The 72,089-nt window shown below is 38.6% G+C and overlaps 1 pseudogene; it reads left to right on the top strand.

Annotated features, from left to right (window-relative positions):
- The first annotated feature begins 25,912 nt into the window (after positions 1-25,912).
- Positions 25,913-69,384, top strand: LOC139725227 (uncharacterized; annotated as a pseudogene).
- Positions 69,385-72,089: the final 2,705 nt, after the last annotated feature.

Raw genomic sequence — 72,089 nt, 5'->3', positions numbered from 1 at the left:
TGTTTCATTTTCGAATCAGCGAACCTTATTTTATTTTCGGATTAATGAACCTTCGGAATAACGAACCCTATTTCATTTTCGCATTAACGAACCTTCGGAATAACGAACCTTTTTTTCATTTTCGGACTAACGAACCTTTGGAATAACGCCACAAATGTTCGGATTAAGCTGATTAACGAACCCTTTTTCATTTTCGGATTAACGAACCTCTAGGTATAGGGAATTTGTGTGTTTCGGATTAACGAACCTTCGGATTAACGAACTTTCGGATTAACGAACAGCACCAAGATTTACACTTTAACCCTTTTAGAACGGTTTGCTTTGGCGAGCGAGCACCCCACAAATTTCTGGAATGAGTTAGATTCTGTTCGGCTGCAATAAAATTCTCTAAGTTCCTTTAAGCAAAATCTAAAAGCCATTTTTTTAAAAATCCTATGTTTAGTTACTTGCCGTGACCATTTGATTCTGTTCTTATTCGCAATGATGCCTCGCTCGGGTGACTTCATTTGACCACATTTCTTTGACCAATATTGCAATTTTATGGAGCATTGAATCCCTGAGTTTTACCTTGAACATCATAAACTATCTATTGTACATTCCGTAGATTATATTATAATCTCGACATACCGATTTTCGCTTGTGTTTCGTCATCTTTCGTAATTAGCATGTTGTACTAAATGCTTATATTATTTCTTTGGAACCTACATCCTACAAGCATTGCTGTCTAGTAGGTTCCTCATATTAATATATCATCGTATTACATGTCCTTATATACATGTATTTGTTAAATCATGTCTAAAATTGAATGTTGTGTTATACATATTTTACTCCGAGATCAAATGTAATATGAAACCTGAATATGAAATGTGGAATATGGAACTTGAATTTTAAACAAAAAATTGCCAAAATCGAGCATGAACCAAGGGTTACTGGCAGGGGGCGGCTTACGAGAGATAGAAGCAACTGCTGACAATGGAATAATTGCAGGGAAACGTACTGTGTCACTACATGGTACAGAGCTTAACTGATGCGTTCCGTCTCTTTGTTTGCTCCGTCTGATCAGTATCAGATTTTTTTACCATGTATGTCATGGATATGTGTCATGAACTGATTATGAGCCTGTATGCTTGAATCCCGCTGTATTGATATCAAAAGCAACTACAATATACAACTATGGGTGCACCGTGAAATGGTGTCACTATAATTATGCGAACACACTGTGGTAGATGTACAGAGAGGATAACAATGTATAAACTAATGGCATTAATCTATACGTGTCATCTGTGTCCTCGGTGCACTTGCATGGCCAATTATATGCAGTTTGCGTGATAGCTTATCATCATCACTGTCCCACAGCTCATTTCTTGTTACAGGAAAAGAGAAGTATTTGTAGCTCACGTGATATTTGTATCTGCTGCGATCTCGATGGTTAATGCATTGAAGCCCATTGGTTCTCCATTCAGAGATTCTCCAACGGGAGAGAGCCATGACACACGAGGAATAGGAACACCCCATCCAGTGCACACAACAGTGACATGCTCGCCCACTTCACCCAACTGATCGTCGGATATGTCGACTATTATCGGCGGACCTAGACCAAAGAGAGAAAGAAAACAAAATAAAGCAAGATGAAACGTAAATGAGAATCCATTTTGAAACATATTCATATGGTAACAGTCTTTAAAGAAATGATGATAGTAATAATAATAATGATAATGATAATAATAATAATAATAATAATAATAATAATAATAATGATAATGATAATAATAATAATAATAATAATAATAATAATAATAATGACAATAATGATAATAATAATAATGATAAGAAGAAGAAGAAAAAGAAGAAGAAGAAATGCAGCTCGGTAACAATTATCGGGGGGGGGGGAGGTGGGGTTCAACAAAATTAGGCTAGTACTTGGACTATAAAGGGCTTAAACTTTTTTCAGTTTCTCTGTCCACTTATGCTGTGTCATTTTTGTTTGATCTCAATTTCTTCTAATTCTTATATTACCTAACTATCCTTTCAGTACAGCTGTGGTATCAACTTTTACGTCCTGTCTGAACGAGGAATAACGTGCCCCGTAAAAGTGACGAATGACGTGAATGAGAATGACGAAGGTAAAGAGAGAGAAAAGAATATATATATGCAGGAAACTGTAAGGTAATTAAACAGCACGGCACTTGTGATGCCCGTATATACTCTTACCCGCTCGCTCTTCTGAGAAATCATTACAAAATACAATCTGAACTGGGTTCATTAAAAGGTTGGCATAGTTTTGGTTATGAGGTTGTGATTCAGCTTTTAACATTTTTGGAGGTAAATAAAAACATACATTTCAAAAGGATTTCAAAGATTATTTAATGAAAGTAGGTTTTGAAATGGCTGAAATATCTAAACATAGTTAATAGTTAAGCAGCCCTGATAAAAGGTGGGACCAACATTTTTTTTTATTAGGACCACATTGTATTGCCTTGCTTTTGGATATCGCAGGCCTTTCTGAACCGATTTTCATAAAATAAATATTTCATTTCTCTTATACTAAGTGTATGCTCTTTAATATTTTCTCTGCGTGTTTCTTATTATCTCGCAAAATGTCAAAATCCAAATTACCCATTTTAACCAAAATTATACCATCCCAACTTTTTGAGGCATGTTGTGCGGGACTGTCTCTTCAATGGCCTGCTCAAAAGAATCGTTTGCTCCACGTCTGTCATGTCTGTGCATGGTACTCCCTACCAATTCAACTCCAGAATTGAAACGACCTTGATAACTTCAGATCTCAACTATAAAGACCTCTTTTCCAGCAACTTTGTTAGTAATATATAGGGTCTACGTGGCATAATTTATATTGATGTTACGTTAAATGGCGCCACATAAAAGCTGTTCATTGGTGAGGTCATCACCATTCTCTTGAAACAGAGAGTTTATGGACTGAAGATGCAAATCAACCCAGCCAAGAGAAACAGTGAATAATGAATGCACTTAAAGTGGAACGCCATGATCAGTTTCAAAGCAGAGACGTGGTGTTCATAAATTATTATAGTCGACTTTCGCAAGTGGAGTAAAATCAGACGCCCAGAATGGTGGAGCTATTTTTTTTCAGTTGGACGAGCATATGATATGTCTCAGTTCCATGTGCGAATCAGATGAAATGGTGATTTCATTGCCTCAATGATTCCCATTTGCATGCGCACAATTGTTTATCATTATACATTTGTAATCTTTATTCTTTTTTTTTTGTTTTAAGACAGTGATATGAAAAAAGAGTGAATTGTTATAGTCGACGTGGTGTGAATAGAGTCAGAACAAGGTAATATTATAACAAAATTGTATTTATTTTTTTCAGCGGCAATGGCTGTGTTGACTGTGTCAACACACGGAAGCTCAGTATCCTCAATGGTAAAAATCATTGTAAGACACTTCTAGCCTCTATTCATTGAAAGGGTACGGAATCAATTCACAGCGTCCTTGCTACGTGAATCAACAGACTGAAATATAACACCAGCAAGGTTTTTAACCGTGTACTCATAAATAGCTTGGCCTGCATACATCGGCAGAGAACTCTATGTGTGTCCTCAAACTGGTCTAATCCTGTCTATGCCACGGACAGTGTGCACTACGCTATGGGGATTTCTGTACCATCAGTCGGCACTCAGACCACATGAATGGTTAATATCGACAGCGATGCTAATCAATAATCTGTATGACTCTTGGATCCTCCCGTATGGTTCTTCGATAAGTCAAACAAAAAGCAAAGAACATTTTAATCATTGTGTGAATTGCTTTCACGTTGAATATAATTACCTCAGCTCAGGATATAATGGCTCAGACTTCCGGAGATTTCTAACGTGCATTAACTTTCCTAGATTGCTCCAGCGCGCTCTTCCGACAAAATACACATCTCTTTTCAAGCATTCCTCGCACTCGTTCAACCAAATACAAATGCATGCGCACGAACACATGTTCACAATCATACTGTTATAGGATACAAGGATCGACACTAACATTTATTGTTGGTAGCCCAACAATGAAATTTGGTGATCCTAAAAATGAAGAAAGGGCCACCGAAACATCTTTTCCTTAAAAAAAAGAAAAAAAGATGGCGGGCCCGATATCTCTTTCTGATAACCATCCCCTAATGTCAAATCTGGATTACATACCGGGGTATGTCTATCTGTATATCGTGACATGAAAACATATGACTCGATTTGAGAAGGATTGAGGATCTGGTATGAAGCAAAATTATATGTTTAAACTTTGTGCCATTTAACTGTTTTTGTTTTGTTTTGGTGTTTGTGAAGGATCTTGATAAGATTCTATTCCTCATATTTTGTAGTAGTTCATGGAGGTACAACATTCTGCCAACATTGACACTCTCATTGGGTGTCGTCTATTCTTTCTTTGCTTGCAGAAACTTATCTTTAAACTCTAACTGATGTTTATGGCGCGCCATTTGCCCAATAATTCCCATAAACTCAGTTTATCGCCGATAAACTTAGTTTTTCGACCGATAAACTAAGTTTATCGCCGAAAAACTTTGTTTATAAGTCGATAAACTCAGTTTTTCGAGAGAAACTCTGCTTATCGACTGAGAAACTAAGTTTATCGCGATAAACCTAGTTTTTCACTCGATAAACAGAGTTTATCGATAAACTGAGTTTTTCGCTCGATAAACAGAGTTTCTCGATAAACCTAGTTTATCGCTTGATAAACTAAGTTTATCGCTTGATAAACTAAGTTTATCACTTGATAAACAGAGTTTATCGATAAACTAAGTTTTTCGCTCGATAAACAGAGTTTTTCGATAAACTAAGTTTATCGAAAAACTAAGTTTAACGATGAACTCCGTTTATCGATAATCATTGTTATTTCAACTTTTGCGAAAGGGGGCGCTAGTACGGTCGAAATTAGCTGCAGGATTATGACGTGGAGTTTGGCACGCAGTGCCACGCACTAGCCGCAGACTTGCGACTACAGTACCCAGTAGTCACGACGGCATCCCACGTGAAACGTTAACGCAAACCAAAACAAAGTGCACTTTGTCTGTCAAGCCTCAATGGGATGCGGTAAATCCTCAATGAACTGGTCCTATACACGTCCACGAGCAGTGGCAACGCTCAGAGTCGTACGGCTCTACTCTGGCAACACTATTCAAAGCTCAAAGCGCCCACTACTGACAAATCTTGAATGACTCTGATTATCGATAAACTAAGTTTTTCGGCGATAAACTGAAACTATGTTTATCGGTCGATAAACTAAGTTTGTCGACTGAAAAACGTAGTTTATCGCGATAAACTGAGTTTATCGCCGAAAAACTTAGTTTATCAGTCGATAAACAAAGTTTTTCGAGAGAAACTATGTTTATCGAGTGAAAAACTAAGTTTATCACGATAAACTTAGTTTTTCGCTTAGTTTATCAGTCGATAAACAGAGTTTCTCTCGAAAAACTTAGTTTATCGACTGATAAACTAAGTTTTTCGGAATTATTGGGCAAGTTTGCATTTTTAACGTTAATGTCCAAGAGATTCCCCTGCGTCATAAAGAAGAATGAGAAATGTATACCGATTATCTAACCTCCTATTCACTTGCTGGAACTTGTTAAAAACTATATTATCGCATCACAATGTAAAATCTTTGAATAAATACAAAAATTTTTAAACTGCCAAAAAACTTAAATTGTATCGTAAAATGCTGCTTTTGCCATATTTTTTGTTTTTTAGGGGGAGTGGAAAAAATGAAAGAAATTATTTTGTCTTAAAGAAACGTTCCTATGTACATGATTCATGAGTATGATTAGAAGGCGAATTATCTTAATACACACACACACACACACACACACACACACGTAGTATGTATCTATTCTCATCAAGGAACTGATCACTGCAACGTATTGCAAATATTTGCATATCATATATATATATATATATGGGTGAAAACGTTGAACGATGTACAATTGGGCAAATCAGGGGTCAAAATTAAAACATATGACTCATTGATATAGATACATCTCAGTGAAATGTCATTATTGTCAGCTTTCTTGCAAACCCAATTATACTGGGATTGCTCCAAGGGTGTTGTTTTTATTCAAGGTTAAATAGAACTGTGACATAATGGCGAACGTCTCTGACTAAAATAAACATCGTTTTAGTGAAAATTCAAATGAAGGGTAAAAAAACATTCAAATGAAGTTAGTTTAATCTTGTTCATACTTTCGAAGACTGTGTTAATTTGTTCCTAAAATATTGTTTACCTCCTGTGAAGTTTACAAAAGCTAATACACATGGAAGTTAAAGAAAAAGTGGAGTTTTGTCATTTAAGCAGAGATTTTCATATTCTTATCATCACTTTCATCTCATTTGAACAAAATATGTAGAAGGGGTCTCATTTGTTTAAATGTTAATGTTCAGTAGATACTATTAATGAATTTAGTGCATTTCGTTTGATCAAATCACCATAAAAGCCCTATACAGACGCTGGAAGTAAGCCATGTTTTGATCAGAGATGTTCTGGTATCACTCATAGACGTTCCTCAGGCATAGGCAATACAAATGATGTCCTTTTATCCATACTTAAGAGTCTTGTGAGCAAACAACATTTCCTTTATTAAACACATGTTAATCTTTTGTCAACAATTCAGAATGGTAATTTCAACTTGAATTATTTTTCATACTAACTGATTGTAACTACGAATCTCCAAATTGTAAGAGGAATTTCGATTTCTGCACCAAAAATCAACAACAAGCCTGTTCTTGATATATCATTCAGATCTTACACCTTTTAATGACAGACAACAAAATTACATGAAAAATTTGCAATTTCAACTACTTTACCTAATTACTCATTTATATCAGAGACATTTGCTTTTCCATCAGGGACGTTTCGGCTGTAAGTTATCACTAAAATTAAACATCAAACTCCCTATTTTAAAAGATGCTCGCAACTGGATATTCCACATTCATTGAGAAATCATTTACCTACGCCTAAATGTCGAGAATTGTTTTTGTTTATGATGACCACTACTTTGCATTTTACCTTCAGGTGTAAATGCAGGTGTGCCCACACGCTATCAATTTTGTATATGTTTGCTTTCAATTGTAGTCCAAGTCTATAACAAAGGTAAACACAAATTTATTGATACTATTTTAATATGACCCCATAGTCTAGAATATGATTGTATGAGTATAAGCCAGTTTGGATTTTCATTAGGGACCGTACCTGGGCCATTGTTATGATGTCGTCTCAGAAAGCTGTAATTAACCTTTGCTTATCCAAGAAGCATCAAATTTCGCTGCGCATTTTTTTTCATACTATGGCAGATATAAATTGTAAACAATGTAATGCACTTGCCACAACACCAAACTCAAAAGAATATCGACAGTATGGTATAGCAACTGTTTGTTGACCAAAAGTGAACTCAAAACCTCTTTCAAGAGGTTGACAATGATAACATAACAATATCACATTTTATCTGTCACATCGTTAGGGGATTATTAATCCTTCCTTCAACTCCAAGGCGATGCATTATAGTGTTCATAGTGGAAACTAGGTAAGGGACATTCTTAATAGACGTTTTCTTGTTTCATCACAGACGTTAGTATTTTTCCTTTTCTCATGTATTTGGCTTACAAACCTCAAAAATATCACTAGAATATTTCACCTTACTTCCAAAGGAAAAAGCTTTATTAAAGGGGAAATTCAGCCCAATAAAGTTATTCGCTGATAAGAAAGAATATCATACGGGCTCCACAAAAATGAGAAGGTTGTGACATTTTGAAGTTTCGCTAGTTCTTCCAGAAATTTCCAGTTTTTCATTCAAACATAATTATGCCCCAGGCTTAAATCCGGGTATATTATGTAACTGATCACTTTTCCGAAGGTAATCAACCAGGAATACAAGTAGCATTATGTTTCAGATTTCAATGCCGGAAACATTAAATTTTCGTTATTTTTTGTACACGATCAATGGAAAATGGAGAGGTTATGACATGGTTAGCTCACTCATTTGCATATTCTTATCCACTGTACAAAAACCTTATTTGCAGAAAGTGGCAAAAATTCAAAAAGGCAGTTAAGTAAGGGTGCAATTAAACATAATTAAGGGTTCAAGTGTGTCCTGCCATTGTTTCAAATTGGGTGCAAATTATTTGAACCTTTACTTCTTAGCGTATAAGCCTCAAATTTCACAGGCTCAAAAGCAAACGTAGTGACGTGCATTAAAAACGGAGTCGGCATTATAACATTGAACTGAATTTCTCCTTCATTTGGTATTCAATGTCCTCAATCAGTGCATAGTATCGACTGTGTCGCTTGCGACACCTGAAACCGGGGTTGGGAAAGTCATTATTGTGTAAACAGATGGCACCTCCAAGATATCCGTCCGGTCTTGCCAGTATTACGGCCGTGGTCTGGAACTTGTAGGCTCCATGAACATGACTGAGACCAAAGATCCTAAACAGGATATTCGGAGTGTTTGCAATCCATCCGGTCTTCCCATCCTGCTGTAAGAAAAAAAAAATAGAATAAAAATTATATTAAAGTTAACTTGACATGCACTGGAGCAATGTACGCACAAAATGAACGTCTCTGATCAAAATTATAAAATCAACATTGTTTTTAGATTGCGCAAATTACCTAGAACAATGTATGTATACGAGGGCATCTGTGGAATAATGAAAGATCTACTCCCAATTGTAGTAGTTGAAAATATGTAAAACGTCCCGTATAACGTCTCTGACGTAAACATCTTTGCTTATCAGCACTTAATGGGTTTGATTTTTACAAGATATTAGCATTATATTTGGATTGAGGAACCTATGTGCTTCAAACGTAGGCAGCAATTCGCCATGATGGGTCATTAATATTGGTTTGAGAACAGATCTTATTTGTTCAGAGAACGTCCCTGACCTAAACCTGTTTTTCTTACATTTCTGCTTCTCTCACGAAAAAATACGTAATTCAAAGTGACTACTACATTATAATTATAGACTACTGACCTATTACTAGTCATAAAACACAGTTTCTGTCCAGGCAATGTGTTTACACTTGCTCAATCAACAGAAAACCTTAAATTTGAAACTCTTCTACATATTTTCAACATCTTTCAGGAAGCTTCATTTTTCTTAATATTATAACACGCCCGTGTAAACTTTGTTCTTCTTGTTCCTATAATACTAACCGCACCCATCCAGACCTAATTTTATTTTAATGTTCTCATAATTTGTAGAATGGATGTCTTTATTTCATGAAACAGTAATTATCAGAGACGTTTTTCATTTTGCTCAGAGACGTGCGGTCTTTGATCTTCATGTAGAATCTTACATATTTACTGTCTATCCTTCTTTAATTTATTTCTAATCCAAAGGTTAAAATACATAATTTCACAGATGATACTAATTGGCAAATCTACGGAATGATAACTGTTATAAATCGGCACAAACACCAGGAAAGTTTTTGTTATTACTCACATTTTCAGGATTTGTGGGCATTTCCGTTGTTGAATTATGCCGACTCGATTCCAGGATGGCGCGTCAGTGCGTAATATAAGCGCGCAAATAAAGTATCATGCAGTATGTAAGTGTCAGATGAGGGAATATCCCTTTAGAGGTTTTCAATCAGAGACATTCGCTTTGATCAGAGGCGTTTGCCAATTTGGATTTTCAACCAGAACTCATTTTTATGGACAGTATGTTGCTTTTGTTGCCAATCATCATAATCGCCTGGCTCACACTGACGTACTGATCACCAGTTTTTATCTCAAGCATAATCAACTTTCATTAATGACACCATTAACCAATCGAACATCTCTGATGGTTATTCAGTATAATTTTCTTTAATGAGCCACCACGCGATTATTTTATACAGCTGACTCACAAATTTTGATGGAATGGTAGTATGGATAAGACGCTAAATAAATATGGCCTTACATGTTTTCATATTCATCCTGGAGTTTTTGCGTCAAGGAAAAGATAATTCATTCAGAGACGTTCTTTTTCAGACATGAGTGAATCCAAAAGTTCCTGATAAGATAAATAATAAACACGTTCATGGCAGAAGTACTTGATTAAATAGTTGGAGTATGTGGGCTTACTCACAAGGAAAAACAAAGCTGTAGAATTGGATAAGAACAAAAATTGCGACGTCTGATTCTGGTTTTTTTTTTTCATAAAATATGTATTTTTGTCAATTTTTTCAGCTTTAAGGCATTATTTTTTAAGGAAATGCGGTAACAACAATACAAAGTGTATATTTTCTGAAAGGCACAACCCTCCCCTACCAGATGATACATAAAACTATGAAAAACACCCACAGGTGACAATTTTACAAGGGTTTGAATATCGCAAAGCCCGAAAATGGCCAATTGTACATCGTTCAACGTTTTCACCCATATATATATATATATATACTGTATATATACATGTATTGGTGTGTGCGTGTTAAGAAAGAGAATGAGAGCGAGAGAACTAGATATCATGATATCATGAAAATAAATTTGAATCTTGAATCTTGAATGATATAGTTCATCCCTATTCAAGAACGTTTGTGTCTTAAATGAAAATGTTCAAAATAGTGCATCTCTGTTTCATCTGGACTGTTGATATTAATGTATGCGTTTCTCGCAACATTTAATGAAAGTATCATGCTGGGTTGCAGCCTTGCCCGTCCTATATAGGCCGTTATGAATATCTTGTCATTGATTTTGGTCAATGTAGAACACAATAAGGTACAAATTTATTTACGAAATTGTACATTGTAGTATTCATACTATGCTAATTTGTTAAATACCAATTACACGCTTCTATACCCACTACGGAGACAGATTGCTTTCTGTCTGTAACCCCGCCTACACTCACTTGTACAAACACGATGATCCCTTGTGTTCTTGTAGTATTTCTATTGTACAATAGAGTATTGTCATTGCTCATTTCTATGAAATATCGTAAGCAATTATCATCATCATGGAGGCTTTATCAGTTTCACACGGCAAATCACGGAGGACATTCATTTTTCCATTCTCTCCTGTTTATATGGAAGCACTTATCCACACTCAAACCCACAGGAAACGATGACCTTCGCTAAACCATTCACTTGACCAAACATCCGTGTGTGTTCAAGTTTGTGGCCAGCCACTCATCGACCTCATCGACCTTCCGTGGAGGCCAACGGCGTAAATCCGTACTGAGGAGCGGGGTGGGGGGATGCTAGTCACCATCACCACCATTACAAGCCCATAACCGGACCAGCGCAGCCCTTGGGGGGGGGGGGGGGGGGAGGGGAGGGGGGGAGAGAGAAGCTTGGTCCTCCCCCCCCCCCCCCCCCCCCCCCTCCCACGGATCGAATGTCCCACTCTTTTGCATGCAAAGTGGGAGGGAAGTGGCAGCAAAAATATGAAGACTTTTTTGTTCTTGTTTTTGTTTTGTTTTGTTTTTTTGTTTGCTTGCTTGCTTGTCAGCCGACTTTTGCATTTTCAGACCTGAAATTCAGCGATCTGGTGCACACTTTGGGTGAAATTTAGGATTTTTTTCTTATCAAAAAAACAAGTAAGAAAAAAGAAATATTCATAGACAATTGAATGACAACATCAGGGTATTTCAGCTCTTGCTCCGCCTGTGCGGCATCACTGTGAAGGCCTACTAAATAGTGGGGCCTATCACTGGCGTAGCTAGGATTTGATCTTAGGGGGAGCGGTTAGATGCGAGGGAGCGAAGTGAGCGAGGGGGGGGTGGGAGGGGGGTTTCCCCCTCCTACAGTGAGAACTTTTTGCATATTGATGTTGTAAATGGTGCAATTTGATGCATTTTTTGCGTGTTTTATCGACTTGAAAACAGTCCCACCTGTTTAAGGTAGCAGTACATTTTATGTGGATTACTATTGAACAATTTTGCCTATAAAATGGTATCATTTAAATAAACTTTTTGTATTTAATTCTTACACTGAAGATCATGAACGCGACCGGGGGTGGGGGGGGGGGGGGTGGAGCGAGCGAGGGGGTGGGACGAGGGTGTCTCCCTCCCCCTCCCACGGTGAGAACTTTTTGCATTTTGATGTTGTACATGGTGCAATTTGATGCATGTTTTTTGCGCGTTTTGTCGACTTGAAACAGTTTCACTTGTTTAAGGTAGCAATATATTTTTATGTCGATGATTATCATACAATTTCGGTATAATAAACTTCTTGCATCAATTCTAACACTGAATATCATGAACGCGACCGAGCCCGAGCAAACGGAGCGAGCGAGGGGAGGGGTGGGAGGGGGTGTTCCCCCTCCCACGGTGAGATTTTTTTCCAGTTTGATGTTGTAAATGGTGCGATTTGATGTATGATTTTGATCGTTTTGTCGACTTGAAACAGTCCCACTTGTTTAAGGTAGCAATACAATTTGGCTATAAAATGGTATTATCTATATAAACTGCTTGTGTTAATTCTTACTCTGAATATCATGAAAGCGACCGAACCCGAGCGAGAGGAGGGGGCGAGGGAGGGGGATGGTGTGGGAGGGGGTGTTCCCCCTTCCATGTGAGAACTTTTTGCATTATGATGTTGTAAATGGTGCAATTTGATGCACGTTTTTACGTATTTTATCGACTTGAAACAGTCCCACTTGCTTGTGGTAGCAGAATATTTTGATGTTTTGATACCTTACATGGTATTATTTAAATAAGATTCTTGTATTATTTCTTTCACTGAATGTCATGAACGCGACCGAGCCCGAGCGAGCGGAGCGAGCTGCGGGGGGGGGGGGGGGGTGGGGGAGGGTGTGGGAGGGGGTGTCCCCCCTCCCACGGCGAGAACTTTTTGCATTTTGATATTGTAAATGGTGCAATTTTATGCATAATTCATATCAAATTTCAATCCCAGAAGTGTATACTATTTTTTTCTCTTTTTTTTTTTTTTGGGGGGGGGAGGACCCTCCTATATTTGAAAGTATCTAGATATCTCCTCCCACCCACGGAACATTTGCATATTTTTGAACTGAAGTAACAGACCTGGTGCACACTTTAAAAGAAACATTTTAAAATCTGTCAATCTAATGTGTATTAAGTAGAAAGGACTGGCGGGGAGGGTATTGAAGGGGTTAGCCCTATCCCCCTCTTACGCGAGAGAGATTTTGTATTTTCAGAATTGAAATTCAGCCATCCTTGGATGAAATATTCAAACAGTTTTCTATCAAAAAAGTAAAAACATTTCCACATCTCGGGAGTTACGAGGAGGAGCAAAATGATATGTTTGTCCCCAATACTTTTATGGGGGAACCATCCCCCTCCCCCTCCATCGACGCGTCTGCATATGAGGGAGCTTTAAGTGAAAGATCTGCTGCACACTCTTTGATAAAATTTGAGGAAATACGTCAATCTAAAAAGTGTACAAAGTCTATCGAAAGGAACCCAGAAGCGGAGCTTTTGCAAATTTATGATTGCGATTCAACGATCCAGTGCATAGGTCTGGTTGTAGTTGGACAATTTTCCATGAAGAAAGTCCGAGATTTGTCCTCATCTCGGGAATTGCTTGGGGGACAAATGATTTGTCTGCCACCAACATTTCCGTAGGCGCAGGGCACTCTGATGTCCCTTTGCCCCCCCCCCCCCCCCCCTCCCCCAGATAGATTCGGCGCCCCTGATCATCCCTGAGTATGCCCATAGGTGTATCAGAGTCATCATCGTTTCAGGAATGATTCAGGAAATGGAGGGGGGAGGGTTCAATTATGGCGGTAAAGTTTTGTTATTGTTTCGCGTCATAGCATGTTTACACGTAAGCCTATGCTATTTGACGTTGCCAACGTCTGGACCATACCTTATGTGGATATTACTTTCTTCGTGAGTGAGCGCTTGAGAAAATTATGTATACATTATCCTACAAGATATAGAATACTGTTAAGCTCTGGTACCTGTCTGAAGGCGGGCGTACGAACGTCATGCAATATGCCAAAATTCCAAAATCGATACAATCACATTTCTTCTTCCTCCATTTTTTTCTCAAATTTCGGGGGGGGGGGTGATTGTATAGGCCATCCCCCCTCCTCCATTCCGGGGGGGGGGGGGGGGATATATCCCCCATTCCCCCCCCCCCCCCGGATTTACGCCCATGGTGGAGGCAGCGTCGTTGCAGACCCTTCCTGGTTGTACTTTTAATCCCGAAGACCGGCACATTAAAAGAACCAGCAAAACAAATGCATTGCCTCTTCGACGCTCTGGAAGATCATTAACTGTACACCGCAACGTTTAACGAGAACCACTAAATGATAATAAAGGCGTAAAGGGTGTGTAGATCGCATGCTGTTGCAGCACAAGTTTTATTATAAGTAATATATGTATATATAAACTGGCTGTGTTTCTTTGAAATGTTGAATAGATAACGAGCATGCATTATAGATGCATTACAGATTTTGATAAATTCAAATCTGTGTTAAAAACTCACTTTTTTGACAATTGTTAATTACATATTTGAATAGAGAAATATGTGATAGATTTTGCTTTTATCAATTTTGTACACGCATAGAGACTATCTTATGGTATTATGCGTTTCTAAGAACAGGCTATTATTATTATTATTATTATTATTATTATTATTATTATTATTATTATTATAATCCAGTTATGGACGTCTAGAATTATTTCAGTCTCAGACACAGTCCGCTCGGCTCTTTGTTCACAGAAAATGGAACAACAACCTCAATCAATCAATCTTTCTAAATCTTTCAAAAGAAGGCCAAGTTTGCACAATGAAATGGAGGGAAAGAGTAATGGGAAGGGGGAGGGGTCAGGGAGCCAAAAGTGTTATTTAATTTCTTTCATTTTGCTGAGATCAGATTCAGATTAAGATTCGTCTTTAGTGGTTTATCATAAGAAAAAGAAATTTTGCTTCCACTGACATTTATGCAAAAATAGTTCAAAACAAATCACATCTAGCTCATTCATGTCATTAGTAATTTGTATCTGTGATCGTTTTACATCGATACATAACACACAACATATGAAACATCTAAAAAAAAAAAACTTATTTGCATTATTCTTCCACTAGACCTCAAACATTTTGACAATGCGAGATAGCAGTTCACTCGGCGAGAACAAACAAAAAAAAGTTCCGAAGGACAATTTTTGTTTACATTGAACGACCGCCTTTCACAAATTCATTAATGGTTCTTCCAAAGGATTTGTGTTATTCGTCTATACTTTGTAACCGGATTTTAATCAAAGAAATTGTGATAGTGTTGGGGAAAAAAAAAACGGGTCTGGTGTGGGACTGTTCGCTGTGCCCGACTAATTTCTAACGTTCAAGCATACATACATCAATACTGAATATAATACGTCGATTAATATCACAGCCGTTCCAAGTCATATCAGCTAGAAGGTAGAGCTTACTCAATTGTTACAGACCCTATTTGAGGAGATATAATTATGTGTTATTGTTATTTGTGAGATTCTATTAAAGTTTAATGACAGTCAATGGCAAAGGTGTGTACATTAGGATGCAATGGTCCATGGTAATAGAGACGTTTCATTGCACAGTGATGCTCTAGCTATAATAGAACGATTATTGGCCAGTTCAAAATATAATTAAAAATGTTAGATATAATTAAAAATGTTAGATATAAATTTACGGTGTGCAGGAGTGCTCTTGATCTGGATCTGGATCTGCTACTCTGAAAGCTCAGGTTGAGCATCACTCATAACGTGACTGTGAATGTAGTGCGCTCAGTCCAGATGCAAATGCTTTTGTAGAGCTGTTTTAAAAGCTCTCTCCTGAGAAGCGACAATGTGTCAAGATGATCAGAGAAAAAAAGGTAAATTATTCATCCACTTACTTATCGGTGGAGATGTAGTGATGTTGTCTGCGTCCACCAAATCTGTGATAAGTTGGGGAGTCTGTATGGTTGTCAACTGACATACTACAGACAAGGGAGCCGCCGTGATCCAGAGCACCACCACCGCTTTGAGAAGCCGACACCACACATCACATATCGATAGAGGTTTCACCTCCATGATGATGGTGATCCAAACTTTCTGTCCTCACAGTATTTCAAAACTAACGTGAAACGAATCTTTCGTAAAAACCTTTGCTCGAGGATCTGCATAGGGAACCAACGTTAAACAATCTGAAGGTGTACGGTGGTCCTCTAAGTACCTTTCCGCCCAAAGAATGAACAGAGAGGTACATGTATGAACTCGTAATGACAGAGTGTTGCAGTTGGTACGCTTCGGATACAGTACTAGTAGTAGCAGGGCCACCTCCCTGGTAGTAGGCAGGGCCACAGTCACAAACGGAGCCGATCACCGGAACTCGTGGGAACTATACAAATTACATTTCGATTATAAAGTGAATGCGTGTTTGCTGGTTGATATACCACTGTATTCACTACCCGTATCACTCCATGGTCGGGTCAGGAAGGCGTAAATTCACACTGGTGGAGGTTTGACCCGGATTGCTCATGCGTGTCGTGTTTGTTTGTTTTTTTCCTGCCATTGCTTAACAATACACCCAAGTACATGTGCACTGTGTGAATGCAGAAACATTCTAATAGGAGTCGATTAAGAGCATTACTGAAATTTGAAGAAATTCGGGCAAACCGTTCAATAGTAGTTAGACTACAATAATTCGTCTTAATGATATACAATTTCCATTAACAGTAACATAATTTACCTTATATGGCATATATAAAGAATAATATCAAAAGGAAAAAGAAATCAGTATGTATAACTCATTTTCATTTTTCTTCCATGACGAAAGAGCGCTGTGACCTCCATTTGTTTTAGCTGCCCAAATTAATCTTTCGATTTTGTGATAGCGCTTGAATTGCCGCAACCGTTCGATATTATTTCTGGGGCCCGTTTCATAAAACTTTTCATCAGTGACAAATTGTCATAGATGTGACAAGCTACTTAAATCCTTGCATCTGATTGGCTGAGAGTAAATTTGTCATAGAAATGTGGCAGTTGTCACTGATGACAAGTTTTATGAAACGGGCCCCTGGGAATTGGAAGCGTAGTTTTCGTATATGTTCATGAATTAATTACTTTCATTAGCCGTTGTTCGTTGTTCGAAGCGTTGGAGTGACGTTGGTCTAGATATTATGTACAGTGCCCGATTCTTGTTCTTAGCTGCCCAGATTTATTGTTGCAAAGTTCAAATACGGATATGATAATTCGATTTGTGATTGCGCGTGAATCGCCGCAACCGGTCGATATTATTTCCAGGAATAGGAAGCGTGTTTTTCTTATGTTCATGAATTAATTACATTGTACTTTTTTAATAGCCGCCGTCACTCTGGCAAAAGATTGAGAAGTTTAAGATCGCGATCTTTGAGATCTCAGTCTTTTTCCAGTGTCGTGACTAATGTCAGCTAAGTGAGATCAGAGCGAGGACCACATTCCTTTCGCTACCAATGTAAACAAGTGACTAGACAATAACCACAGGTGTGTATAGCGGTCTCGTCATACTCCACTTTAATCTAGTATACTCTTGAAATGACGGTTCCGTGAGCAAAGCACGTCACGAGAGACACCGTTAAAGAATGGAAAAAAAATGACAAAAAATGACCACAAAAATGTGGACTTGTGCTAAACTTGTGCTTTTCGGGGATATCGAGGATGCTGTTGCCCCTATCGAGGAACTTCTGTAAACTTTATGTATAGACCAGGAGCTGGCTGCTGGTCAATTTACCCCATCAAGCCCAAAAGGTTTGACCCCTCAAAGTTACTGGGGCCACCCCCCTCATTTCAAAACTGGGCGTCAGCCTGATACCTGAGGGCGGGGTCGTCCCCCAGGGACCCCCCCCCCCCCCCCCAAAAAAAAAAAAAAAAAAAAAAATGGCCCCCGGCGGGTGTAATTTACCCCATGGAGCCCATGGACCAAACCTGGTCTAAAAGAATGGCCTAGGGGTGTACATAATAAAAATATAAAAACTGACAAAATATCTGGTCGGGAAAGGGGTTGCCAGACCGTCCCCCCCCCCCCCCCCCCCCTGGGCCCCCCCTGGCGGGTGTAATTTACCCCACGCAGCCCATGCACCAAACTTGGTCCAATGAAAGTACTATGGGTGTACATAATGAAAATATAAAAACTGACACGATATCTGGTTGGGAAAGGGGTTGCCAGATCCCCTCAACCCCCCCCCCCCCCCATCCCCACCACCGCCCATTACGCCCCTTCGTGGGTTTAATTTAGCCAACAGCACCCATGGATCAAATTTGGCTGGGGGGAAGTAGGCCCCACTATGGGTGTGCAAAAAATAAAGATAAAAGCTGACAAAATATCTCACTTACAAAGAGTAATCAAACATATCCCCTACCTTTGCTACCCCCCCCCCATTTTTTAGTGTGAAGGGCCTATACGGTTTGGAGAGGTATGAATGAGCGTGTCATAAAAAGTAATAAATAGAACTTCTTGAATTAAGATGAAGTTATGACAACAGAATCATTGTGTGTGTACATATATCCACATGCCCCATCCCACTCCCTCCCCCAAAAGAATGGAGTTATCGATATCTACACTAGAAACATACTGGTACTCAGACAGTGCAGACCTTTGCCAAGCAGCTCATTTCCACCCATCCACACATGCTAAAAACTGCCAAATTTCCCATATAAAAGCCTTTTGCTTTTAAATGCCATCAACTTCGAGCTGTGTGGTAGTGCATTATACCTTGAGCACATGCCTTTACCTTTAGTGTGCATGTATGCAAACCTCAAACTCATGCAGCTTGAACTCCCAATTCCATTGATCTCATCTGCCATAAGATAAAAATCATCAAAATTTCATAAAGATTCTCGGATCACTACCAAAATTTATATTTATCATCTGTTTTTAAAATGTAATTGTGTTATTATCATCTTTTCATACAAGTTTCATCCAAATGTGTTCTCAACCTTTCAAGTTGTTTTGCATACAAACAATAATGCAGACAATACTATATATAAGTAACATAAAACCTCAAGTGGCAGAAATAATCACAACTGTATCCAACATCCTACAGTTCAACTGTGTTACCATGCATGTGGAGCAAGCTCATGTACAACAGTACAAGAAACTGTATACCTGTGATACAAAATTGTACATGCAGTGGGTGCATAGGCCATAGTGTAGTTAATTGCATGCATATATTTGTATGTTGTATACATTTTACTTGTTGCATGCAATTATACATTTCGAAGATCGGCAACACGTGTATCATCAGTCTGCAAACAATAAAAAGGCGGTGTTTTCCTGACCTTGGTAAGTGAACTGGGCTTTCCTATTGTAGGTACTATACTGGTAGGCCCCTATGACAGTAGTACATGTATTTCATCACTGGATGACAATTGGTGTCAGTAACAGAGCAAACAAAGAAAGGTCAAGAGTCTAGATCTTGGACTAGATGTAAGTCTCAAATATGCTATGATATGGCTAGATATCTAACGTTAGACCTATATTTCCTATACATGCTATAGCTTGTAGAGTATCTAGTACTATTTGGCGAAACCAAATGAACTGGAACAGGGGATGGATTATCAGCGAGATGTAGTGTATTATGAGTCATAACTGAAAAACCAATAAATAGAACATCAATGTTCTCAGCCTATATAGGTTAAGTGTCAATGGTGTGCATTGCTTTAAATTTGCATAGAACACTTAAACCCTGAATTTGTTAAAGTCACTGCACTTCCTATCATTCATAACTAGAGTCAAAAAGGCAGAATTATACTACATTTCAATTTCTCTATCTAATAGACACCTTTGACTTTAGGATTAGAAATAGCCTTATTAATAGCTATATGTATCATAAGTGTTGAAGATGCAGATGTTCCAGTGAATGAATACTTGCAGAATTGGGTATGAAGATTAGGCAAATAATCTGAAACTCTCTTTAAATATAGCAAAAGAAATAACAAACTGTCCCTGTGTTGTAGCCTCTCCCAGGAGAGGCTGCAGTGCCAGTGTGGTGCATGTAGTAGTCTTTGTGCAGACTCATTGACAACCAACAGAGGTTTGTACCTGTAAACTATGAGAGCTGCACAAGGTATAGAAAACAAACAACGGAAGTGAAAACAAGTTTATGTGTACTTTCGCCTCATACATCAGTGTAAACAAACTCAGAGTTGAGCATAAATACTGTAGCAATGCACAATTATAGCTTTGGCTCTAACAGAGGTATAAGTGAATGACCTTTGGTACAGATTCCTATATTTTTGCAGGTATTCAAAATATCATCTTACTACCAATGGTTTTGATTTGCAATTTAAGCAATTTGAGGCTTCATTTGGTCACAGCTCTTCAATCTTAAGGCTCTCTGTCCATGTTTCTGGCATGGTAGACATGCTGCATGTACTGTAGCTTGTCAAGACATCGGTATCACAATATTTGCAACTTTAATCAGGCTGTTTGTTATTTCTTTTGCTATATTTAAAGAGAGTTTCAGATTATTTGCCTAATCTTCATACCCAATTCTGCAAGTATTCATTCACTGGAACATCTGCATCTTCAACACTTATGATACATATAGCTATTAATAAGGCTATTTCTAATCCTAAAGTCAAAGTTGTCTATTAGATAGAGAAATTGAAATGTAGTATAATTCTGCCTTTTTGACTCTAGTTATGAATGATAGGAAGTGCAGTGACTTTAACAAATTCAGGGTTTAAGTGTTCTATGCAAATTTAAAGCAATGCACACCATTGACACTTAAACCTATATAGGCTGAGAACATTGATGTTCTATTTATTGGTTTTTCAGTTATGACTCATAATACACTACATCTCGCTGATAATCCATCCCCTGTTCCAGTTCATTTGGTTTCACCAAATAGTACTAGGTACTCTACAAGCTATAGCATGTATAGGAAATATAGGTCTAACGTTAGATATCTAGCCATATCATAGCATATTTGAGACTTACATCTAGTCCAAGATCTAGACTCTTGACCTTTCTTTGTTTGCTCTGTTACTGACACCAATTGTCATCCAGTGATGAAATACATGTACTACTGTCATAGGGGCCTACCAGTATAGTACCTACAATAGGAAAGCCCAGTTCACTTACCAAGGTCAGGAAAACACCGCCTTTTTATTGTTTGCAGACTGATGATACACGTGTTGCCGATCTTCGAAATGTATAATTGCATGCAACAAGTAAAATGTATACAACATACAAATATATGCATGCAATTAACCACACTATGGCCTATGCACCCACTGCATGTACAATTTTGTATCACAGGTATACAGTTTCTTGTACTGTTGTACATGAGCTTGCTCCACATGCATGGTAACACAGTTGAACTGTAGGATGTTGGATACAGTTGTGATTATTTCTGCCACTTGAGGTTTTATGTTACTTATATATAGTATTGTCTGCATTATTGTTTGTATGCAAAACAACTTGAAAGGTTGAGAACACATTTGGATGAAACTTGTATGAAAAGATGATAATAACACAATTACATTTTAAAAACAGATGATAAATATAAATTTTGGTAGTGATCCGGGAATCTTTATGAAATTTTGATGATTTTTATCTTATGGCAGATGAGATCAATGGAATTGGGAGTTCAAGCTGCATGAATTTGAGGTTTGCATACATGCACACTAAAGGTAAAGGCATGTGCTCAAGGTATAATGCACTACCACACAGCTCGAAGTTGATGGCATTTAAAAGCAAAAGGCTTTTATATGGGAAATTTGGCAGTTTTTAGCATGTGTGGATGGGTGGAAATGAGCTGCTTGGCAAAGGTCTGCACTGTCTGAGTATGTTTCTAGTGTAGATATCGATAACTCCATTCTTTTGGGGGAAGGAGTGGGATGGGGCATGTGGATATATGTACACACACAATGCTTCTGTTGTCATAACTTCATCTTAATTCAAGAAGTTCTATTTATTACTTTTTATGACACGCTCATTCATACCTCTCCAAACCGTATAGGCCCTTCACACTAAAAAATGGGGGGGGGGGTAGCAAAGTTAGGGGATATGTTTGATTACTCTTTGTAAGTGAGATATTTTGTCAGCTTTTATCTTTATTTTTTGCACACCCATAGTGGGGCCTACTTTCCCCCAGCCAAATTTGATCCATGGGTGCTGTTGGCTAAATTAAACCCACGAAGGGGCGTAATGGGTGGTGGTGTGGGGGGGGGGAGGGGGTGAGGGGATCTGGCAATCCCTTTCCCAACCAGATATCGTGTCAGTTTTTATATTTTCATTATGTACACCCATAGTACTTTCATTGGACCAAGTTTGGTGCATGGGCTGCGTGGGGTAAATTACACCCGCCAGGGGGGGGGGGGGGGGGGGGGGGGCCCAGGGGGGGACGGTCAGGCAACCCCTTTCCCGACCAGATATTTTGTCAGTTTTTATATTTTTATTATGTACACCCCTAGGCCATTCTTTTAGACCAGGTTTGGTCCATGGGCTCCATGGGGTAAATTACACCCGCCGGGGGCCATTTTGGGGGGGTCACTGGAGGACGACCCCGCCCTCAGGTATCAGGCTGACGCCCAGTTTTGTAATGAGGGGGGTGGCCCCAGTAACTTTGAGGGGTCAAACCTTTTGGGCTTGACGGGGTAAATTGACCAGCAGCCAGCTCCTGGTCTAGTAGCTATGACCCGGTGAACTTCCTCAGAGGGTCATTCCATGGAGTTGACATCCTCAGGGGTTATTTTAGTAACAATATCCCTAATGTCTACAAGCATTTATCCATTTTCATCATCTATTTTAAATATCAAATGACATTAAAGGAAATTTTCCTTATCAATGGCGATCACAATAGCCAATCCTCACACTATTGCATTGTGAATGAACTGTCGTCTTTCTTGGCTTTCATTTAAAGACCTTCTCATTGCGATCGCATCTGACATTCGTACATGTTGTTCGGACTTACTATTCGAAAGCAAAAGAGGGCGGTTTAGTATTGGCCCAGGCAGGGTCCAGGGTGTGTCCACTCTTGGCGGTTTTACTAAGGTGACATTGGAGTAATATGAGTGCTATGTAGCAGTAAAGAGCTACTTTTGTTTTTTAGATAATTGAAGACAATTGTAAACATCTGCTCAAATAAATCTTTAAAAAAGCAAAAATGAGGAATCATAGAAGAAGGAACATAACATAACAGCAACTATAATCATACGCTAACTACGTAGTCTGAGGATGAGTGGGTGGTATAAATCCACTGTCAAATTGTATCACAACGTGTGATTTTGTAGATCTACTTATTCCCGTTGGCAGAATGCAACATGAAATGGCTGTCAGGGCACTTCTTTGATTGTTTATTGTGGCAGTTTGTTTTGTAAACCATATCGCTTCAAAGAGGTTAATTCCTGTGGATGTGTATCAATGGGGAATTCATGCAATAATAATGAAATCATGGCATCTGATTCTATACAACAATAATTTTGTTTTCTCTTTGTGTTCTTACTTTCATTTTTCGCATGATTTATAAAATATCTTTCACATTGGCAGCAAAAATACCAATCAGTGAAATGTAGGCCTATTTCAAGTTATCAAACGTATATCATAGAATGTGTATACCAGTGAGGTATACTCAATAGTAATCCATGGGAAACATCGGACAAGTAAGGCTAGCTGATAAAACCAACGCTCATCCAGCTGATTTTCCAATCAGATGAATCTTTTCAGAGAAGTAAGGCTAGCTGCATTTACAGTAATCATTGCACTTGATTAACAGTTTGTTCCAGTAATACTAAGCAGACAACTACAGGCGTAAGAATTTACTCACTGTATGACTTTATTCAAGCACGGGGTGGGACTGCATTCATAATGATACGAAGACAAGGATAATAACAATGGGAAAAAGTCGGGATTGGTCAAATGCAATTCTTTTATTCAACCATTCAAAATGAGGTCAAAATCATTAACAAAATACTTTGATATCGTCATCTTCAATGGACTACAGAAAAAAAACACGCAGAAATAATTGTAGGTAGGTCCTACACACCGGTCATTATCAGACGAACTACCGGTGGATATGGGAAAGTAAAAGTTTGTCCCTATAGTGGATGTGATAGATAGCGTCTGATCATAATGATCTACATCTTTATCATGGCTTTATAATGCGTGATTTTTGCAAGACGATGAGCTGAGGGGCATATATATACTGTGAATATTTACTGTGTTACGAGTACACAAGACATAGTGATGCCAGACAGATATCTTCGGAACAACGTCTCGCATCAGTCTCGAGTCAAGTAGCCTACCTATGTGGCTACAGTATAGGGTTCACACCTGTAAATAAAATGGAATGTACCAGACCACTTCGCATATTCATACCAAAGATACCAAAATAAATGAAGAAGAAAAATAGTTACAAATCAAGCAGTTAAAAAAAATGAATAGCTGCGATATTGAGTATGAATTCATCTACAAGATGCATTTTGGTTGGAAAATGAAAGCTTTTCTCATGGGATTTGAAGGGATTGTGTTTTATTGAGTGCATGTGCAGAAAATAGGTGATATTTTGAGTGAAAAGAACTCGTAGTCTGGCTTCGCGGACCCTTGGACAGAATTTTAGCTGGAGAACCCGCCTTAGGAATTTGATGAATGAAAAGATATATCTCACTTATTCAGGTTAGTGAAGATGAAGTACCTAATTTCTCCAAGCTATTTTTGAGAGATTATTTTTTTTATTTCGAATTTTAACACACGTGTACGTCTCTATGGAAAATTATTTACCCGTGTGAGCCCTATAAAACTTACCGAAAAGTGGTCATAAGTTGGTAGCTATATAGCTTGCTTATATAAGTAAGCACAACTGCATTCACAAACTCTTGTACTTTTCATATCATCCGCATCAAGGGACATTTGATGTTATTGATTACCCCATGGGCGTGGTTGGATGATGATGCGCTCATGGTGCTCACCCACATTAGAGGGATATTCCCCTCCTGTCCACCCAGGATTGCTTCCTTAGGACCAGGGAGGCATTGGGAGGTGGGCAACGGAGTCGAGCTCGATCTGCCTGCAAGAAATTGATGTAGTTCTACGTGGTGGAGTTATGAAAAGTGATACCCCCTAAAGTCCCAACAGACACACAAACATTCCAAAGTATATGTTGCAGACGTAGACCATCTGCTCCATTCGTATCTCTGAGTGGACATTCCCTACTGTTAAAATAGATCCATCCTTCATAGCACAGCTTTCAGGAAGTTCACCGGAGCGAGTGGGTGCTTCTTTATACGTGACGCGATCTGCTACCATTCAGGGCAAAATCGAATTACGTAAGATGGGTCTCAGATGACCACCTTTACAGTGTGCGAATAGCTTGTATAGAAAATACGCACATTCCCCGGTGTTTTATAGGGGTATCAAGCTGACCACACCAACCAGTAAAAAGACCCATGCATTACATGTCGCGCAGTGTTCTGAAGCCTGTCACCCTCCACCAAGTGAATGCCTTCAGGTTCTCTCCACCTCCCCGATCAAGTCAAGGAGATGACATATGACTGCAGATTAATAACAAAGATTGTACAGACAGTTAGGAATCCCTTGCTTGGAGTTAATGTCCACATTAACCCAATAACCGGAACTAAGGAGTGGAAGACGTCCCGGCCCCACGTAATTCGTAAAGAGAGGTGTTCGACCTGTGCCAGTACCGTGTCTTCAAGTTTGAGGTGCATCGTTCTACTCTCATCCGTTTCACCTGTAGCTGGATATCACGTTCTTGTGAAAATCGGGTTCCGATAAACCGAATATCAGAGACAATCATTGAGAGACATTTTCTATTTAGGTTGTCCAGAATACCCTTCCTCCTCATTTTAGAAAGCAGCCGTTCAGGACGACTTTCTTCAGCTTCATGAGCGATACGAGACAGGCTGTTTTGGTTTCATAGTTGTACCCTTCGCTTGATATTGAGTCAAATCCCATGCAGCAAAAGACAACTGCGTGATTATATTTTGGCTGCCGTGGGAGTCCTTCTTTTACCATGTGGATGATGACTCCATTCTTATTCCTGCTGGTGTGGTGGTGCCATGATCTCAACCTTGCTCATGGCCAGACGGGGGTGATCGCACGTGAGTATACCGATTATGCTGAGGAAGATAGTGTGTCTTTTTCCTGCCCGCTTCTGCAGAGCCGTGATAAATGAGCACTGTTCTCGTTGTATCATTCTAATACTGATTTTTCCCTTTTTTCAGGATTTTTTTCCAGTTTCTTGTTTATTTCACACTTTAAGTTAAAAAAAGAAAAGATAACAGAAAATAAACAATACCATACCATGCAACATGCAGACAGTAGAATGATCACAATTATAGCGCAACAATAAGCGTCAATATAAGCTTGACTAATGAAAATAATAGAATTACACGTTACATTTGAATATGAAAGAGTTTGAAGACAAGCCAAGGATGTCTGTGTCTTGATCATCGATGAATGCAATCATATTATAGTGGTCCAGAGTTGGACTTGTACAAATCTCATGCAAAACTAATATTGTCATTCTGATGAGAGACGGAGATAGAGAGAGAGAGAGAGAGACGGGGGGGGGGGGTCTGATAAGTGTAAGGTTCCCATTTCCTCCTTGAACTGGGTTTTGGTTTCCTATAACCGTTGCTTTCTTAAAGCAATTACTTAATGGTTTTATCTCCAAAAGGAATTAATTTTGTTTCTTAACACTCCAGGATTTTATTTATGCGAAAAGTTTTTGTTTGTTTGTTTGTTTGTTTGCTTGTTAAAGGTTCTTTGGCTGAGCCTAGGCCCTGAATAACATAATTATATATATGACAATCATCATAACATTTTGTTTTTCAAATACTCAAAACTCTGCTGCCAAATGTAAATAACAATTTCTTTTGCTATCAATATACAGGAAAAGAGTTCCAATTGTATCCCTATGACATAGCGGCATTTTTATTGCTCTGTTTCAACATATTACAGAAGGCGACACTTTTGCTGGGAGTTGAATGAAATAGGGCTTAGCAGTTTTGCATGGACAATTAAAGAAATATCAACCCTTTACCATACGTTTTTGTAGAAAAACACGCAAGTGTAGACGAATGAGATGATAATGAAAGGTCACACCACAACAAATTTTCTATTGCCATACAAACCCTGTATAGGCAAAACCAAAAACAAAAGAAAACAAAAACAAAACGAAGTGGAGATTTCAAGATTTTGTGTACCAATTCAAAGTTACATGATGTCAAATTGTGTGTAGATAGCATCATTAAGCTACTCATTTGCATATTTACATGACTATTCAAGAAGTGTTTGGTGAAAATAGGAAAAATTAAGTCATTTCAGAACTTCCTGAAAGACATCCTGTATTAGGTCTGAAGACTTGGTTTCTATTGGATTTCTGATGGTGTTTACATCAGATATGTAATGAACTGCTGGACTTCTGGATGGAGTTTTGGTTCCAATAAGAAACCAATAATAACCAACAAAAGCAACAGAAATCAATAAGAGCTTCTTACTGGATATCCATGGGAGTTTGTGGGAGAGACTCAAACTTTACAAAAGGCCTTGTTGTTAAGAACGCTTACAGTCATGTGCACGATTGTGTGTGTGCGTGTGTGTGTGTCTGTGTGTGTGTGTGTGTGTGTGTATGTGTGTGGTTTAATTCAATTCAAATTTATTTCACATCTTTAATCTTTGCCTAATGTGATCGTTGGGTATATATATATGGTCATAGCGTAAGTAAAGAGCCATTGGCCAGGAGCCAGGAAATACTTAAGTATTTTTTTCATATATATATACATATATAATACATGTACTATATTTTTGCAGAGTGTTTAGTCATAAGAAGAGTGACACAAACGATTAATCAGTATATCTTGCTTCATAATAGCCTGTGGTTTTGTAACTCGGGAGAGTTCGATATAGTGTGTCACTCTGCTTTTAGTGGAGAAACACTCCTCGGATCGCTTTTATGTACGATGCTTACATGCCTCAGTGGTGACGTCATCACTTCCGGAAACTAATTTCTTAGATGTTTATGAATTGACAAAGATCGAGACAAACCTTGAGATGAGTTAGAAATCCAGAAGGGGCGAGGCTTAAATAGATTAACGCTTGCGTTATTGCACCTAATACTGCCTGAATGGTGGCATGCGGAGGATTAGACCAAAACAGTCTGCATAGTTACAATCTCAACTCGCTTCCGAACGACGTGGAAAGTATATACTTTTCTATAGATATACTTATCAGTCCGGAAGGGCAATGCACGTGGTTTGACTCCAACTGACGTCCATGCATGTCACAACACAGAATTATGGTATAGAGAGCACACTTGTCTTGCTATAGATACACTAATACGATTTGAGTGGCTTTGATGATAGAGCAAAACTAAACTGTCAGGCAGTGTCAGTTTTACCGAAACTGACAAATTAAAAGTTATGAAACACAAGAAGTGTTAAATTAGGTCATATTTTTTTTTATATTACCAGAACACTAACATTGACCACTTTATGTATCTTGTGTGAAAATGAGATAAAGGTGATGATACTTTGACCTATTATAGTCTCCTTTTAATATCCTTAGTTGCATGTCCTGAAGAATAAGCGATTCAGACTTGACTGTTTATTCTGACATGAATTCGACAAGAGAAAAAAAAATACGCCTTCGCGATAATTTGTTTTGAAGTACATGTAGAACTGATGGCTTTGTTATGATGGTTATAGTAAATTGATAAACTGGATAAATTGACAAAAGACTGCATATAAATGACTAGTTTGTGTGTACATGAACCAGTGGAAGAATCGTTAGATGGTGTTGATATTATGATCTTAGCTATTGTCCGTAACTATATTTGATTGTGTAAAACAGGTTTCATGACAACGTGAACTTTCGAAAACATTCACAGCACCATTTTAAATTCTAGTGGAACATCCATCCTTCTTATTGCTTAGCTTTATACTCGTCTTTATATCCATTATAATATATACATATATGGGTGAAAACGTTGAACGATATACAATTGGGCAAATCAGGGGTCAAAATTAAAACATATGACTCATTGATATAGATACATCTCAGTGAAATGTCATTATTGTCAGCTTTCTTGCAAACCCAATTATACTGGGATTGCTCCAAGGGTGTTGTTTTTATTCAAGGTTAAATAGAACTGTGACATAATGGCGAACGTCTCTGACTAAAATAAACATCGTTTTAGTGAAAATTCAAATGAAGGGTAAAAAAACATTCAAATGAAGTTAGTTTAATCTTGTTCATACTTTCGAAGACTGTGTTAATTTGTTCCTAAAATATTGTTTACCTCCTGTGAAGTTTACAAAAGCTAATACACATGGAGTTAAAGAAAAAGTGGAGTTTTTGTCATTTAAGCAGAGATTTTCATATTCTTATCATCACTTTCATCTCATTTGAACAAAATATGTAGCAGGGGTCTCATTTGTTTAAATGTAAATGTTCAGTAGATACTATTAATGAATTTAGTGCATTTCGTTTGATCAAATCACCATAAAAGCCCTATACAGACGCTGGAAGTAAGCCATGTTTTGATCAGAGACGTTCTGGTATCACTCATAGACGTTCCTCAGGCATAGGCAATACAAATGATGTCCTTTTATCCATACTTAAGAGTCTTGTGAGCAAACAACATTTTCCTTTATTAAACACATGTTAATCTTTTGTCAACAATTCAGAATGGTAATTTCAACTTGAATTATTTTTCATACTAACTGATTGTAACTACGAATCTCCAAATTGTAAGAGGAATTTCGATTTCTGCACCAAAAATCAACAACAAGCCTGTTCTTGATATATCATTCAGATCTTACAACACCTTTTAATGACAGACAACAAAATTACATGAAAAATTTGCAATTTCAACTACTTTACCTAATTACTCATTTATATCAGAGACATTTGCTTTTCCATCAGGGACGTTTCGGCTGTAAGTTATCACTAAAATTAAACATCAAACTCCCTATTTTAAAAGATGCTCGCAACTGGATATTCCACATTCATTGAGAAATCATTTACCTAGGCCTAAATGTCGAGAATTGTTTTTGTTTATGATGACCACTACTTTGCATTTTACCTTCAGGTGTAAATGCAGGTGTGCCCACACGCTATCAATTTTGTATATGTTTGCTTTCAATTGTAGTCCAAGTCTATAACAAAGGTAAACACAAATTTATTGATACTAATTTAATATGACCCCTTAGTCTAGAATATGATTGTATGAGTATAAGCCAGTTTGGATTTTCATTAGGGACCGTACCTGGGCCATTGTTATGATGTCGTCTCAGAAAGCTGTAATTAACCTTTGCTTATCCAAGAAGCATCAAATTTCGCTGCGCATTTTTTTTATACTATGGCAGATATAAATTGTAAACAATGTAATGCACTTGCCACAACACCAAACTCAAAAGAATATCGACAGTATGGTATAGCAACTGTTTGTTGACCAAAAGTGAACTCAAAACCTCTTTCAAGAGGTTGACAATGATAACATAACAATATCACATTTTATCTGTCACATCGTTAGGGGATTATTAATCCTTCCTTCAACTCCAAGGCGATGCATTATAGTGTTCATAGTGGAAACTAGGTAAGGGACATTCTTAATAGACGTTTTCTTGTTTCATCACAGACGTTAGTATTTTTCCTTTTCTCATGTATTTGGCTTACAAACCTCAAAAATATCACTAGAATATTTCACCTTACTTCCAAAGGAAAAAGCTTCATTAAAGGGGAAATTCAGCCCAATAAAGTTATTCGCTGATAAGAAAGAAAATCATACGGGCTCCACAAAAATGAGAAGGTTGTGACATTTTGAAGTTTCGCTAGTTCTTCCAGAAATTTCCAGTTTTTCATTCAAACATAATTATGCCCCAGGCTTAAATCCGGGTATATTATGTAACTGATCACTTTTCCGAAGGTAATCAACCAGGAATACAAGTAGCATTATGTTTCAGATTTCAATGCCAGAAACATTAAATTTTCGTTATTTTTTGTACACGATCAATGGAAAATGGAGAGGTTATGACATGGTTAGCTCACTCATTTGCATATTCTTATCCACTGTACAAAAACCTTATTTGCAGAAAGTGGCAAAAATTCAAAAAGGCAGTTAAGTAAGGGTGCAATTAAACATAATTAAGGGTTCAAGTGTGTCCTGCCATTGTTTCAAATTGGGTGCAAATTATTTGAACCTTTACTTCTTAGCGTATAAGCCTCAAATTTCACAGGCTCAAAAGCAAACGTAGTGACGTGCATTAAAAACGGAGTCGGCATTATAACATTGAACTGAATTTCTCCTTCATTTCGTATTCAATGTCCTCAATCAGTGCATAGTATCGACTGTGTCGCTTGCGACACCTGAAACCGGGGTTGGGAAAGTCATTATTGTGTAAACAGATGGCACCTCCAAGATATCCGTCCGGTCTTGCCAGTATTACGGCCGTGGTCTGGAACTTGTAGGCTCCATGAACATGACTGAGACTAAAGATCCTAAACAGGATATTCGGAGTGTTTACAATCCATCCGGTCTTCCCATCCTGCTGTAAGAAAAAAAAATAGAATAAAAATGATATTAAAGTTAACTTGACATGCACTGGAGCAATGTACGCACAAAATGAACGTCTCTGATCAAAATTATAAAATCAACATTGTTTTTAGATTGCGCAAATTACCTAGAACAATGTATGTATACGAGGGCATCTGTGGAATAATGAAAGATCTACTCCCAATTGTAGTAGTTGAAAATATGTAAAACGTCCCGTATAACGTCTCTGACGTAAACATCTTTGCTTATCAGCACTTAATGGGTTTGATTTTTACAAGATATTAGCATTATATTTGGATTGAGGAACCTATGTGCTTCAAACGTAGGCAGCAATTCGCCATGATGGGTCATTAATATTGGTTTGAGAACAGATCTTATTTGTTCAGAGAACGTCCCTGACCTAAGCCTGTTTTTCTTACATTTCTGCTTCTCTCACGAAAAAATACGTAATTCAAAGTGACTACTACATTATAATTATAGACTACTGACCTATTACTAGTCATAAAACACAGTTTCTGTCCAGGCAATGTGTTTACACTTGCTCAATCAACAGAAAACCTTAAATTTGAAACTCTTCTACATATTTTCAACATCTTTCAGGAAGCTTCATTTTTCTTAATATTATAACACGCCCGTGTAAACTTTGTTCTTCTTGTTCCTATAATACTAACCGCACCCATCCAGACCTAATTTTATTTTAATGTTCTCATAATTTGTAGAATGGATGTCTTTATTTCATGAAACAGTAATTATCAGAGACGTTTTTCATTTTGCTCAGAGACGTGCGGTCTTTGATCTTCATGTAGAATCTTACATATTTACTGTCTATCCTTCTTTAATTTATTTCTAATCCAAAGGTTAAAATACATAATTTCACAGATGATACTAATTGGCAAATCTACGGAATGATAGCTGTTATAAATCGGCACAAACACCAGGAAAGTTTTTGTTATTACTCACATTTTCAGGATTTGTGGGCATTTCCGTTGTTGAATTATGCCGACTCGATTCCAGGATGGCGCGTCAGTGCGTAATATAAGCGCGCAAATAAAGTATCATGCAGTATGTAAGTGTCAGATGAGGGAATATCCCTTTAGAGGTTTTCAATCAGAGACATTCGCTTTGATCAGAGGCGTTTGCCAATTTGGATTTTCAACCAGAACTCATTTTTATGGACAGTATGTTGCTTTTGTTGCCAATCATCATAATCGCCTGGCTCACACTGACGTACTGATCACCAGTTTTTATCTCAAGCATAATCAACTTTCATTAATGACACCATTAACCAATCGAACATCTCTGATGGTTATTCAGTATAATTTTCTTTAATGAGCCACCACGCGATTATTTTATACAGCTGACTCACAAATTTTGATGGAATGGTAGTATGGATTAGACGCTAAATAAATATGGCCTTACATGTTTTCATATTCATCCTTGAGTTTTTGCGTCAAGGAAAAGATAATTCATTCAGAGACGTTCTTTTTCAGACATGAGTGAATTCAAAAGTTCCTGATAAGATAAATAATAAACACGTTCATGGCAGAAGTACTTGATTAAATAGTTGGAGTATGTGGGCTTACTCACAAGGAAAAACAAAGCTGTAGAATTGGATAAGAACAAAAATTGCGACGTCTGATTCTGGTTTTTTTTTATAAAATATGCATTTTTGTCAATTTTTTCAGCTTTAAGGCATTATTTTTTAAGGAAATGCGGTAACAACAATACAAAGTGTATATTTTCTGAAAGGCACAACCCTCCCCTACCAAATGATACATAAAACTATGAAAAACACCCACAGGTGACAATTTTACAAGGGTTTGAATATCGCAAAGCCCGAAAATGGCCAATTGTACATCGTTCAACGTTTTCACCCATATATATATATATATATATATATATATATATATATATATATAAACGTATACATACAGTAGTATATATATAATATATAGTATATAGTGTGAAAAGAAGAGCCAGGTGGACGTAGCTAGGTCAACGTGTCTGTTTATTGCCGCCGAGCTTTCGGTCCCAAACGGACCTTCATCAGGGCTGTAACGATACAAAAATGACTCACTCGTATGGCTACACTAATAAATATATATTCATATATGTATACTAATATAAATCTAACTGGCGTGAGTCTGTAATGACTGTGTAATCAATCAATCCGTAATTACAGCTGTATATAACATATTCCAATAATCATATACATAATCAATTGCATATTATTGAATACATTTCATATCACACTCGTGATAAACAGACACGTTGACCTAGCTACGTCCACCTGGCTCTTCTTTTCACACTGAATGCAAATAATGAAGGCCACACACTGGTACTGTAAATGGTCGATACCCCTTCTCACACTCTAATATATAGTATATATATATATATATATATATATATATATATATATATAGATATATATATATATTGTGCGTGTGTGTGTGTGTGTGTGTTTGTGTGTGTGTGTGTGTGTATGTGTGTGTGTGTGTGTGTGTGTGTGTGTGTGTGTGTGTGTGTGTGTAGACCCATAGGCCCTACAGATATCTAGTTCAGTCAACGTATATAATTACATGTGCGGATTTAGTAAATTCAGAGCTATAGTATCACATCAGTGAAGTTTGAGGGAAACGGGACTATCCGCTCAAAAGTCGCTGGGTGAAAAGGCTACAACACTTGTCACTGCAGGTCAGCATGATAAAGAAAATGATAAAGAGATTAAAACATATTTTCTCTTTTCTAGCATAATAAGGGAATACTTTCATCTTTCAGAGAGAGAGAAAACAATAATGCCCTTAACTTGTGTCAGGAACAATGCTAGGAAGTATTATGTGCTTTTCAAACAAACAAACAAACAAACAGCACCAAAACATTATCAAACATGCAGCAGCGTGGTAATTATAATGATAAATATGAACAAAAGGATATAGCTCATATTTCAATATATTTCAAAAGATTAGCATATATTGCAATTGAATATTACAATGATATACAATTCAATGAATTACGTAATCATCTTTTTTGCATGTTTTTTTCAGTTCAGTTCAGTTCGGTTTATTTCATTCATCATAAAAATACATAAAAATACAAGGACATATACAACTATACAAACTTCGAAAATTTCATTTCATGTGAATGGGGAACAACAAAAAGAACTTTAAAGTCTTATGACACGTTAACCCCAGAAATATAGAATATTACATCAAGAAGGACACAAAACACAAACACAAACGGACAATCATAAAAAAGTAGATAACGATACAAAAGTAGCTTACAAACAAATCAGTAACAGGAAGAATACAAACTCATAAGATAATCTTTATAAGCACGTTTAAAACCATTAAGGAATGGAATATTTTTAAGAAGAAGAGGTAAACTATTCCAAAGCATTGGACCTTTAAAAAATAGTGTTTCTATAAACACTGTTTTCAAACCGTAACGGAGATAGAGAACTGAATGTGGATAATAAGGTTGTTCTACAGAATGGGGGAGGGGCACAAACGTTTCTTTGTCTTTTGTCTAAAACCATGTTAAGCTTAATAAATTGAAAATTAATTAAAAATTCGATACAGATACCTGCACGGCACTGAAGTCGTACTGTTGTCGCCACCTTTTCTATAGCGATAGCAACACTTGCATGAAACTGAAACTTTACAAATTCACAACTCTCGTACGAATTCTGAGATTAAATTTTCCCTCAATATCTTCAGTGATCTATCTCCCTCTCCTCTCCTTCTCTCTCTCTCCATCTCAAACTCTACAGCTACGTGTGATGCCGGTAGCCAGCTTTGCCCGGTGAGCCGAGCATGCTATGAGGACAGCTGGGCATGCGACAATTTCGATGACTGCGGCACAAATTATGACGAAATCGGTTGCAAAGAGACACAAGGTATACATACCAGTACTTCCATTGCAAAGGAGAATCCCTTCCTTACACCATTGTGTATGTATGTGTGTGTGTGTGTGTGTGTGTGTGTATGTTGTGTGTGTATGTGTGTGCGCGTGTCTGTCTGTTTTTGAGGGGATATATTTCTAATCAAATTGTTCTTTGAATTTTCCAGTGCATATTTGTATAACATCCTAAGGGATACTTAGATTGTAAGATATAATCATAATGTATGCCTATACACATGTTGTCTCAGATAGCGAGATATAATACTTTTTTTTACCCTCTCTTTCTGTCTCTTTCTCTCCCTTTCTTAGTCTGCCTGTCTGTCTGTCTTTCTGTCTGCGTTTGCGTGAAACAGAACTGTGTCCTGAGGTATCTCCCCTGTGCATAATAGCGAAGCAAGAATGGATAGAATAGATTTCATGTTAAGAATTACCAGTACAGTAGAATCAAAGAGTATAGTACCTCTTCGATATAGGGGCCTACCTATTGTTTGGCACGTGTAGGCTAATCTACTCATGCGCCGTAATTCGATTCTTAGAAGAGACGACATAGTACAGAGAAAGGTCATGTTTGCTTTGGTAGGACCAGGAAACAAATGAAGTATCTTTACCTATCTGCTGACCAGTAGCATTGTAATAACAATAATGTGCAATGAAAGATCATCCATTCTATAACCACCGAGCGCCAAACAGGTACAGGGGAGATGCTCTCAAGTCACCATCAACACTTTGCAGCTTTCCGTTAAAGCTTTTGTCGGGAGTTTTGAGGCAAGACTGGCGTTAATCTTCTACCTTCCTTTCTTTATGCCTCAATTACAGTGAAAATGTAAATGACCTCATCCCTTCGGTGCCGCGTTTACCTTATGTGACAGTATCTCCCGATTGTGTGTCATGCTGTTGGCATCACCCTAAACAATAATGTGTATGGTGGAGGGGGTGTGAAGAGTGTAGAGGCTTGTGTGGTATGCATTATACTTTGTTCAATCTGAAGGTTAATGATATTGCCAGTCTGTCCTCGGGATGGTTAAGATTATTCACCAATTCATTCTGAGTATTGAAAAAAAATATTTTAAGTTCATTTCAGGGTGTGAGTATTCATTGTAATTGTGTTCACCACGTTTGGATATGATAATGAAAACATGGACTTGTTACAAGGTGGTTTATTTGTAATGCAAAATACTTTACATTTTCGGTAAAGAAAATAAATCATTACATATTATAAACCAATTTTGTCAAATTTTCAAGCAAACGGAGAAAGTAGACGAATATATGTCTCAAAAAAGCTTAAAGTTTTGAATCTAACATTAAGTGGAATCGTATTCATATCATTGAGACGTTTTGTAGCTGCCTGTCAAATAAGTATTAAATTGTCTTTATGTATTTTTCTATGTGGCATTTATTTTGTATCTGCATCAATGTTTAAGTGAATAAAGTTTCTATGTATAAAAAAAGAAGAAAACATGGACTTTGATCAAAAAGCTCCTATCGCGTTTGAAACGTGTCTCACCTTGAAACGCAATAAGTGGTCTTTTTGTTTTGTTTGTCGTTTCCAACTCACCCATTAGGGGATATTACAGCATGCCCAGACGTCAATGAGTATGCGTCAACATTCAAGATTCATTGCCAGCAGGATTCGTCCATTGTGGGAGCTTTCGGTGCCGAGGGGGTGCCGGATGGCGCTGGTGTGGCGCCCACCGGTGTGCTGTACTTCAGCGGCTCAACCACCCCAGGATTAGCCATAGAGTCGGTGGGTGCATGTCTATTATCAAACCGTGCCTCTTGGTCTACTATCAGATGATCTACAATGCACTTCCCAGTTCGTCTAACACCACTAAGGCTATATAAACTCGCTGGGTCTACTATCAATTTCGTCTAGTGCCCGTTTGGTCTATTTCTCGCTTGGTCAAGTGCCCAGTTTGGCATTTTGTCTATAAACTATGGGTATTAGACGAAGTGGACATAGCTGATATGGGAGTAGACCAACTGGTAATGAGACTAAGTGGCACTTGGACTAAATGGTCATTAGATGAACTGGTTGTAGACGAAACAGGATTAGATCATGTGGGTTGAGACTAAATGGCTATAAGACGAAATGGGAGTAGACCAAGTGATGATAGATCACAAATCAAACTTCCGAAAAGAAAAAGGAAAATAAACTAATGGATTCTAGTGTAATATCAAGAGCCAGTCATGAAAAATATTGAAAGCATTGGAATTTGAATATGAAATTAATTTTGTTATGGAGTGAACATTCTGGTGCATTAGAAGGTAATTTCGCTGTTCGTCTGTTTGTTTGTGTGTGTGTTTTTTTTTTGTTTTTTTTTGTAAAATGCTACACTCGTGGTATGATCAGTTAGTTGTAAACTTTAAAGGTCCAGTTTACCTTTGGGAGCAGCCATTTGCAAAATCTTCAAGATATTGCCTTTCATGCATACACTGTAAAAACATCGGTGTTAGATTTAACACCATGGGTGTTAGATTTAACACCGATCAAGTGTTAATAGAGGACCACACCCACAGGTGTAGAAAATGCACTGTGATGGTGTTGAAAAGTGTTCACCTGACACTTCGTGGTGTTAATTTGACACTGTACCTGGTGATATTTTGACACTGTACTGGTATTAATTCAAAAATGACACCATATGGTGTTGATTTGATATTTGTTGGTGTTAATATCAATGGTTTAACACCCGTCCAGCTTCAATAAGTGACCACACCAGCTGGTGTTACTGTGGTGTAAATTTATTTTCATATTTTTTCAAAAATCTAGTATTTTAATGTAAAATTCTTGATCGTCTTGTTTGAATTAAAAATCAACAAGAAGTGCAGTTACTAAGAAACTCTTCAAAAAACAGTTTTATATTTGGAAATGACACCCGGAGGTGTTAATTTAGCACCATAAATGAGCACCGAAAATTTAACACCAGCTCGGTGTTCACTTTTTAACACCGGACTTTTTGCAGTGTATGTGTAGGTCTGTTGTACCACAAAACACCCTTCCATGTAAAAGTTTTGCAATAAAGCCTAAGTTATAAGGAGATGTCAGCATTTTTCTCAATAAACCGTAGCAGTATACGATTTAGTTGGAAAAATTTTTATTATAACTATTGTTCACATTTTGTATATTTAACAATACTTCGATTTTACTGATTCAAATTTTCACAGTGGTTGTTTCTATCCCTAACTCACACTTTAGAACTATTTTAAAGCACCAATGCTAGGTTTTTGTTTCTTCTGCAAAATGGTAAATTATACCTTTAAAAATGTTCGTGATAAGTTGCCTTTGATATCATTTCAGAAAATATGAGAGCTTATTTTGAAATAGGCCTACAACGAATACTTTGAGTGAAACATAACAAGATAGAGTTTTTTGATGAATTAAACGCTATATAATTACACTGAATATCAATTTAGTCGAACCTCTTATATCGTTATTGCATGTTCACTCATTATTGTCTATACTTTCGTCACCCTTGAATTGTATTGTATGATGTTATTCTGTGTGCTCACTTTGAGAAATGCAAATGAAGTTTTCGTTTCGGCGAAATCATGTTCCTATTTCTGACTGTGTAGATACTTTTCCAACCACTCTGGCTCCCATTCTCTGGAACCAGCTACGTGATGTTTAACTTCACGTTTGGACCGCAGAGCTCGCCACAGCTGGAGCCAGTGGTCCTCACACGGACTGTTAACCCAGCGGTGAGTTCCAGGTGTTCGGTATTACCAATTCCAATATTAGTTATATACGTTCAGACGACAAACTCTAACGTCGAGGTTAATCTCCTGCCCCTTTGAGATCGTTGATTTTTGTGTCCACACGGTGCTTAGTGGGGAACCACGTGGCTTGTGGTTTAAAAAGAGCGCTTACCCTGAGATATCTCGCGGCTCTTAACCCGTTCACTTCGGGAACCTGGTGAGCTGTGTATTAAGTCTATTAGGATTTCAGAATTCAGTATGGAAGGGGTTAACATCGAGCTAACCTCGAGGTTAGCTAACTATGGGTGCGTCTACACGGTCCCTAACTGCGAGCTTAACCTCGAGATTAAGGCTTGTCAACCCTGTTTTCTGCTTTCTGATAACTATAGAGGGTTCAGAGATGATTTGAGGTTCGCATTCTTCTCGGCGTGTGTATCTTTGGTTACGATAGTTTGCCTTCTTTGCCCCACTTGCAAGCTGCTTCCCTAGGCTGATAGGACAATATTTTCATTATTATCATTTTCTCATTTCTTCGAAAGCAAGCAAAGAAAATGGATAAATATATGCCAGTAAAATGTAAAAGTTTTTTAAATCAGATATAAGATGGAATTTTATTTGGAATTAATGCAGTAACCTGTTGTAGATGTCTGTTATATCCATATGTATCATGTAGAGTAACATTTATTTATACCTAACATAACTTGTGAGTCATATTTCCTTTTTGGTAAAAAAAAATGAAGACTGGGCTGACCTGGTATCATTATAATCATTATTATCATCAGTGTTGTTGCCGCCTTTCTACAGACCGAGGAAGGGCCTATAGAGTGGCAGCTCCGAACGCCATTGTTGCTCGAGGGCAGCCAGGTCGACCGCGTGGAAGTCGCCGTTTCCTACGTGGGTAACGCCGAACCCACCGTGGAGACACCGTACCGGCCCGCCACCAATCTCAGTCTTGTGAACGTCGTCTTGCGTTACGGCAGGTACAGACCGAGTTGCGGCGAGGGTCTGTTCGATCCTTGTCTCATCAACGCCAGGGAATACGCCACGGCAGTTCGCAACGCCACGCTGCAGGGCGCCTCCTGTGAGCCGCGAGAACGCGTGAACATAGCGTACGACTTGTACAGTCGTTGTTTTGGTGAGCTGAATCGACGTTGTTCTCGGGAAGACGAGTGAAAAAAAGAAGGATAGAGGAAGATAAAGAGAAAATCAAAACCTGTGGAGAAATGACATATCACGACTGGATTTGGTGTATAACAAAGACTGGAAATGATATCAAAAATACTGTTTTCAAAGTTGTTGTCTTTCGTGTTTGTTTGTTTTTCAACTTCAAATTGCGCCATTTGATACATACAGTGTATTTATTTTGTTTTTCTTCCAATCTCAATAGTCTGGATAGAAAAGAAAGAGATCATCGCTTCTTACTCCGTTGTCACAAACAATAGTATCTGCATGAAGTGGAATACAATGGTACTGATGGAACCACGCATTTAACTTTTTCCTTTTATACAAACAGATGATAAGTTAAATGGAATAAGCAAAGACCTATAAGAAAATAGTGAATATCTGATTAATATGTTATGTACAATGTCTTCTGATAATTGCATAATGGTCATTGTGATTTGTGTCCATCTCTACGTTTTTCACTACCAGATCCACCTTTGCCAGTTCAGCCGAAAGACACAGCTGACGTGACTCCTTCTCCCAGTCCCACGCAAGGTGTTTTAACCACAATGGCCACTACGCCCTCACCGACAAGCGCACGTTCGTATCAGTCTTCCCACTAAACACCACCGAACTCTACACACAGAGTTCTGTGCTAAATACCCATGTTCATCAAAACTGGCTCATTTCCCTCCCTCCCCCCCCCCCCCCCCAAAAAAAAATGGGCTCCTTTAAGTGGATTGTATGTTTTCTATTACATGTTTCTCATGGTAATATGACACTTGTTCCTGCGACAGTTGATCCGGTCTTATTTTCTCCAGGGAACGTTATACGGTTAGGGTTATGATAGGTTTTAGGTTAAGTTTGATTTGAGGGATTATGGATTAAGGTTTGGCTATAGCCTGTGGTTAGGTTCTCTGTTTGGCTTAGAGTGCTGATATTTCATGAGTGAAAAATTGTCGCAGGAACAAATGTTATGGAACCTTTTCTCATAACGTTTCTAATAAATTATGTGTTTTCATTAATGGCGAAGAGACAGGCAGAGATAGGGGGAGACTTTTATATAAAACGCTGAAGATTTAGTGATTCTACCCACTATAATAGAATTTTGAACATTTCTGTCCTTCCTGCAGGGGTTGAATGTTATGTGATTATTTTCTAATTGCAGCGCCCTGTGGAGGTAGCCTTGTCTGTCCTGTCAGCAAGGCGTGCTATTCCCCAGAAGAAGTATGTGACTACTATAATGACTGTGGTACGTCCTTCGACGAGAACTCATGTCCCCGTACAGGTAAAATAAGTGTTTGTTATTAATAATAATTATGGTGTTTCTGTGTGTCTGTTGATGATGAAATGTTTTGTTACTGTTGAGAATACTTACATTTTGTACAGTTGTTGCTGTTGTTTTTTCTCTGAACCATCCTATTCCAAGACATATACATATAACAACGTATGTCCGGTTACATAAGCAAGAGTGAAGAATATGTTCCTATAATAGCCACTAATAAAAGCGCTGGTGTGCCCACGTCTCTGCGAACTTTTATTTTTCGCATCATATTTTATGTGTGTATTTTTGCGGTCATTTTCCTCATGCAGCATCTGCTTATTATTGTCTGCTGACATTTCTATTACACATACATTTTCTTATTTGTCTCTTCAAATGCATTTTGCGTGAAATCTTATTTTGAATATGCAATTTGCAATGTATTATAACAGTATACAACTTTAAATTCATCACTGACGTGTTTCCAAATAGTATCCCTGTTAGATTCAAGCATTACCCGATAACTTTGTTCAGTTGACTTTGTATTAATAAATAGATATGATAACAGTCCATACAAACTTGTAAAACCAGGCACGCAGCATTTTCTCTGCGTTTCCAGGAAGGATGGTAAAGCTTATTTGGCACCTTGTATGGAGGAAATCTAAAGCTATAAACTTGTACCGCTTGAGGTCGCCCTTCAAGCGTTGTGAGTCTAGTTTTTAGTTGAAAAATAATCCTGTATAATGAGGGTATAAATGATGTCTTGTGACGCATTTGACCTGCCTCTTCTTCAGCATCTGTTGTTCGTTGGTATTTTAGAAAAATGAAGGTGAGACCCTGTATGTATTTTTTTTCCGGTGGTGGAGGTGGTGGAAAAATGAGCAAAGAAATGGGATGATTACACACAAAAGTAACATTGGGCCACTAGTTTCCTCTCTTAATAGATAAATTATTCTAAGCACTTCTGATAATTAATGCTTCATTTCATCATTTCATTTATTATTTCATATCCAAAGGAATTGCGAAAAAGACTTTGAATACACGTAGAACCCAAAATCACTACATGACATGCAAATAATCAGGGAAATGCTGCAACACGAAATGCAGCAAGTGTTATTTTCTTTCATGACAAATGCAAAATCAAAATCGATTAAAAACTGAGGGGACTGCTAAAAAGTAGAGTTTGTCATTTGCAGTCTCCTTATAAACAATACAGCTACAGTGTAACTGCTGAACGAACGAAACTAAAGGCAAAATACCATAAGAAACGAAAGGAATGGCCATCTATAGAGAAATCCACAAACAAAAAAAAACTAAACATGGCAGTTCTCTTGTGAGAAAGAAGAAAAACAGGAAAAAAGGGGTTATAGAGTGGAAGGAATATCAGAAAGAGACTGAAGAGGTCAAAGAAAAGGAGCGAATTAAGGAAGAGGAATTAAAGAGGCATAAAACCGACGCAGGCAAGGAGACCTTTAACCCTCCCCATCAGCTCCTCCTGTGCGGCTGAATATGATTTTAGCATGCTACACATTGACATATTAAGAAATATTAAATGGGTTAGTCAAATACCGGTTAGTGATTGGTTATACACAGTCACGTGATGGAGGCACATTCGTTATATTCGCCCATGGGCGAACATTCTTTGTAATGTTCTCCCATGGCAAAAACATTTTCACGTAACAAATGACCGAAGGCGCGCATATTCAGTGAATTTGGCAACGATCGAGTGCGTTGTGCTGGTGGTTGACGCTGACGTGTTTTACGTATTTGACTAACCCATTTAATTTAACAGATGATGACTTTTGTTGTCGGGAACATGTACCAAACGTTCCACCCTTAGGGTTTGAAATGCTATTTCGGGAGGTTATAAGTACCTCTCGGGACTTATCAACCTCCCTCAATAGCATTTCAAACCCTTCGGGTGGAACATTCGGTATGTTCCCTCCCCCGCCAGTCATCATCTATATAATGTTTAACTTGTCTTGCAAATACTCATATCATGGCATCATGCCACCTTTGTTCTTGCACGGTCAAAAGCAGACGAGGAAACGAGAATATGTGAGAATCTCCAGGCCAGAGCAACGGAAGTGAACGATGCCTGTATCGTGGGCACGAGGACTCAGCAAGCCACAGATTACGGGGAGTATTCTGGAGCGGATTTCATCATTGATGGCAAGACGGCAGTTCTACCACCCGATTCTGTCTCAAATTGGCTGATTCAATCGGTATACATACATCATACATACATACATACATACATACATACATACATACATACAATATGTGTAGGCCTACATTGTTTCGTACTCTATTCACCAGTAAAGGACAACATCTATTATCACTTTTGTATACATTATGCAGGGCTCTATATTTACTTTTTTTCCCCTCAGATGGCCCGTTCGGATCTCCAGAAGATACCCTTTGTGAAACTTGGTTCCCCGACATCAGGGGTTATTTGAAATGGCCCCTAGCCAGGGGCTACCACTCATGTCAAGCCCTATATTGATTATCATAATTATCATTGTTATTGTCATTATTTTAAGGGGATTATTTTCCCATAACAGGCGTGAGGTTTGTCATAATTTTGTAAATATAGGAGACAATCTGACTGGAGTTAAATGTTCAGGTGCGTCATCAAAGCAATGATCATCATATGACATGGATTGGTAATCTATTAGAAATCGGGGCCTGCACTACTGCAGAACACAGTGACCCACAGTGAGAAACATGATGTAAACACAATGTGAACACACTGTGAACGCAGTGTGCAATCTCTTCACACTGCTCAAATGGAGCGTTTTTAACATTGTGAACACATTGGGAATCATTAAATCACAGAGCATGCTAGTCAGTAATTCACCCCTTTTGGAAAGAATACACTGTCCCAACAGTGTGAAAACACAATTTGAACACAGTGTGAAATCTCTTCACACTATGACATTCGAGCGATTTAACAGTGTGAACACAATGTCGGTCATCAATTCACAGTGTGAAACAATGCATAACTATGTGAACACTATGTGAAAACCACACCACAGTGTGAAACGACCTTTACACTGATTCGAGCGTTTTCACATATTCGATTATGTGAACACACTGTGGACACACTGTCAAACACAGTGTTCTTTCCAGTAGGGACAGTGTGAAACGAAACATTGATAAGCGAACTTTCTGTGAAAAAACGATACTCATAATAAGAGTGAGTGAGAAATCATATTACGCTGTCATTCGACCGTTTTCACGATAGTTTGCACAAAACATTGTGAACGCATTACGAGACACTTTGATCTCTCCAGCAGGGTAACCTCTGTAAGTGCTTCAAGCAGCTAGAAAAATAAAGGAATGATATTACAAACGTTATGTTGTTCATGTCGATATTGCTGAAGTGTTTTTTTTTTAAGTGTACACATAGATGTGCCATTATAAGCCATATCATATTGCTTGTTCTATTATACCACTGCAGAAACGAGTGTTGATCCGGAAGTATACGCGTCAATAATGACCCACCAGTATTTGTGATTATCTGTTCATATCATTGCCTCTTTATAATCAAAATAACGTGTAAGACTAACTCGATCACAAGCGGCATCTTCATTCCAGATAGATGATAGACCTGAGATTGTTACTAGTAGCCTATGACAAGCGACAATGGAGTAGCCCGCGGCATATACATGCAATATACAATTGTACATGTACAGCTTCCGGGTTATGAAAAAAGAGTTACGCGTTTTGTAATTCTATGTAATGACAATTACATAGACAATTACATAGCTAAATTCATTTGTCCTTTTTGCGTTCATGTTGTCAGGTTACGGTGGACCCCAGATATTTCCCCTATGACATCAACTTCTTTGCCTTGGTCAGCATCAACGCAAGTTCTGAGGCCTGGGTTGGGACTCAATATAACGTCAACGTGTCAATGGCAGATACGGAAAACGTGAGAAAACATATTGCCAAGGGATTATAGTCCACCAGACATCCGTCTGTTGGACATTACAGTTGCAGGCAAATGAAAAAAATCCCTGTCCATCTCTACAGTATGTCTCCCCCCCCCCCCAAAAAAAAACAAAACAAAACAAAACAAAACAAAACAAAAACAAAAACATATATATATATATATATATACATATATATATATATATATATATATATATATATATATGAAGAGTTTGTTTGCAAAAACCGATAAGTCCATATTTGCCAAATGGAGATATTAGCTATTAAAGGTCAAGAAAAATAAAGAGAATAATAAGAAAATTTTTGCTTCTTTTGACCATAACTTCAAAAATATACCTTATATGTTATGACCAATATATCATTTAAAAGGTATTATTTTGTACTTTATGACAGAGATCGTACTTCAAAATCTTCAAAAATTGACTTATCGGTTTTTGCAAACAAACCCTTCATATCATTATATACATGCATAATGCCTTTCAAGAAGAGAATTGTTATTCAAAAACAAAATAGTGTGGTACGAAAACTTATTTGACTTTTTATGCGATTGAGATTGGAAATAGAAGACATTAGGTCTTTACATAATTTGCGATGAAGGCCATTTTTAGAAGTGCATCCCAACATGGGAAACCTTTTTGTTGTTGCTGTTTTCTTCTTTATGCTTTTATTATGTCCATCTCACACGGTACGCTGTGTGTATTTATTTATCTATTTCAGAGGACAAGTGAAGAGTCAATCGTGTCTGCAATAGTTCGTGAACTACGGACACCTCTCAAGCTGAATCTTACCAACCAGGATGCCGTGCGTTTGTCTATTCTCCACGCCGGTCGTCCTCCGAGCTCCCGCTACCCGTACACCGCTCCCGAGACGATCTCCTATCGAGGGATACAGCTCACGTTCGTTCGCTACTCCGATGCTTGCGGCTACAGGACATCGGAGGAGCTGAGCGGATCGCCGAGTTACGACAACGCGTGCCTACGCGCCTTCTGGACGTTCATGGAAAGCAGTGAGGAGGCTGCAAGTCAGCGACTGACCTGCATGCCCCCAGAACGGTTGTCCTTCTTGTCAAATCTTTATCCCAGCTGCTTCGGTAGGTTTTTACTCATTCCCATTCTCTCCCTTTCTTGAAGGTTCCCTGCAATACCAAAGTATATTGATCTCTATTGATTGATACCCTTTTGGTCGGTCTATCATTCAAATCATGAATAGTGAACGTAAAAATAGGGAAAAAACAAGACTCCAACTTTTTGACCAGCTATACATCAACTGTTTGTCATTTTAAATAAAGTGAACAAAACCTAATACTTTTGTCATTCATTCTTACACTAAAGCAAGATTTCACTCATTGAATAATTATGAATAATTATGTTAATGAAAACATTTTTATGTGTACTATGGAGTCGGGCTGGTCATAATCAGCTGCTTTCTTAGGTCCCTGGCAAACCACTTTTGGTTGGGTGCAGCCATTTGTCTGCATTTGTCTGCGTTATTATGTACCCTTCCACGCATGATAGAAATAAAGATACTATAAATAGTTTTCGGTATGATATCCACCGGATAATAACATAGCATTGTATATCTATTGTGCATTGATGGTAGAAAACGTTACAACTATATCATATTCATTCATCGTATTTTTGCTAGTAAGGAGATACTTGAATATTTGACAAAAAAAAGTGAAATTGTTTAAATTCTCAGCACCAAAGAAATGGCTTGATATTGTGTTAAAGTAATAATTATGTATTTCATCCATCCTCTGTATAATTATGTTTATTCGAGAAATCTTCAATAGATTCTATCATTTGATTAAAAAAAAGTTATACATCAACACTTGATGAACTACGCTTGTAGATGAGGTTTCTTTGTGAATAACAATGGATAAAGCCTTTTTTTATTCTTGACGTAATTTTGCATCGATATATCCATACTTATCACTTTGTCTAATAGGCCTACTCCGTGAATAAAATTCATTTGACAGAAACAAATAGAAACCCGATTCCCTTTTTTTCTGTTATATAGCACATCCGAGCACCGTGTTAATTTCTTCGAACCAAACGGCGGTTCCGGGTACAGTGGTCAACCTGGTATGTGCCGCGGAAGGCAGACCCATACCATCGGTGGTCTGGTACCGGTACTTGGACGGTTTGCTGTATGATGCGCGCAATGTGACGATAAGTAGGTCCGGTACGACGGAAGTGGCCGTTTTATCGTATAGAGTGGTTAGCGGCGCGAGTGTTGTGTAAGTATGCATCACCACAACACAAGAATATGACTTGCTATATAGAAATATAATAGTTTTATGCATACAGTATATATTGTAATATACGTACGAACATACAAAGTTTGATACTACTTTTTTTTTCCTTTCTTGATGACCTGGTTTATGTCAAGCCGTGATATTTACATAACAATAACCGTAAGCTCTTAATCAAAGAAAGTATAATGATAATGATAATAACAATAATAATAATAATAATAATAATGATAATAATAAAAGTAATGATAATAATAATTATTATTATAATAATGATAATGATAATAATGATGATATTGATAAGGATTATTATTACTATTACTATTATTATTATTATTATTTATTTATTTATTTATTTATTTATTCTGTCTTCTTTATACAGGGTAGTCTCTTCAGTACATAAAACTGCTTTACAAGAGAGCCCTGTATTACATAAAAATATTGAAATACAATTTACAATTCGAAACAAATTTGAAACAGTATAATGTTACAATCTATAACAATATATTACATAAAGTACAATACAAAATACGACAAGTTAAAACGGCAATCAAAGTATAAAACTGAGTATGATATAAGTTGAATAAAATGTATAACAATGTAAAATTAAAATACGTCTTACATCTTACATTCAGGATAATAATATACATTTATTATAGCCAGTAAAACATCACCCATGATTAAAAAAACAAAAAAACAAACAAATATAATCTATCCATTATCCCCTATCCCCTATCCCCACCCCGCACCCCACCCCCCCCCCCCCCTTTCCGGATAATACAGTGTAGTAGCTGCGGCAAGATGTTTTTGGGTAGAAAAAAAAAAAAAGGTGAATACGGTCGGCAAGAATTTGTTCAGCTAAAATGAAAACAGAAATCAAACTCTCATATTTACATAATTTCTTCAAATATTCAAACTACACATAGATTCGTACATAAATGAATAATCACTGTTTGGTTTGGGTAAAACCTCAGATGGGTAAAATATATAGAAATTAAAAATCAAAAATCAAAACTTAAACGTTTGCACTGTTTCTTAAAATTTTCAAACGACACAGAAGTTTGGACTTGAATAGGTAACATATTAAAATACAATGTGCCTTGATACGAAAATGTTGACCTCATATATTCTGTACGTGGTTTCGGAACAAAAAGAGGATTGTTTGCAGCATATCTTGTATAATAATATATCGGTCTGTTGGAAATTAGTTTCTTTAATTAGTTTCATCATCATCATTAGTATTAGTACTATTGTTCAAGTCGAATAGTAACAATAGTTACAGTAGTAGTAGTAGTAGTAGTGTTCCTTTCACTCATTTCATTTCATATTTCAATCATTTATTGTCCATATCATGGACATTTGTATTGTTCACATGTTTTTGAAAAAAATATACAATACAATTACATAACGAACATTCAAAAAAAGAGGGTACAATATAGAACAGAGAGGCAAGATATGGGCTAGGGTTCACATAAGCAATCATTTCACTGTTGCCCTCAGGCATGTGAGCCGTCACGCGATGCGTTCCCTTGTATACACAACATAATGAAAATAACAGAGTAATCAAAACGGACCGATAGTAAAAATAATATGTTGAAATACATGAAATGAATCAAATATTACCCCAAGACATCTAATATTTACTGCAATACTTTACTCAAGTCATCCCTTCAGTCCATTAAAAGAAAGAAAAAAAAATAATTGAAAAGCATTCGTCCACTCTAATGAGATAAGGTGACAGCAAGAACCGAACAAGTGATATCATTTCATCCTGTTATCAAATTATGAGTTCGATTGCGACATGAGGTAAACGTCATTTCAAACATTAGGTCAGTCAATCATCAGAACGAAATCATCAGAACCCCCCCCCCCCCCCAAAAAAAAAGAATGATAAAAATTCTTCTTATTTTCATTTTATTCGATGTTCAGCAGTTTAATCACGACTATCTCAAATTGACAAGAACGGAGAACAAAACGTACCTCTGCACGTTTTGTTCGACCTCCGCAGAAACAACTGCACATTATTTTGTTTTGGGAATGCTATGTTACCCAAACGTTTATTACTCAAATACAGGAAATTATGTTACAGGATCAAACTCAAATTACTAGAGGTGCTTTTATACTTGGTTCTACAGAAAACCCAAAGTGTTACAAGTGGTTTATTCGTATGCAAAATAATTTATGTTTCCTGTAAAAAATAAAAATAAATCGTCGCATTTTCGCCAATTTTGTCAGTTTTTAAAGCAAGCAAAGAAAGTAGACGAATATTTTATGTCTGAAAAAAACAACTAAAGGTTTTGTATCTAATATCAACTGGAATCGTACTAATCGTGTTGTAGCTGTTTGTCAATTTTGTATTACTGTACTTGTCTTTGTGTATTGTATGTGACATTTATTTTGTAACTGAATGTTTGGGTGAATAAAATTCCTTTGTGTAAAAAAGACAAAATGGAGTTAATTCGTTTAGGGAACACACTCTTCAAAATAAATGAAGAATGCAGATGATCACCAACATGTTGAGTAGTTTTATTTAGACACAGGAATGACATCGGATCAACCCAGGCTACATGGTAAACATTGCTTTATCAGAAGGCCTTGCCTTAACTATTACTGCAATGTCCCTGTCGCGGGTTTCCAAAGAAATGCAGAGACTGAAATATTGAGACAAATCTCCACAAAAACAGCCAATTCTTTATTCCACTGGAAATCTGCCCGCATCAGAAAAAGAAAAAAACATTCATCTTTCATCGACAGTGCCGCTCAAAGCGTAAAAAGGCAAGGCGTGGACTGCATTCTCAAATTTCGTAAATATCGTAAAATGGGATGTTTTTCACTCTCATGGTGGTGATGGGGTGGGTTCATTATGAAAAAAAAAACCAATGTATTATCAAAAAAACAAACAAACAAAGAGGACAGAAAGAGGAATGAGATGAGGGTTCGCTGCATAGATATACATTTCTTTCTTGTTTTTTTTTTATATGTGTGTTCTTTTTTATTTTTTATTTTAGATTTGAATGCAGGGCATCAAGTATCTTGTCGACTGTGTCCCAAAGGGTTTCAGTAACTGCGATAGGTGAGTAATAATACTCAAAATGGTCCTAAACAAAAACAAAGCAAAAGCAAAAACAAAAACAAAACAAACCCACACACTGTGTTTAATTAAAACAAGACAAATTGCGCTGGTATTCAGTCAAATGTCGTCCTTCTGCACAATTAATTAGAACCAGCTCGTATCCGAAAACGGGAATGGGAGCCGGCCAGATATTTGATTTACGAAGTAAAACATAATGATCCTAATAAAAGATGGGTCCCACCTTTTATAAGCATTTCTTTTTAATTTTCTCAGCCATTTCAAAACCAGTTTCCATCAAATAAATTTTGATCCCTCTTATAACTGTATGCTCCTAGTCTGTATATGTCATAACTGGTTTCTAAAAGTATGAAACCTGAAGCCTAATCTCAACCAACAATATACACTGTACTATCCCTTTAAAGTACTTAGTAGAAAGGGGAAATATTATTTCTGTATTTTATGGGTGAAATTTACATTGCAGGTTTTCCACACAACCCAGCTTGTCACTTCATAAAAACAATTAAAGAAGCCTGAAATAAACACTAATTTAATGCAGTTTCTCTCCGCTACATATTGATGAAAAACAGAGTTTGAGTGGACATTGTTCTTTAATTGCCAATAATATGCGTCCTTGTTTTTAGATCACTAAACCTTAAGCCCCTGTCATACTTTGCCGGATAGGCCCACCGTGAAAGAAGCGAGTGAGATTTTGCTCATCCGTTGTTCAAATCGTCAATCCGGTGGACAAAGTGTAAATTTTTCCGTTTTAAAAGAGCGTACATACACGGTCTAGCGGGAGAACAAAACACACCTTAATGTTGGGCGATTGTGTAGAGGACAGTGGAACGCGCGCAAACGCATGAGAAACGAATAAGAACCACATGCCCACAGGACAGAACGCACGAGGAACAATGGGTGACGCATGAGACGTACATCGAACGTCAGAGAACCCGGCGTACGCGTTTGTATGATGTGCTGTACATAGCCGTACCATCCGTACCATTTCTTGCAGCAACGGACTCTACAGGGGGCCTATACAGTACAGATACAGGATAAAACGTACAACTATCGGACAAGGGTCAGATCGTGCTATCCGTTTTTGGCGCCAAAAAAAAAAACAACTTTGTGCATGCACGAAGTTTTCTTGCCGCTCTGACGGAAATCACCCATCCAAAGAATAAAAAGGACATGAAACGCATTTCAACGGATTTCAACGGATGCCAAAAATCGACATTCGTTTCTCATGCGTTTGCCATATCGGGCAAAGTGTGACAGGGGCATTAGGCTTACTGTGAGCTATTGCGATCACTCTCCGTTCGTCGTCCGTCGTGCGTAAACCTTTTGCATTTCATATTCTTCTTGAAAAACCCATGAAGAATATCCACCAAACTTGGCAGGTAGCACCCCCAGGGGATAGGATCTCAATGCGTTCAAATGGGCACCATGTCCCACCTGCCGTCCCACCCCCCCCCCCCCCAAAAAAAAAAAAAAAAAATCTTGGAAAGTCTTCTCTTATCGAACCAACGTGATAGAGCTAAGGCGCCCAGAGGGCCCAAACTTCCCCAAATGAAGGAATCTTTCAGAATCTTTTTCTGTAGAACCAAAAGTGAAAGAGCTGAGTTTAATACTCGGAGTAAGTACATTCATGACTGTAGCATTTCGTTTATGGCAGATTCAAAGGTGCCCCCATTCACATTCACATCTTCTTCTTGAAAGCACATTTTCACATATTGTTACCAAATCTAGTGGGAATTATCATAATGCAAGGGTGCTTTAATATGTATTTGTGCAAATGGGCACCATTCCTCACCTGGGGACTTTTTCTTTTCTTATCATAGCAATAACACAAAAACGCCGATTAATGTAAAGCATATTTACGTTGATGTAAGGGAACTTGTCAATTATCAATTGCAATATAACACTCAGGGCAAGAATTCGTCAATTTGTGTACGTCTGAATACTTTTCCCCTTTAAATTTATGATAGAGTGCCATGAATTCATGTTTTCCTTCGCAGACGTGAGATCTTGATAAGCATATTCTATTATAATTTCTTTCCGTTATCATATGTTCTCTCGCCAGCCGATGTGTGTACTGAGGTGGAAGTGGACGACCACAGAAACCTGCGTTTTCCCTCACCCTGCCTGTCCGTGAAAAACCTAACCAGTGTCTACTGGGATTTCTTCACCGAGAACATCGAGTTTTATAGCCTACCATCCAGCGGCCAGCTTCATTCGATCTTCCTGCCGTACTCTGCGCTACAAGATAATCTCTTGTTTCAACCTTTTCGCATAAACTCCGTCCGCCTCACGGTGTCCGTGGAAGCCCCCGGGAGGTTTCCACAAAGACGCCGACGTCGACGCGTTCTTCCCGTCCTGTACGAGCGCGACTACCAGGACATCAATAGAGTCGTAAGAGACGGCTTCGACGGATACCGTATTGTTATTACTCACCCGGTGCCAATCGAAGCAGGCACACGCTTACTCGTGATGGCCCAAAGCCTCGACAGCTTTCAGAGGATTTTGCCCTCGGAGAGCCCGGTCCTGCTGGAATATCTGGAATGTTCGAATCTTACTACCAGCGAGACTTATTCCACATGTTTAGACATTCTCAATGAGTGGAAAAGTACAACTGAGGAGTTAATCAGAGCGGGATGTCGGCAGCAAAACTGTTTTGCATTTCGTAAATACGTTTTTATTTCCATCCTCATTTTGATAAATCGCTAGAATTAAGTTTACATGCGTATCGTACACCCTAGAGTAGGCCTATAATACTATGACTAGTATTATACACTAAGATATCACTACACACACCCCGTTTATGCAAGGCTGAGCACGCCACCATCGGTAAACTGACAGTCAATCCAATGCTCGTTGCTACAGCCATTAACAATTTCCATGTATTGATCCTTACTCTATTACCAGGTACATGCTTTGTAGAGATAAACACCCTTTTGTAAGTACACACTCTCTTCTGGAATTTAGATAGGAAGAGGTATCGAAAATGCTAGGATTTCCCCCTTTGATCTTCTTACCACAGCGCCAACGGTCGTCGACCCGGACCTCGGGACTATGGAACTCAGAGTGTACAGTAACTTCACTGTCTACTGCCCCATCCGTGGGGGAATAAGTAGATGGTGGATGAAGCGAACGGCTGGCGGCCCTGTCCTGCCGTCCGACAGCCCATCGCCGATTCTGCGTTTCGAAAACTTCGGGACGGAAGACCAGGGCTACTACTTCTGCGAAGCATCTCCCGGCAATGGGTCTAGCGGCAACGGGGAGAACGTGGTTACCACTGACATGCTTCTGACGCTGAGGAGTATGTGATGCTGTGATCTCATTGATAATTATTGATTGTGTACATAATATCATCATAGAAAATTTCAGCATTTGATAGTTATTTTTTTCTGGGATAGTGAAAGACTTGGCTTTCCTCTTTAAGAAAGCAGGGAAAGTTATGATATCATTAACACATCAAATCATAGTAAGCTGTCGTAAGTGGAAGGAATATTGTAGGCTTGCTTTACAGCTTGTGGAATTCTCTTCCTATTTTCTCTTTATGGTCGCCCTGCAGTGACGTAATGAACTGTCGGTAATTCTCATTCGGCAATGATGGCACCAAAACTTTAAAAATTTCATAACTTTTGAACGGATTGTCCGATTTTCCTCAAATTTTCATTGATGTGTTCTGCTGATATTGTTACATTTACTTACTCAACGGGTATATTTGGGTATCATTCTTCTTTAAATGGAGCTATTGGCGCAGGGCTTTTGGCACACAGATAAGTCAGAATGCCAGCTGGCTTTACGTTTGTTCTTGCGTTCTTATGATGTAAGCTAATTCATGCATGTTTTCAGGCAGGGTATGTTCTTGTTAACCCGGTGGCTTTCTAGAGGCCTACCTGGGCGTGGCGGCGGCGGGTGCATGCGATCGGCTAATTCATGGATGCTTCTTCTCGTTGGGCCCCATTGACGAATTTTCTTTCATTAACCTGTACATTGGTATGATACTGCTGTACTTTATACATGTAAAATTTGCATGCACGCGCTGTTGCTATGTCAAGTGGGCCTGGGCGAGCTGTCGCACTGCCAAGAGCGACTTCATCCTTGCTCGAAAGGGGTTCTTCGGGTTGCCAGTGACAACCTCTGTTGAAGTAGTATGCGTGAAGTAAACGAGCGGGTTTATTCGACTGTATGCAGTTCGCTTTTATTGCGTAATGCTTTCGGGCAGGGTATATCCTTGGCGACCCAATGGCTTGCCGGAGGTCCGCCGGAGGCCTACCTGAGCGTGGAGACGATGGGTGCATGTGGTTAGCTAATTTTTAGATTTCCTTTCCATGGGGCCTATTAGTATTGACGAATTTCCTTTCATCAGCTGTACATTGCAACGGTCCTGTGGAACTTGTTCACTGTGCACTCGTCGTCGCTATGTCGGGTGGGCCTGGGCGGGCTTTCGGACTGCCAAGAGTTATTTTGTCCTATTTTCCCTTTCATGCACAACCCTTTATTGTATCTTTGCTAGTAAGGAGTTACTTGAATATTTGAAAAAGAAAACATGAAAAAACACAGATAAGTGTTTAAATTGTTTGTACCAAAGGAATGGCTTTATATGGTGTTGAAGTAATAATCATGTATTTCATCCATCCTCTGTATAATTATGTTGCTTAGAGAAATCAATAGATTCTATCATTTGAAAAAAAAAGAAAAGAAAAAAAAGAATGCCAGATGGGACCTATAACCCTGTGCAATGCCATCGAAATTGTGGTTCCATGATTCCTCATCCTATCAGAGTTTGTTCTGATCTTATTACAAACCTCAGCTGTTGTACCATAATTGTGTTTTGCCTGCCTTTTTCTTTCCCTTTTCTAGATGTCATCACCGTCGGGTTTTCCATAACCTTTGACACCGAATTCATTGCCGTCGATGACCCATCGTTCCCAAGGTACCAATTCCAAAATTGGGTAAGTCTCTGAAAATGGCATCAAATGACGGTTCTTCAGTAATTACTAGGATTATGATTTCAGTCATAATTCTTTATGTTATTGCAGGAGGCAGAACCCGGAATAACTAACTCTCAGGAAACCATGCAAGCGCAAATAATTATGAAGCCAAAAATTAATAGTAATATCAGGCGGATGTTCTTCATATCAATGTGTACGTGAAGTCAGCTAGTTGTTCACTTCTCTGAGGTAATGAGAACTTACCCCTGTGGAATTAACATCGATCATTAATATCTTGGGCAAACATACTCGGCGGCATTTTAATATCTCTCAAACAGAATATTGGTTCCATGACATTTTACTCGTGCCAGAAGTGCTCCCATTAAGATATCTGCAGAGTAGACCCAACATGAATTTATATCCACAAATATCCAGTAACCCTAATCCTAATCACCACGTCAAGCCCAAAACCCTATCACAACTCTAACCCTATCCTAAGTCCTTGGAGAAAATAAGACCGAGGGCAATATTTCGTTTCTGTAGTTCATGTCAAGTTATAGATGCTTCTTAAATACTACAGCCTAGTAACGAAGTATTTCATTCACTCTCCTGCTCTTTCCCATTAAGTTCCATAGGCAGAAATTCACTCTCTGTTGCAAGATGGGGCAGGCCTCGGGCAAGCTTTGAGGTTGTTTAGGGCAACTTTAGTGACTAAAGGATGCATAAAATCTGAATACATTACAGAACCAGTCTAACTGTCGCAAGTTAGTCAGAAGGATCACACTACAAAAATTGCATTTTTGTAGCTAATATAGGATTTCCCCCTTTGATCTTCTTACCACAGCGCCAACGGTCGTCGACCCCGACCTCGGGACTATGGAACTCAGAGTGTACAGTAATTTCACTGCCCACTGCCCCATCTGTGGGGGAATAAGTAGATGGACGTCAGAGAATCTAAGCTCTAATGCTAGGCTGACACTTGCACGACTGTTGGCCACGATTTTGTCGTGGCAAGTCGTGACATTTTGGGGCACGAACTGGGAGGCTCCCGTACTGTTCACGACTAGTTCACGCATAGTTCACGACGAGTTCACGAATAGTTCACGAATGCGTGCCCATCAGTGTCCACAATGACACGAACTGGCATGACGAGTTCACGAATAGTTCACAAATGCGTGCCCATCAGTGTCCACAATGACACGAACTGGCACGACGAGTTCACGCATACTTTGCGCATAGTTTACGCACTTCCCGCATTGGCACGACGAGTTCGCGCAATTCGGACGGTGTCGTGGCCGACTTGGGGGTGGGTGAGGGGACTTTCTTGCGTTTCTTGCCCTATGAGCCTATATACCCCCGCACCGACGCGAGCGCCACTGTCGCGCAGTAGTCATGAACTGCTCGTGAACTGTTCGTAAATTGCTCGTGCCATGTGCAAACTGTTAGTGAAGTGCGTAAACTAGTCGTGAACTGCTCGTGGCATCAATGTGTGAAGTACACATGACCGTGTCTGTGGGAAGGCACGGCCACGCTGCGACGCGCACCAATTCGTGAACATGTGAACCACTCGTGAACTCGACATGAGCTATTCGTGAACTATTCGTGGCAGTTCGTGATAGTCGTGGCATGGCGCGCACTGCCACGCACTGGCACGCATCCTTCATTTTTTTTTAAAGAATTATGCGAAATAATGTCGGGGGAGGGCCGTTCCTTCCGCCCCCGGGCTATTACATGTAGGTTTAAGGGTTGTGTAGGTAGAAATGCTCACTTTGCACGATGGTATTATTGTTTCTGCGATTATTATATGTACTGTATTTCGATGTATTGTATTTGATGTACACGTCGCTAATGTATACTTACCGGCGCGAGATTGATACAATTATGGTACAACATTGACGCAACATGATACCCCAGAGACTAATTGATCCAAGTGAATGATTTCGACATCGAAAGGTTTTTCCACTTTTTGTTGTTTCTTTGTATACATTTCATATTCCTTCATCCGCCTCATCCCATCATACTCGACAATACATTAGGTGCGAGATGCCTTAACTTCTGGAAATGGCGGCAACGGGAAAGTTGCACGATCTCTGGTGGGCGGAGACCCGAGGCAGTTTGGTTACGACATTCCCTTTATTGTCAACACACGCAACGGCAGCATGATCGTGGACTACCAGGCGAGCGTCAGTGGCTCCGACTGGGCCAACGAGACGGAGCTCGTGTTGGCCATGACCGATCTCCTCGTGGAGTACATGAACAGTACGGTGATCTCCCCGCCCGTGGTGCCAGGATCGATCGTAGTCGGGAGTGTGTGTGAGTGTTACCGCGGAGCGCGGAAAGACTTACTTAATCCCAGAGTGCATAAATAATCCCAGCGTATGCATTCTTCTTCTAATGTCATCCCCACTAAGTTCTTTTTGACCATTGCTTATCATGCAGAGTAAAGATAATAAATGATTATTGGCATAACTGGAGATAAAAAGGATCATGACTAGGCCTTCTGGGCTTTCTTCCGACACTGCTAAAGAAGAAAAAAGAAAATATGACCTTACCACCACCATCATAATTCTGTTCAACGATTCTACAAAAAGAGTTCTTGCATCCAATTACGGGACGTCATGTTCTTGTATCACCATTTTCGGTAAAATGAAGATGTTCATTGAAAACTCCTTCTAGTAGGCCTATGTGTCGATAGACCATAAACCACTTTAAAAAAACTTATGGGGAATGTAATATTTTAAGAATCATATTCATCTAAAAAAATTTTTGTCCGTCGAGCCCCAGTCCTAAGTCATTTCGTTTTAACACTTTAATCCTTAGCGTCATGCCCAGCCTCTGCAGTCGAAGGATCATCTGGAACACTGACCTTCCCATCAGCGGCGTTGGACGAGGTTGCAAAACAGCGTGGGAACTCTGCCCCAGAGTATTCGGGCAACGGTAATATCACCTCAAAAAACGTAAACTGACATTTTTTACACACAGGTAGCCCCATGATATCCCACACATAATTTAAATCATAATTATTTCAAAAGGAAAACTGCATCATAGCCCTTGTATACCTACAAAAAAACTCTTTAAATTGGAGATCTTTTTTTTGAAGGGGAATTGTGATGACTAATATCATTCAGCCCTTTTATCACAGTTTGATGAATTGTTTGGATGTTAAAGGTGAAAAAAAAAAAATGATTTTGCAGAAATTGTCTTCAAATTGACAAGCAGAAAACGATTTTTTTTTGCTCAGTATACTATTCATCAAAACATTTTAGGGCAGATACGTAATTGATAAGGCTTGTCTGCCTGTACTCTTTTTTCTTTTATTAAGATCAAGGATTCGATTTTGTGATACTCATAGCCCGCGAGTGGTAGGGACTAATAATAGCAGAGTTTGATATTACAGATTTTTGGCTATAGAGACGATGATAAAGATGATAATGAAAGACATCGACGTTGATGGTGGTAATGATGGTGACGGTGATGATGATGATGAGGAGGAGGAGGAGAGAAGAAGGAGGGACGCTCTTGATCATGATCATGATGATGATAATGATGGTGGTAGTGGTGGTGGTAGTGATGATGATAGTGAGGAGGAGGAGGAGCATGATAAATGATTTCATATGGTGGGAGGTGGGGTTGTGCCGAATAATGAAATAGGTGATAATAATGAAAATGATCATACGGTGAAAATTATGATAATGGTAATGATGGCGATGGTGATGATTGTAGTGATGATGACGATATTGATCATGAAGACTAAGGTGATGAGGAGGAGAAAGATTGTGATTATTCTAATATTGGTTTGATAATGATGAATATGATAGTGGGGATGGTCAATGGTGGATATACGATGATGAAGATAAACAGCAGCAATGGCTGTGATTATGATGATGATGACTATGATGATGATGATGATGACGACGATGATGATGACGACGAGGACGATGATGATGATGATGATGATGAAGATGAAGATGAAGATGAAGATGATGGTGGTGGGGATGGCGGCTGCAATTTTTTTTTTATCACCATTCTTCCACAAAAATAACCCCCCTTTTGTTTTCTACCCCTTCGTACTTCTTTTTCCAGCCCATCTTCCTCGCGCCACGCGAGTGTGCCGAGGGGACTTCATATCGCCGGCAAGCTGGGGCCGATCCCGTGATGACAGATTGCTTTCCGGAAGATGAGAAACAGCGACGAGGTCTTAATGGATATTGCTAATGTAAGCTCCCGCCACTCGTTTATATTAATTGCATCATGGGTCAAGACAGCTGTTCTCATTCATACACCTCTTTCTCATGTTTTTTTATGTACAACCTTCGTACCTTAGGTCTATGAAGTTGCGTAATAGGAAACCTGGCAAGCAGAATTGGACCGTATGCATTTTGATGAAAAGATGTTGCTAATGCGAGTAAAAACACCAACACTTAGCGCAGCCCAGTAATGAAGATATATATATTACTTTTTGGTTCGGGGGAGTTATGTGACACACATGTCTAAATAACTTGATAACATGTCTTTAGAGAGACGATATTTGCGTCAGTAACGTCATTCGTTGTACTTCTACGGAATGCCATAATGGACGACCATTCTATTTTTGCCGATTTATGACGTGCAATTCGCGAACATGTATCATAACGTGTGACGAAATCCTGTCCGTCTTTTCCAGTTGTTGTTGTTTTTTTTAATTGTCGCTTCAGTTTGATGGATGACGTGGGAATGAGATATTTCGCGGGGACATTATGAAAACTACATATTATGATTAAACCGTATGCAATATACATATTATATAGATGATGACTGGCGGGGGGAGGGAACATACCGAATGTTCCACCCGAGGGGTTTGAAATGCTATTGAGGGAGGTTATAAGTCCCGAGACGAAGTCGAGGGACTTATAGCCTCCCGAAATAGCATTTCAAACCCTGAGGGTGAAACGTTTGGTACATGTTCCTGACAACAAAAGTCATCATCTGTTATATTATATGGGTTAGTCAAATACGTCAACGTCAACCACCAGCACAACGCACTCGATCGCTCGCATCGCTGCGCTCGATCGCGCAGAGCCAAATTCACTGTGCGCGCGCGGTCCTAAGCCTTCTGTCATTTGTTACGTGAAAATGTTTTCCCATGAGAGAACATTCACAAGAATGTTCGCCCATGGGCGAACATAACGAATGTACCTCCATCACGTGACTGTGTTCAGCCAATCACTAACCGGTATTTAACTAACCCATTTAATATTGCTCTTTGTCGTCAGGGTCCTTGTCTCTATTGTTTTTCTGTCAAGCAAATTCACACACATACACACACACACACACACACACACACACACACAAATGTTTTGCAAGAAGACGATAATTTTCTGTGCGTGTCTAAGAATGCATACAGTTACTTATCTTTTCCATGACGACGTTGGTTTCTTTAGACGCCCGTGACTAGGGAAAACGTGACCGCCTACACCAACGATCTGGTCGATGCCACCAACCAGTCTTCAACTATTACTTCCGAGGGACTGGACGCCGTCGCGACTTCCCTCCAAAATGTGGTCGCAGTTCGCAACGGGTCCGAAGAGGTAACAAAATGTCCTTGCTCTGTTGATTTCGAATGGTAAACGTGCAATATTTATTCTTTTTAATCATGGTACGCATATAACCTGTTTGTGGCTTGCAAGCAAACCTTAGTGGGCAAACGGGTCTATGTTCCGTTTAGTCACAGAATAGATCAAAGGATGATGCGTTACATTTGAAAGTAAAGTCCGCGCGAACGTTTTACGCGAGAGTATATACCCGGAATGTGATCCGAGGGAAAAAGAATGAATAAAAATAATTATTATCATTTCAATTCTATTTTTCAAAGACAAAAATCTCTTTCAAAACAGAGTGCGATACTTTATAGTAAAACTATGAATACCACGAAACATTCCAGTTAAAAGGCAATGTCTCGAAATTACTTTCTGGTTTTTTTTTTCTTCACGACATAATAGCCGTGACATTCAGACTGTCAAAAAACCGAGTTATAGTTTGATATACTACTAGTTATAGTAGTTGTGTTCTTTCTGTTTCTCACATAATTATGTCGCAAAGTGTAGCCCAGTCCTTGGGATGGTCACAAAGAAAATATTTTGATACCTTCATATGTCGTTGCATATACAAAAATTACAACAATTAGAAAGTAAGAATTTAAATTCGTCCTTCGGTATGCTTTAGGCCATCATGGATATCACAAAATCTGTTTCCCTTTAAATGGAGACACTGGGCTGTCATGTTGACCGTGGTTTGATAAGTCATACAGTGATGATTATTATTAAAAGGTTCATTTTGGTGTTATTTGGTCCAGTAACTAGCAACCATGAAAGTGTTATGGAATGCCCTCTTGGTCGTCATGCAGACATAAATTTCTTGGAATTTCATTCAACAATGCTGTTCTGAGCTATACAGGAATCGTGAATTGTTTCAGATTTAAAATACTACGTGTATATGTCCTCAGGGTCCAACCCATCCCTGTCAAAGAAAAATAGCAAGAAAGATGACAATGCATCTCTCACAAAGGGTGACTATATTTATCTATTCGCACCTCAAAACTGATGCAGGTCACAAGGAACGTCATTCAGATCGTGGACAACGTTCTAGATGTCGACACTGATGAGTACCTGGACTCACTGGATGTCGCAGCACCAACGAGAATCCTTGACTCCCTGGAGGAGCAGGTGAGCCTCTTCCAGCTCCAGGACGGCGGCGGAACAAACCTCTCCGTGGTCGATCGCCATCTGGCCGTCACAGCCATCAGCGTGCCGAGGAGGTCCCTCCGTGCTGGCCTGGGCTTCGCGACGCTCATTGACGACGACCAGGAAGTGTTCTCTCCGACGGACGTGTTGGGGGTCAACGATACCATGATCATCTATGACCCCGAGGAGCTGCCCAAGAACGATGTCGAGGCCTCTATACTGTTGCCTAGCGTCGTCTTAGACTTTATACCCCAGGAAAAAGAAGGTATTCTATACTTGTCATCAGCTGCATGATTGCATACAGAGACGTCCCCATGCAAATTACCCTGTCATTATCATGTTATGTGGAAATTATAGCGATGTACAGAATGAAGCAGTACATAACATATTCATAAATGATGTATGTTCATCATTACAATGTTTTGTTATCTAATACAGTCGTGTAAAATCTGTCTGAGTTGTTTAGATGAAACATTATGTGTCAGTTTACTTCGTGTTATTGAATCTACGGAAATTTTGATCAATTTGGTTATTTTGGAAGAAGTTATGAATAAGAATTACAAAAGTATATAATAGGTGAAAAGTTAGCTCGATAGATTATGGCTAAAATAGAGACGTGGTGTTATTCAAAATGATAATATGTAAGAATATTAATTCATAAGAACATTAATAGATGAATAGATAAACAAAGATACATACATATTCATACATATTAGGGCGGTGAGTTGGCTCAGTCGGTAGCGCGTCTGCCTCACGACCCTAAGGGCCTGGGTTCGAACCCGAATCTGGACTGAGCAATGTTGTGTGTAAGCATACTGTCCCCTCTAGCAAGAGGCAAAACACTCTGTCCCTCGGATAGGACATGAAATGGAGGTCCCGTGTATGAGAGAGTAACAACTCATGCACGTAAAATGTCCCGCTTCATTCATTCATCGCAAAGAGCAGGGTGTTCAACCCGGTGAAGTTGTTCCACCCCTCATCCAACTGGACCCCATGGGCTATCCAGCCATCTTCTAAGAAGGAATTGAACAACAACAACATCAACAGATAAACAGACTGACACATACTTACATACAGGCACACACACATTAACACTTAATGCATGCATACATCTACTTTCTGACTTCTTTGTCCCATTGTGTCCTCTCCCCTCCCCAGATGTGCCCGTCAGCTTTTTCATCTTCCAGACCAGCAAGCTCTTCCTGAGCACAGATGGTCAGACTGTGGTCACCACACCGGGCTACCGCCAGGCCGTTGGGTCCCGCGTCATTTCGGCCACTGTCGAAGGCGCGGTCGTACAGAACTTGCCTCCCGGTGAAGAGGTGGAATCCTACTTCTTGGAGCTGAATGTGAGGAGGACTTCCTGTCTTATTATCCCGTTACCTCCGAGATTCTGTAATTCCCATGAGTTAACACACGGCCTACCCGATACCCGTAGACAACGGGTTCATCTTTTTTGTGTGCATCGAGTGCCAATAGGCTTGGACAACCCTAAATTGTAGTAGGACTTCACATTTTCCTCAGTCCTTGGCGCAAAAATTGCTTAAAGTATAACTTTGGTAATACTGATAATAACATCTTCATGTCTACCTGTAGTGTAGATTTCGAACGTGAATTCATCTCGACAAGAATGATAATGATACTCAGCTATCTGCACTGACCTTTTCAGTATGCCTACACGCTGTTCTTTCACAAACCTCTTGCTTGTAATCTCGACCCCATATTACCGAGTACCCAGGTATAACCAGGTATACGTAGGGTATTATAATAGTCAGAGGTGTGCGTGCTCTTAAGGATTCGAACATAATAATTCTGTTTAAGAGAACGGCGTTAAAGGGTGCTCTGGAGGATTCGAGCATCTGTTCATTAAAGAGACCGGCGTTAAAGGATGCTCTGGAGGATTCGAGCATCTGTTTATTAAAGAGACCGACCTCGGGCTCCCGCTAAATCACAAGCCTAAATTTCAACTGAGCAACAGTAATGATGACGCAAAACATTTACTTGTTCTTTAACTCTTCTACGCTGCTCGTATGAATTTAATCCAAGGTTACGGACGAAGACGAAACCGTAGATAACAGAAGCTGCGTATTCTGGGAAAAGACAGCGAACGGAGGTCGCTGGTCAACGGAAGGGTGTCGGCGTGAGGATCTCCCAGGCATCCACAGAATCCGATGTGTGTGCGACCATCTGACCAGCTTCGCTGTCCTCTTGGTGAGTGCTCCATCATCCCCGGTCGGTGGTGTTCCGACGTGATATCCATACACTGCTGACAAGGATGATGATCATGATGGCAATGGTGATGGTGATGATGACGATGACGATGGTGATGATGGTGATGGTGATGGTGATGATGATGATGGTGATGATTGTGATGATGGTGGTGATGATGATGATGATGACGAAGACAACGAAGATGATGATGGTGGTGGTGGTGGTGATGGCTACCAGTGTTGATAGTCATACTAATGATAATGATGATAAAATTGGTCATATGATTTAATTGTGTTGTTTTGGTTGAATAGTATCATTATTAGAACCTATGTCATTATAATTAATATTACTGTCGTTTATATCTTCGATATCTTCGATATCACTAACACTTTGGAAAAGAAAATTATATTTAATCACCATCCTTCAACATTATCCGTTTCAGAGTCAAAAGCGTAAGTATCTCCAATGTTTGTGAAATACAACTTGACTTTAATTAAAACAGCGCTGTATGTGACACAATGGTAATACGCTGGAAGAAAAAGAGAGACTGGCAACATGATGAGAACTGATGGTCATCTTATATCCAAATCTAAGGATTATGATATCCATTGTTAATCTCGAGGTAATAAAGCTGATGACGTCTGTCAATCATCTTACCTGCCTCTGAAGCGATGGGATATATGAAGTTAATGATGCAGTCATACTCCTCCGATATCTTGTACAATGGTAGGCACCGTCAGTACAAACAGTAAATATGTTGGCGTTTTCGCTAATCCAGCTGACTGCGTCTTTTTATATTGTTCAATGTTTTATCTGTATTCTCACGTCAGGATATATCTGGTGATATCGGGATCTACGCTCTGGATATCTTGGGCACAATCGGCTGCATCGTATCTATCGTGTGTCTTGTAATTATGCTGTTGACCTACCTGTGTGTGGCGTAAGTGTGACTATTTTCTTTTCATGGCTTTGATATAAAGTGTCACTCAAACAGGGGCAGAGAAAGCAAAACAAACCAAACCAATTTAGTTTGGCAATAATCCGATACATACAATTTCGTTGATCAGAGTAAAAGGGGAAAAATAATATCTCTTGATATATTGTAGGTAATACGAAATGAATTAAAAGGATTTTAGGGTGCTGCACCATTAAACTTTGACCGCCGCGCCGTCAGTTTAGTGGCGGTGTTTCCAGCCGCAAAAACTTCGAATAAAGGAGTGCTCATCTCACAGGCTCTTTTCAAGCTATAGGCATATACTTCGTGATAAATTTACAAAGCATGTTATTACATATTCTTTTCTGCGTTCCTTTCCTACCAACATGAAAAAATTGGAGATGAGTACGAATCCCAATGGCCCTTATAAATGAAATAATGAGCATGTGCGTTTGCTTTTCAACATATAGTAGAGTAGGCCTGTTTCAATCAAAACTGTCTTCATTGTTCATGGCGGATGTTAATTTGCCATGGTTTCAGTTTGAAATAGCTAATAGAATTTTATATACAAATAAGATTTTGAATAGAATTGGGTTGGTTGAAAGAAAAGAATGTTCTTTTTGTAATGTGTATGTTGAGACTTCAATAAATTTTTTGAGTGAGTGTCAATAGGTTGACAGATTGTGGGTTGAAGTAAGAGAATGGATTAATGCTAACGCGGGGTTAGAAATAACATTTCCGATGGAAAAACACTCTAAATTCGGTGGATTAAAAAGTAATCTAATAAGACCATGAGGAGGGACAAATCCACGTGAGATTACAATTTTCAATGTAATTGATTTAAAAATGGAATCTATTAGATTTTGAATTAATAATCTTATTTGGATTTGTCCCTCCTCATGGTCTATTAGATTACTTTTTAACCCAACGAATTTAGAGTGAATGAATTATTTGGTTTTGGGGGTATTAACAATTCGGCACCGAATTGTATTACTATGCTTGTGAGACATGACATTTATGTTTGTAAAATAAAAAGAAAAATACCTCGTTTTGATTTGTGTAAAGATAGTATAAGGGAGTATTACGATACAGAAAAATGTATTGCAAAAAGTAGTCATAAGTTGCCTTTCAGAAACAATGGTATCTGTTTGGACACCTGTTTTCTTGTTATGTAGCAAATCATTATGGTTTGAGTTCCGATATTTTATTGGTTGTTTTTCAAAGTATCAAATTTGAAATATTATGATGTATTATGTGTTCAGTTGAATATAATTATGTTTGATGCAGAATGATAAATATCTCAGTGGAAAAAAAAAACTGTCTTCAATTTGATGTCGCGCAGAAACTTCCGTAAGAGGCAACCACAGCGGATCCATATCAACCTTTGCGTCGCCCTTCTGGGCCTGTACTTGATATTCGTCATCGGTATCGATCGACATTCACCGACCTCGGGGTGCATCGCCATCGGGTTCCTCATCCACTACTTCCTCCTGGCCTCGATGGCGTGGATGTTGGTCGAAGCCGTGTACATGTACGTCCTCTTCGTCACTGTCCACAGCGGCACCGTGTCCAAGTTTCTACGAATAGCTACCGTATCAGCCTGGAGTAAGCACTGGCAGCCGTCAAGGCGTTTGTTTGTTTGTTGTTTGTTTGTTGTTTACTTATGTTTTTATGTCCTTTGCTTGTTTACCAATGTTTTATGTCCTTTTTTACTCTCTCTAATTCTATTTGTTGATCTCGCTTTTCTTTCACTCTCTCACACACAGACATTTTCTTTTGCTCTTTGTTTTCTTTTCTTTTCTTTTCTTTTCTTTTCTTTTCTTTTCTTTTCTTTTCTTTTCTTTTCCTTTCTTTTCCTTTTTCTTTTCTTTTCTTTTCTTTTCTTTTCTTTTGTCACTGTCTGGTTTGTCAGTCTGTTTCCTTCTGTCGTGCTTGGTCTTCTGTTTTTTTCGCAAAGAAGTCGCTCTTGGTTTTCCTGTTTGTTTGTCTTTCACGTTTCGTCTTTCTGTACCTTTTGAGTTAGGGCGTGTTCTATATACATTGTTTGCTAGGCGATCTTATTTTGTTCGCCGAAAAGACAAAAAGCTCAACATCGCTGAAAATAATCACTACAGGATTGACCATGTCAATTTTTTACGTTGTCGGCACGCCAAAATAAACGAATATTCTGCTATCACTTCAGTCGTGGAGATTTCATAGTCAAATTGCAACCTGCAAGGCTCTTCAATACCAATAGTGAATGGATTTTGAGCTGCGTTTAAATAGTAGCTTCAATCTGAATGTGTAAAGCCACTTGTGGAGACAGCATTTGCCCAAAACAAGGCTCTGGTCAATCAGCAAACAAACAAAAAACAAAACAAAAGAAAAGAAAAAAATCAACTCCTTCAGGAAAAAAAAAAAAAAGCTCCACCTACACTTTGTGGCGGAGGCATAAAAACAACGCCAAAGCAAAGCAAAACCGCTCCACGCAGGAATCATTAAAGTGAACAAAAAATAGAGTTGTTAATCTTTTTACTGCTGCTGTTTTCTGTGAAAATTTACAGCAAAATGATGCTCGTTCTCAACAATTTATTTCTATTTCACCATGTTATTATATAACTTCATAATGAGAAGAGAACAGAATCACAAACAAAGCTGTAAATCCCATGTAGATCTTCAGTCATAGAAGCTGACTTCTTGTTCTTTCTGTTCCATTTTGCAGTCCCTCCGTTGGTGGCGTGTGTCGTTATTGTCGTGGTAGACAAAAACCTCTATCTAGGGGACGGAACTTAGTGAGTATACCTATTTTCTCATTCTTCAAAATCACGAACTATAAATACTGCAAAAATTTATACGAATTCGACACTGTTTTTCAACGATAAGAGTTTCATAGTAGTGATAATAATAGCATGTATTGAAGAAAGTCTTCATTGATGGTTTGTTGAAGAAAAATATGTTCGACGTTTCATTTGTACATGTCCAGAGTAGTTTTAGTTCGTTTTTCTGTAAAAGCGCTCTCTGAATCTTTTGTAAAATCACGCATGGCTTGTGAAATGCGTTCTTCATAATGATCGCTTCACAGTTTCCTATTTGCTTATTCTCCAACTATACATTTACAGTAGTAAATTCGTATGTTCTGTTGCGCTGTTTATTTTATTGTATAAACTATATACCCATAAATTCAAATTATATTTAGAATCGTGTCCAAGTACTGACATAATATAGCTACTTATAACTTTAGAACAGAAACACATTAATGTTGGACCTATTGTCCATCTCGACATTTCCAGCTGTTTCGCTACGGCCGGTCCTGCCATTTACTACGGCGTCATGCTACCCGTGGGACTCGTCCTCATCACCAACTGCGTCATCTTCGTGCTGGTCACCTACCGGCTGACGTGCGGCCGGTGGTCGCTCTCCGCCAACAAGAACCAGGACAGCAAGAAGAAGCGGCAGGAGTGCTGGCGACTGCTGCAGGACCTCATCGCCTTCACCATCTTGCTGGGACTCACGTGGGTCTTTGGTTTTCTCGCCATAGGGGACGCCCGCTTCGTTTTTAACGTCCTCTTCCTCGTCTTCAACTCGCTGCAGGGTCTCGGCTTCTTCTTCATGTTCGGCCTGCGGCAGAAGGGGATCCGTGACTACTGGCTCCGCCTGCTATGCTGCAGGTGCCATGAAGATGCCAAGGGCAGCCGCCGTTCCGACCCTTACACGAAGACGAAGCCGACGACGAAATCGACGAACTCCTCGGCGAACACACTGGACACGAAAAATGGACAGGGTACAGGTTCTCGCGATCCAAACAGTGAGACGATCGCACTGCATAGCCAAGGATCGGTTGCTAGCTCCTTCACGTAGATGAAACACAAGCATTCATCACACCTTATTTCTTAAACTTACGACAACACATGCAACATATACAGGGTCACAACTTTTTAAAACAGTACCACATTTCATTTTAACCAACACTGAGCACTTTTTAAGCATTTTGATCTTATACATTCGACAGAGAGTTTGAAATGTTAAAAGTGTATAAAGTGGATAGCAAAATCAGGAGCAGGACAGTCCGTAAATATTTGACATGAAATGACATACCGGCGATACAAATTATGACTACATCAGTAAATCTAGTCAACTGAGCTTACTTGTGTTTTGGAGTAGCGAGGTTTCACGTCCTTTCCAGGACGATTCATCAGGCCGACTTGGCGTTTTCCGAAATTCCCCGACCCTGTCACGGGTCAACAACCAACTGCCGCCGAAGACTAGATCTATAGTTCATGATCTACTTTACCTGGATGACTGAGAACATTCAGAGACAAACGATAGAAAAGTGTGCTATTTTTCTGAATATTTGTTTTCAAGCTTTAATGTTGAACATTTCGTATTTCATTGATCTACAAGCCACATTTTGGAATAAAGGATTACTGGAATATTGAAGCGAAGGTATGACGAATAAAAATGTCTATCTACATTAAACAACAAATATCCATGTTCAAAACAGTACACAGAATAATGTCTTCCGTATAGAGTTCATTACTGAAATTCGACTTAACCCTCACAAATACTGCACTTTTGACCCTCTTTTTGCACTTTACATTCAGATGATCGTGTCATTGTGTTAATGTATGTATTGTTATATACATCATATAATTTACATGTATAATACATAATATTTATTATGTTTTACATATCATATCTAAGCTCGGTAAATATGTCAATATGTTAAAGAGTTCCAAAGTTCATTTAACGTTCATGATATGCTATCTAGCTTATTGCTGCCGCCAGGAGTAAAACAAAGTTGAGATAATCATACAAAATCACACAGTGACTTTGTGGTTCGGAAATAATAGACCTACTGTACTTTCACGATTCCTTGATGATCTAGGAGGCCACCGTGACCATACAAATTTTGAGCTGATACATCATGGTTTTCATGCGTTCAGCAGAAAACAAATGTATTTTTAGTTCCTCTATTCTAGTACAAAGTCGATACCACTTTCACCTTTCATTATCTCTCTCACTTCATCTGAGTATAACAACAACAAGAATTACAATACAAAAACCCCCATAAATAATATATTGACGGTCATTTTTCCTACTTATTCCATATTTTCTCAGTCACTTTTAATACATCATGAACAGAAAAGAGAAACATTGATCAATACAGGCAAAAATCCATTTTGAGAATCCAATGTATCTACAATTTGTGTTATAAATAATTGAGTTATACATCTCACCCTGGAGGTTGAGTTGTCCTCCCTCTGTCTGCATTATGTCCGTTTTCGTGATGATGCTGTCTTCTTCCTTTGCTGTACCCTGTTCAGTAGGCCTAGTGTCCGTAGTTCACAATATTGTCATGGTACGTGTACCGTGATGATGAGAATGAGAATATTCTCTTTATGTCCATTGTACTGCTGTTTTAAATGCTCTATGAAGAATAGCTTTAAGGTGTTATTACTTGTTTGAAGCGTGCATCGTGATTGAAACTTTCTCACTTGAAAATACAGGTAATAAGATGTGTGCGCTTTCCAATATTCGTTGGTTACAGGCAATGAGTCCTGACGCGCACGCTGCGCGCTGCGTGCGCTTCTTTCCACTGTGGTCACAACATGATCACTATAATAGGCCGTGATGAGTGCGTGCAGTATGGGCAGGTGCATAATTAGGGCTCCATAGAGGTGGGGTTATAACTCATATCATAAGAGGCTTAATTAGCCCTTATCCAAAACGAATAAATTATTACCAGCGGATATCGCATTGCAATTTCCCAGTTCGTCATTCTTTGAATTCCATCTTTTTAGCATCCATACGTTGTACCGGCCGGCGCATTTTGTGTGTAAACGTTATAAAACGTATCATCTTGTGATATAGGATTTAAAGGAGGGATTTTTCGAATTATATCTTGATGTTTGTTCGTTCGTTCGTTTGTTTGTTTAGCATAATTATGACGTGGCGGTTGTTGTCGAAGATTGATGATGCATGTGCCATTAAAATGAATAACTGATATTGAGACTCCAGCTGTAAAAAGGTCACTTATAACACTCTTGTACATCAATGCTTCAAATATTTATGAAACTATACCGGATAAATTTTACGTCATTAAGCTCAGTCTAAAAGATTTTATTAGATCCTCTTACAATACCTTTTATTTTCGATTTCTTTGAGGAATTGGGGATTTTAGAAATTGGGATGTTACGTTTTATGTGGTCGACACTGAAATATTCAGTGCGCTTTTTTGTAAGATGTTGGAAATTATGAAAATATTATATTGCATTTACCCTTTTCAAATCTATTTTTTACCAATTTAATTCTTCCTGTGATTCCAATCAGTGGTGTAGCGTGTTACCCTTCACTTTGACCACTGAAGAGAACCTTTTACAACCCTTTAAAAACGTAAATTATAATTTTTTTAAAGAGTTGTAAAAGGTTCCGGTGAAGGTAAAGAGTAAAAAGTTATGAAAAGTTCATGGTAATGTGATGATTCCTTTGTTCAGAAAGAGTTATGGCATTATTTACCGTTTGCATGTGAAAAAAAACCCCAGCTTTAGTGCTGAAAAATAGTT

Source organism: Diadema antillarum, unplaced genomic scaffold, assembly GCF_040938485.1.
Source record: "Diadema antillarum isolate AM-2024a unplaced genomic scaffold, OU_Dant_1.0 seq00000028_RagTag, whole genome shotgun sequence".
Classification (NCBI taxonomy): Eukaryota; Metazoa; Echinodermata; class Echinoidea; order Diadematoida; family Diadematidae; genus Diadema; species Diadema antillarum.
The sequence above is the reverse complement of the archived record's forward strand: the minus strand, read 5'-3'. Positions and strand labels throughout refer to the sequence as shown.